The sequence below is a fragment of the Aquarana catesbeiana genome, linkage group LG12 (assembly GCF_042186555.1).
Source record: "Aquarana catesbeiana isolate 2022-GZ linkage group LG12, ASM4218655v1, whole genome shotgun sequence".
Classification (NCBI taxonomy): Eukaryota; Metazoa; Chordata; class Amphibia; order Anura; family Ranidae; genus Aquarana; species Aquarana catesbeiana.
The window spans coordinates 224,575,136-224,636,083 of NC_133335.1; the positions used below are offsets into that span (position 1 = coordinate 224,575,136).

Genomic DNA, 60,948 nt, shown 5'->3' on the forward strand with positions numbered 1-60,948 from the left:
CCCGGCCTATAGCAGATTGATGGCCAGGCGGTGGTTCAGTTATCCTGACTGGGCGTCATATGATGTCCAGCAGGATAACATCCACCGCGCGCCCGTTGGGGCGCGCATCACGGCGATTGGTGGAGCAGTGTGTCACTCTGACACACCGCTCCACTGATATAGGTAAAGAGCCTCCGGCGGAGGCTCTTTACCACGTGATCAGCCGTGTCCAATCACGGCTGATCACAATGTCAATAGGAAAAGCCGTTGATCGGCTTTCCCTCACTCGCATCTGACAGACGGGAGTAGAGGAGAGCCGATCGGTGGCTCTCCTGACAGGGGGGGTCTGCGCTGATTGTTTATCAGCGCAGCCCCCCCCTCGGATACCCACACTAGATCACCAGGGAAGCCCCCAGGACCACCAGGGAAGGGGGCAACATGTGGATGGCCAGGTATGTACCCCATGGCCATCCACATGTGCAAATTATGCCCAATCTGTGCCAATCAGTGCCCACAAATGGGCACTGACTGGCACCATTATATATCAGTGATGCCCAGCAATGCCATCCATCAGTGTCATCAGTGCCACCAATCAGTATCATCAGTGCCACCCATCAGTGTCCATCGGTGCCACCTGTCAATGCCCACCTATCAGTACCCATCAGTGCCCATCTGTGCCACCTATCAGTGCCACCCATAAGTACCCATCAGTGCCACCCATAAGTACCCATCAATGCCACCTACGAGTGCCCATCAGTGCCGCCTATGAGTGCCCATCAGTGCCACCTATGAGTGTCCATCAGTGCGCATACCAGTGCCACCTAGCAGTGCCCATCAGTGCCACCTATCAGTGCGCATCAGTTCTGCCTATCAGTGCCCATCATCAGTGTCCCTCAGTGCCACCTCATCAGTGCCAACTCATTGGTGCCACCTTATCGGTGCCCATCAGTGCCGCCTTATCAGTGCCCGTCAGTGCAGCCATATCAGTGCCCATCATTGAAGAAGAAAATGTAATTATTTACAAAAAATGTTAACAGAAACAAAGAAAAACTTGTTTTTTTTCAAAATTTTCAGCCTTTTTTAATTGTTGCACAAAAAATAAAAACCACAGAGGTGATCAAATACCACCAAAAGAAAGCTCTATTTGTGGGAGCAAAATTATAAAAAATTTGTTTGGGTACAGTGTTGTATGACCGCACAATTGTCATTCAAATTGCGACAGCGCTGAAAGCTGAAAATTGGCCTGGGCAGGAAGGTGTCTAAGTGCCCGGTATTGAAGTGGTTAAATATGTTTAGCCAAGCTGTCAGGACCTGGATGACCTGCTGGTGGCGCTGTGCTTCCCAGAGCGGAAAGTGGTAGTTTTGGTGTTCACCAGTGGGTGTCTCCCAACAGCCAGCAGACCCCAGGATTCAGTTTCCACCTGATGCTGGCTGCTGGGAGGGTAATTAGGTCCTTCCCTACTAGTGCCTCACGCTCCAGTGTTTTGCTTCCTGCCAGATTCTGCTACCCATTATCCTGTTCCTGCACTGTACGCTGTATCCTGCTTTTTGAGATGGGAACAAGGGACACCTATTATAAAATGTATGTAGGCATAGGACAACCACCCCCCCCCCCCCCCGTCACTCCCCCTAAAGGAGAATTGAACAAAAAAAATGAATAGTTAAACCCACAATTGCTTTTTTTTTACCACTATTATTCCTTTATTTCCTTTATGCTGCTTTTTGAAATTTACAAATGCAGGAATTTAGAAATTTTTGAAAGGTTTAGCACTGGGAAACACTTTTTGAAAGATAAATAGTGCATTTTATATACATCTATATAAATCAGACCAACGTGAAGGGCAAATGAGAAGGAAAGAGGGACAGAGGGACATTGTTCCAAATCAGGGACAGTCCCTCGAAATCAGGGACAGTTGGAAGCTATGACCAACAAAATGTCAGACTTCCTTTAAATGGTTTATTAGCAGAAATACTTGAAAGACTGACTGTGGAAGTGAATGGAGTCAGTGGTGCACAAGCAATGGTCTCACATTGCTGATCATGGGCAAAAGCTGTTCAGAGTTGGGCAGGCCAAGCAGTGTAGAACTTGGAAGAGGGGTGTGTAAGTAAGCATGACCTTCTTATGAATACACTCACCGGCCACTTTATTAGGTGCATCTTGCTAGTACCGGGTTGGACCCCTTTTACCTTCTGAACTGCCTTCATTCTTCATGGCATAGATTCAACAAGGTGTTGGAAACATTTCTCAGAGATTTTGGTCCATAGTGACATGATGGCATCACGCAGTTGCTGCAGATTTGTCGGCTGCACATCCATGATGCCTATCGCCTGTTCCACCACATCCCAAAGGTGCTCTATTGAATGAGATCTGGGGACTGTGAAGGCCATTGGAGTACAGGGGACCTCATTGTCATGTTCAAGAAACCAGTTGTGAGATGATTTGAGCTTTGTGACATGGCGCATTATCCTACTGGAATTAGCCATCAGAAGATGAGGACACTGTAGTCATAAAGGGATGGACATGGTCAGCAAGAATACTCAGGTAGGCCGTGGTGTTTAAATTGGTACTAAGGGGCCCAAAGTGTGCAAAGAAATGATCCTCCACACCATTACACCCCCACCACCAGCCTGAACCGGTGATACAAGGCAGGATGGATCCATGCTTTCATGTTGTTTATGCCAAATTCTGACCCGACCATCTGAGTGTCGCGGCTGAAATCGAGACTCATCAGACCAGGGAACGTTTTTCCAATCTTCTGTTGTCCAATTTTGGTGAGCCTGTGCAATTTGTAGCCTCAGTTTCCTGTTCTTAGCTGATAGGAGTGGCACCCGGTGTGGTCTTCTGCTGCTGTAGCCAATTGGTCCAAGGTTGGATGCATTGAGCATTCAGAGATGGTATTCTGCATACCTTGGTTGTAACGAGTGGTTATTTGAGTTACTGTTGCCTTTCTATCATCTGGAACCAGTCTGCCTATTCTCCTCTGACCTCTGACATCAACAAGGCATTTTCCTCCACACAACTGCCACTCACTGGATATTTTCTCTTTTTTGGACCATTCTCTGTAAACCCCAGAGATGGCTGTGCGTGAAAATCCCAGTAGATCAGCAGCTTTTGAAATACTCAGACCAGCCTGTCTGGCAACAACAACCATGCCACGTTCAAAGTCACTTAAATCCCCTTTCTTCCACATTCTGATGCTCGGTTTGAACTTCAGCAAGTCGTCTTCACCATATCTAGATGCCTAAATACATGCGTTGCTGCCATGTGATTGGCTGATTAGCAATTTTTGTTACCAAGCAATTAAACAGGTGTACCTAATAAAGTGGCCGATGTGTGTATGTTGGTAGGCAGAGCATAACTGTACTAAAATTTCCCAATTGTGAACAAAGCTAAAGCAAATGTAAGTCGACCGGTCAGTAACTTTAGAAGTCTGCATGAATAAATTCCTGGCATGTTACACTTTTATAATTAGAATATCTTATTTGAGCTCTACTCAGTGATTTTGCCTAGGATGAGATGATATGCTACAGGATTGCAATTTTTTTTTTTTACCCTTTTATTGGTTGAACTACACAAATAGAAAACCTCCATATACACAATGCTATTCCCACAGTTGATCCAAAGGAATGCGAATTGCAGATTGCATTTTGCGTGTAATAGATTTCAACTAAGTCGCACCAAAAATGCAATTGTTGCTTTTTTTGATGTGTTTTGCTTTTTTTTTGTCTTTAAACACATTGGGGGTTATTTATTTTCCTTGCATGTCCCCCTCTGATTTACATTGACTGCACTTCCAAGTGCACTTGTAGTGCAAAGTGGATTTGCCTTTCGTAAATAACCCCCATTGTGTATTGCTGGTTGCTAAAGAGCGGGCCGGGAAGCCGGCCGCCGCATCTTTAACAACCAATAAGTCGCCAACTGACGGAAAAAAAAAATGGCGTGGGGTTCCCCCTAAATCCATACCAGGCACATGCTGGGTCGGTGACAATGTACCCCATACTCATTCACATGGGGGGGGGGGATCTGTGGCCCCCTTGTTAAAGGGGGGCTTATAGATTCCGATAAGCCCCCCACCTGCAGACTACCACAACCACCGCCCAGGGTTGTGGGGATGAGGCCCTTGTCCCCATCAACACGTGCTTTGGGGTGGGGGAGCCTCCTTGCCCCAAAGCACCCCCCCATGTTGAGGGTATGCGGCCTGGTATGGTTCAGGAGGGGGGGGGCGCTCTCTCATCCTTTCCCTTTCCTGACCTGCCAAGCTGCATGCTCGGATAAGGGTGTGGTATGGAATTTGTTATTGCCAGCAATTCTTTTTTTTTACATTCAGCTGTCAGCGGGGAACCCCACTGACAGCTGATGACTCATTGGTTGTTAAGGACCCCGCTCCTTAGCAACCAGCTATATACAGTGTGTTTAAATACGCATGGAAACCGCATCAACTGCAACCGCATAGATGTGTGAACCTAGACTTAAGCCTCGCACACACAATCAGATTTTCCGCAGACAAAACCTCGGACTTTTGTCCAAAGGGCGTTGGCCAGGAACTTGTCTTGCATACAAACGGCCAGGAATTGTTGGCCAACAAACACGAACGCAGTGACGTACTATGGGGTTTTTCAGCTCTTTAGCGCCACCCTTTGGGCTGCTTCTGCTAATTTCGTGTTAGTAGAAGTTTGGTAAGTGTTGATTTGCGCTTTTCATTTTGCACTTTTCATTTCATGCTTTAAAATGTTCACAAAATATTCAGCTATCTGGCTATGTCTTTTCAGTTTGATATCTTTTACAGTTTTTGTGAAAAAGCTGTTTGTTTTGTGGTCATTTCAGGAAATTTTATCGATTAACCACTTGCCATCTGCGCTATGGCCGATTGACGGCCACAGCGCGGACCTGAATTCCCGGGAGGCCGTCATAGGACGGCCTCCCTTGTGCATGCGCGCTGTGATCACCGAGCCACTGAGACTCGGCTGATCACCGATCCGAGTAAGGGGCCGGTCCCAGCCCCTTACCATGTGATCAGCTGTCAGCCAGATATCAGCTTTTTCCGCCGGCGACTCCCTACACCATAAGAACGATCATAGCGGCTGTTCCGCCACTTGATTGTTCTTACGGGCGGCGGGAGGGGACACCCCCCCTCCCGCCGCCCTCCGCTGCTTGTACCGACTCACCGCTTCCATCGGTGAGTCGGACACAGGATCCGCCAGCCCTGGATGGTGATTATAGAGATTTCCGGCGGACCAGATGGTCGCCAAAGTCTATATGATTGTTCAAAGGCCGGGCGCGATGTTATGACGTCACGCCTGGCCCCTACATTCAGAAAAATGGCACCGCTTCGGCTGGGAAGCGGTGATTTTTTGGGGTTTTTTTTTTCATTTTAGGCTTCCCAGCCTAGAGGTGAGATGTGGGGTCTTATTGACCCCATATCTCACTGTAAAAAGGACCGATCGTGCCATATTCCTGTTACAAGGGATGTTTACATTCCTTGTAATAGGAATAAAAGTAATCAAAATTATTATTTTTTTTTTAAATGTCAAACAATAAATAAAAAAGTCAAATTAACAATAAAAATAAAATAAAAATTAAAGTGTCCCTGTCCCCGCGTGCTCGCACGCAGAAGCGAACGCATACGTAAGTCCCGCCCACATATGAAACCGGTGTTCAAACCACACATGTGAGGTATCGCCACGAACGTTAGAGCGAGAGAAATAATTCTAGCCCTAGACCTCCTCTGTAACTCGAAACATGTAACCAGTAAAAAATTTTAAAGTTGCCTATGGGGATTTTTAAGTACTGAAGTTTGGGGCCATTCCACAAGTGTGTGCAATTTTGCAGTGTGACATGTTAGATACCTATTTACTCGGCGTAACTTCATCTTTCACAATATGCAAAAAAATTGGGCTAACTTTAATGTTTTGTTTTTTTTTAAGCATGAAACTGCACAAAAAAAGCGTTTGAAAAATTGCTGCACAAATACCGCGCAAGATAAAAAGTTGCAATGACCGCCATTGTATTCTCTAGGGTCTTTGCTAAAAAAATATATATAATGTTTGGGGGTTCTATGTAATTTTCTAGCAAAAAAATGATGAATTTTACATGTAGGACAGAAATGTCAGAATTGGCCTGGGCACGAAGTGGTTAATGCACAATAAATAAAATTTAGTAGAATAATACTTGGACATGTGTTTTACTTCAAATGACAGTTAGAGGGTGGGTGTTTTTTAAAAACTTACTGGATGAATATCACAAACATTCGCCCAGGGAGCTGTCATGAGTTGTCCCTGTATTTTGTCTAATAAAAATATTTCCTATGATTGTCATCTCCATCTAGTGGCTATAATGTGGTATTTTCTGGAGAGAAAAAAATACAGATAGAGGCATTGCCAGGGGGAGCATTGAGAGGCAATAAATAAAGCTGGAAATGTTACCCATTTGGTAGCATTAGTCTAATATCCAGCACATAAGCCACCTACAAAGGAAAAAAAGCCAAAAAACTATAAAAATCAACAGAAGTTCTAATACTGACCTTTGATCACTAGAAAAAAGAGCAAAAAAGGTCTATGATTGTAAACACACTATATTATCAAAAGTATTGGGACGCCTACCTTTGCTCGCGCATGAACTTTAATGGCATCCCAGTCTTAATCCGTAGGGTTCCATATTGAGTTGGCCCTACCTTTGCAGCTATAACAGCTTCAACTCTTCTGGGAAGGTTTAGGAGTGTGTCTATGTGAATGTTTGACCATTGCTCCAGAAGCACATTTGTGAGGTCAGGCACTGATGTTGGACGAGAAGGCCTGGCTCGCAGCCTCAGCTTTAATTCACCCCAAAGGTATTCTATCGGGTTGAAGTCAGGACTCTGTGCAGGCCAGTCAAGTTCCTCCACCCCAAACTTGCTCATCCATGTCTTTATTGACCTTACTTTCTGCACTGGTGCGCAGTCATGTTAGAACGGGAAGGGGCCATCCCCAAACTGTTACCACAAAGTTGGGAGCATGAAATTGTCCAAAATGTCTTGGTATACTGACGCTTTAAGAGTTTCCTTTACTGGAACCAAGGGGCCAAGCCCAACCCCTGAAAAACAACCCCACACCATAATCCTCCCTCCACCAAATGATTTGTATCAGTGCACAAAGCAAGGTTCATAAAGACATGGATGAACGAGTTTGGGGTGGAGGAACTTGACTGGCCTGCACAGAGTCCTGCCCTCAACCCGATAGAACACCTTTGGGATGAATTAGAGTGGAGACTGCGCGCCAGGCCTTCTCGTACAACATCAGTGCCTGAAGCCACAAATGCACTTCTGGAAGAATGGTCAGACATTCCCATAGACCAGAGATATGCAATTAGCGGCCCTCCAGCTGTTGCAGAACTACAAGTCCCATGAGGCATAGCAAGACTCTGACAGCCACAAGCATGACATCCAAAGGCAGAGGCATGATGGGACTTATAGTTTTGCAACAGCTGGAGGTCCGCTAATTGCATATCCCTGCCATAGACACACTCCTAAACCTTGTGGACGGCCTTCCCAGAAGAGTTGAAGCTGTTATGGCTGCAAAGGGCGGGCCAACTCAATATTGAACCCTACGGACTAAGACTGGGATGCCATTAAATTTCCCGTGTGTGTAAAGGCAGGCGTCCCAATACTTCTGACAATATAGTGTATAAAAGAGGGGTGTCAACACAATATAAATATCAGGCTATATAAGGATCTCCACCAGTTAAAGTCTATAAATAAATTGTAGTATTTTCAAATGCAGCTTCGGATTTAACGAAGGCAACAAAATATGCTAGTGCAAACCTTCACAGCTTTCAAAATAAAAATTGGGAAAGCTGATTTGTAATTGGTCAATATGGGTGTGCACTTTTTTTCATTAAGTTTACATAAAGTGGCTATATTGTAACAAGGCTCAAACTCACATTTTATTTTTTATTTTTACACTGGTGTTATTTATTATTTAAGACAGATGAAAAATCAATACAGTAGTACCTTGGATTGCAAGCATAATCCGTTCCAGAAGCATGCTTGTAATCCAAAGCACTCGTATATCAAAGCAAGTTTCCCCATAGAAGTCAATGGAAACTCTGATAATTAGTTCCACAGTGACTGCTGGCGTATGCAGTACTGTATGTGACCAGAGGCACCGGTGTATGCAGTACCACATGTGGCCAGAGGTGCGGGGGGGTGCCGGAGACGCTCGGAGACACTCGATCATGGTGTCTCCGAGCTTCACCGGCGCTCCCGCACCTCTGGCCAAATGCGGTACGGCACACCCCAGCAGCTGGAATCCTGCTTGTCTTGTGAGACAACGCTAGGGATGAGCCGAACACCCCCCGGTTCGGTTCGCATCCAGAACACGCGAACGGACCGAAAGTTCGCACAAACTTTCAAACACCATTAAAGTCTATGGGACTCGAACGTGAGAAATCAAAAGTGCGAATTTTAAAGGCTAATATGCAAGTTATTGTCCTGCCCCAGGGGACATGTATCAATGCAAAAAAAAGTTTCAAAAATGTCAGTTTTTTCGGGAGCAGTGATTTTAATGATGCTTAAAGTGAAAAGATAAAAGTGAAATATTCCTTTAAATATCGTACTTGGTATCGTATATAGTATGCCAGTAAAGTGGCCCGTGTTTCCCATGTTTAGAACAGTCCCTGCACAAAATAACATTTCTAAAGGAATAAAAGTCATTTAAAACTGCTTGTGGCTGTAATGTAATGTCGGGTCCCGGCAATATGGATGAAAATTATTGAGAAAAACGGCATGGGTAACCCCCCAGCCCATTACCAGGCCCTTTGGGTCCTGTATGGATATTAAGGGGAACCCCGCACCCAAATTAAAAAAAGAAAAGGCGTGGGGCCCCCAGGCCCTATATACTCTGAACACCAGTATACAGGCGGTCCCAAGAAAGACAGGGACTGTAGGTTTGTTCTTAAGTTGAATCTGTTTGTAATTTGGAACAGGTACATTTTGTAAGTGTAGCTCCAGCCAAAAAATCTATTTTTAAGCTTTTTGGAAAACATAGGGAAGGGTTATCACCCCTGTAACATTTGTTTTGCTGTGTGTGCCCCTATTCAGAATATTTCACCTCACTTTCTGTCCCAATGACAATTGGATTTTGAAAATTTGGGGTTTTTAGGGAAACAAGGATTGGTGATAAAGCATCACTGGAGGAGACACCTTTTTCCCCATAATAACTCTAACAGGAGCGAATTTCACTTCCTAGGTGTAGATCTCCTCCCACTTCTTGTTGTCTCCCTCCCTTTATTAGTAGGAGTCATCTGTAAGTCAGATGTTTGAAAGTAGGGGCCTGCCCTATATACTCTGCAGAAATTTGGGCCTTAGGCACTGGTGGTGATGCCACAAACTGCAACCCCTCACAGATACTCTAGTTGAGCGCAGGAACAAGCCCTGCTGCAAAATATTACAGCAAAAATTGTAATTACACGCACCCGTTGAACAGGGTCAAAAAAATTTAGCCTTTGGTGGTGGACGGTGTGGTGGTGTTGCCACAACACTGTAAGCCCTCACAGTTACTCTTGGTGGGCGCTGGAACATGCCCTGCTGTGAAATATTATATCAAGAATTGTAATTACATGCCCCTGTTGAACAGGGGCAAAAAAATTGGGCCTTAGGCACTGGTGGTGGTGCCACAAACTGCAACCCCTCACAGATACTCTAGTTGAGCGCAGGAACAAGCCCTGCTGCAAAATATTACAGCAAAAATTGTAATTACACGCCCCCGTTGAACAGGGGCAGAAAAATTGGGCCTTAGGCACTGGTGGTGGTGCCACAAACTGCAACCCCTCACAGATACTCTAGTTGAGCGCAGGAACAAGCCCTGCTGCAAAATATTGGTGCCCCTGATGATGTCATTTGTGACGAAACGGCCGTAGGGTAAACATGTACACACGCACTGCGCATGTGTGAACCGTTCTGATACGAAGTGGAGCCTTTTTGAATATCCTTGCAAGGATTTGATTTTTGTTCTTATGGATGCTTATGGCAATTTTAAATAAAGGAAAGTTTTATCACTCTGCACTATTGGAGCCCTTCCTTTTTGTTTTATTGGATATCCACCACTGCTGGGTAGCGGTCTCCTGATTGGATACATATGGTTCACATGAAACACTCTGTCAACACGTACCCATTAATCTGGAGGTGAGCAGTTTGGAGTGTTACCCGGATATCTGTGAGGAAGCTCCTTTTTCATGATCACCTGCTGAGAGGAAGCACCCAGTATTTCGGTGTTGGTGTCATCATGCCTTTTTAAAAAATTCTGTCTGGTAAGCCTTCAATCTTTTCAAGGTGACGGGCGTTTGTTGCGGTGAAAGTCACATACATACTCTGCAGCGAAGTCACTCTCATCATCCTCTATTGTTTTAAAAATTTATGGATACAAAGTTTTTTGATATATATACATATAATTTTATTCATTCAAATTTTTGACCACAGGTGTATTATTTATTTTTATTGTATTATTCATTTGCTTTTTTGGTAACATCCACAATTAAGTTTGTTTATGAGATATTTATCCAGCGCTGCATTTCTTTTTACATATATTTATTGGTGCCCCCTATCAGGGTTATAGTGTTCAGCTGCAGGAAACCTTTTTACTGGTTGTTTCATTTATTTATCACTTAACACTTGTTCACCTAGCGCAAATTTTTTCTTTAAAATTATTTACTGCTGCAAACTATTACAGCAAACATTGTAATTACACGCCCCTGTTGAACAGGGGCAGAAAAATTGGGCTTTAGGTACTGGTGCTGGTGCCACAACGCTGCAACCCCTCACAGATACTCTACTTTAGCACAGGAACAAGCCCTGCTGCAAAATATTACAGCAAAAATTGTAATTACACGCCCCTGTTAAACAGGGGCAGAAAAAGTGGGCCTTAGGTACTGGTGGTGGTGCCCAGAACCAAAAATGTTCTTACAAGTTATCAACATGAACATTGAGGAGGAATAGGATAGTCAATCAACAATACTGGAGGATAGTCACTCAGCATCAGCATAGGCAGTCTTCAAGGGATCTCACATTCATAAAAAAATGAGTCAGTTACATCAGCATCAGGTGCTTGGTAGCTGGTGATCCAAGACTGATTCATTTTTATGAAGGTGAGCCAATCAACCGAGTTGGTGGACAGGTGCACTCTGTGATCGGCTACAAAGCCTCCAGCAGTACTGAATGTGCGTTCCGAAAGAATGCTGGATGCAGGACAGGCCAGTAGCTCAATTGCATACTGTGCAAGCTCTGGCCAGTGATCCATCCTCAAGACCCAGTAACCCAGAGGATTTTCGGTTGGAAAGGTCTCCAAGTCTGATCTTGCCCCTAGGTATTCCTGCACCATGTAAATCAGATGCTGGCGATGGTTGCTGGAACCGATCAGACCTTGGGGCTGCGGACTAAAAAATTGTCTGAACGCATCTGTCTTCTTCATCGCTCCTTCTGTGACTGACCAAAGCCTCAGCAACATGTTGTCCAGGACCAGGAATTTGTAACCTCCCAGGCTCTGGAAACGCATTGCACAAACCTTTCTGCAAGGCCTCCCGAAGATGTTTTATCCTCTGCTCCCACTGCGACGGCTGGATAAGTTTTGCAACCTTACCCAAGCCAGCCAGTACTGATCCCTCTCCTTGATACCACGAATCCGAGGGTCCTTTCGCAGGCTTTGCAGGATCAGGGAGGCCATACAGCGTAGGTTTGCTGAGGCAGTCAGTCCGGAGTCCTCTGGGTCACTAATGACGACCTGATCCCCAGCCACCTCCTCCAAGCCACGTACAAGTCCATGGGTTTCTGGGGACTGTAAACGATCCCTTGAAGACTGCTGCTGATGCTAAGTGCTAGGCTCCACCTCCATGCTGACACAATCCTCCTCCTCCTCTTCCTGTGTGATCGACGGGCCCGCAGGAACACTGTCTGGATAAAGGGGGCCTTGAGAGGTAAGGAAGTCCTCCTCTTCCTCCCTCTGTTCTGCCTCAAGTGCCCTGTCCATTATTCCACACAGCGTGTGCTCCAACAGGTAGACAAGAGGGACAGTATCACTGATGCACACACTGTCACTGCTCATCATCCTCGTGGCCTGCTCAAATGGTGACAGGACAGTGCATGCATCCTTGATCATGAGCCACTGGTGTGGCGAAAAAAAGCCAAGCGCCCCTGACCCTGTCCTGGTGCCATAGTCGCACAGGTACTCATTGATGGCCCTCTGCTGCGTGTGCAGCCGCTGCAGCATGGCCAACGTTGAGTTCCATCTGGTGGGCATGTTACAGATTAGGCAGTTCTTGGGCAGGTTGTATTCCTTTTGGAGGTCAACCAGCCGAGCACTGGCATTATATGACCGGCAGAAATGCACACAGACTTTCCTGGCCTGCCTCAGGAGATCCTGTAAGCCTGGGTACCTGCACAAGAACCGCTGCACCACCAAATTAAGGACGTGAGCCAAACAGGGAACATGGGTGAAGTGTCCCTGTCGAAGGGCAGAGAGGAGGTTGGTGCCATTGTCGCAAACCATCATTTCTGCCTGAAGCTGGCTTGGCATCAACCACCTCTGAGCCTGCCCCTTCAGAGCTGACAGAATCTCTGCCCTAGTGTGGCTCCTGTCCCCTAAGCACACCAGCTCAAGCACCGCATGGCATCTTGCGTAGCCCCTTGAACGCCTACGGAGCACTGCTGGTTCCGGGGACAAATCTATAGAGGAAGAGGCCATGGAGGAAGAAGAAGAGGAGGGGATGGAGGAGAGAGGTGTGTCAGAATCTCCACTAGTAGCATTTTGGAGGCGTGGTGGCGCAACAAGCTCCAACAACACTGCACGCTGTCCTGCATCCTTCCTAGCTGCCAGCAGGATCACCCAGTGCGCCATGAAAGATAGGTAACGTCCCTGTCCATGCCTGCTGGACCATGAGTCAGTGGTAATATGCACCTTACCGCTGACTGCCCTGTCCAGCGAGGCCAAAACATTGCCTTCCACATGCCTGTAGAGAGCCGGAATCGCCTTCCGTGAAAAAAAGTGGCGTTTGGGAACCTGCCACTGAGGTACCACACATTCCACAAATTCACGAAAGGGGGCAGAGTCTACCAGCTGAAAAGGCAGCAGTTGGAGTGCTAGCAATTTAGCCAAGCTAGCATTCAGCCACTGGGCATGTGGATGGCTGGGACCGAATTTCTTTTGCCGGTTTAGCAACTGGGGTAGGGAAATTTTCCTGCTACAATCGGACATTGGTGTAGTGATAGCAGATTGCCTGCAAGTACTTGGCACACCTAATGCTACACTTTCATTCCTCTCAGTGCATGTTTCTGAGAGAACTGAAAGTATAGTGGGGTTGGAGATCCCAACTGATGAGGAGCAAGGAGAGGTTTGCCTTGTTCTTTGGTGTGGGTCTTTTAAGTACGCTTGCCAAAGGACTGAATGGGAGTTTGACATATGTCTGGTCAAGCATGTGGTGCCCAAGAGGCTGCTGTTTTGGCCATGCTTGATACGCTTTAGACATATGTTGCAAACAGCAACGGTGCGATCTGCTGCACACGTTTCAAAAAAGGCCCACACCAAAGAACTTTTGGAAAAATGCGTGGAGTCAGCAGCGCCCTGCACGTGCGGAGCTCTGCGGTGTGATGCAGTTGGTTGGCTGCCCTTAAGCTGGCCCCTGGAGGGCATCCTGCCTCAGAGATGTGCCTCCTCCTCCTCTCTCCTATCAGGCACCCATGTAGAGTCAGTGACCTCATCATCCCCTCCCTCCTCCTCACTGTAGCAAACCTGGTAGTATGCTGCAGCTGGGGGAACATGACTGCCAGTTTTTTGTCCTTCTTGGGCATCCCCTCTCTATGGGCTAATTTTACTGCCTTCCTCAATCTGGGTACCATCATTGGAGCCTTCAAAACGCTGCGCATCCTCCTGCGGCATGTACCCAACACTGTGGTCAAACAGTTTGGGGGACTCCTCATGGCATGATGGTGGGGCTAGGGAAGGAGTGACTGATGACATTGAGCTGATGACAGAGGCCGCTTTGGCAGCTGCATTGGCAGCCAAAGTACTCTGAGCCTGGGTGACAGAGGATGTGGAGGATGAGGATGGCTTGTCATGCACTCTACCAACTCTTCTGCATGTTGTGGCTCAACACAGCCAGCTGCCAAAAAAAAGGACAAGCGTGCCCCACGGCCACGTGCTAAGGATGCACCGTGTCCATGACCAGCAATGTTGGCTGTAGACACAGAGCCTGCTTGCCCTCTTTAAGTGGCCTGTGAGCGTCTGCCTCTCCTTGTTGGCCTTCCCGACATACTGTATTTGATGTATTTGTAATGTATTCAAATAGGTACACCTGGAATGGCCTGCAGTGAGATGTAGCTGCACAAAGCTGAGATGTATATACAGTGGGGACGGAAAGTATTCAGACCCCCTTACATTTTTCACTCTTTGTTATATTGCAGCCATTTGCTAAAAGTTAATTTTTTCCTCATTAATGTACACACATCACCCCATATTGACAGAAAAACAGAATTGTTGACATTTTTGCAGATTTATTGAAAAAGAAAAACTGAAATATCACATGGTCCTAAGTATTCAGACCCTTTGCTGTGACACTCATATAGTTAACTCAGGTGCTGTCCATTTCTTCCGGTCATCCTTGAGATGGTTCTACACCTTAATTTGAGACCAGCTGTGTTTGATTATACTGATTGGACTTGATTAGAAAAGCCACACACCTGTCTATATAATAACTTACAGCTCACAGTGCATGTCAGAGCAAATGAGAATCATGAGATCAAAGGAACTGCCTGAAAAGCTCAGAGACAGAATTGTGGCAAGGCACGCATCTGGGCAAAGTTACAAAAAAATTCTGCTGCACAAGGTTCCTAAGAGCACAGTGGCCTCCATAATCCTTAAATGGAAGACGATTGGGAAGACCAGAACCCTTCCTAGAGCTGGCTGTCCGGCCAAACTGAGCTAACGGGGGAGAAGAGCCTTGGTGAGAGAGGTAAAGAAGAACCCAAAGATCACTGTGGCTGAGCTCCAGAGATGCAGTCTGAAGATGGGAGAAAGTTGTAGGAAGTCAACCATCACTGCAGCCCTCCACCAGTCGGGGCTTTATGGCAGAGTGATCCGACGGAAGCCTCTCCTCAGTGCAAGACACATAAAAGCCCGCATGTAGTTTGCTAAAAAACACCTGAAGGACTCCAAGATAGTGAGAAATAAGATTCTTTGGTCTGATGAGACCAAGATAGAAATTTTTGGCCTTAATTCTAAGCGGTATGTGTGGAGAAAACCAGGCACTGCTCATCACCTGTCCAACACAGTCCCAACAGTAAAGCATGGTGGTGGCAACATCATGCTGTGGGGGTGTTTTTCAGCTGCAGGGACAGGACGACTGGTTGCAATTGAGGGAAAGATGATTGTGGCCAAGTACAGGGATATCCTGGATGAAAACCTTCTCCAGATTGCTCAGGACCTCAGCCTGGGTTTACCTTCCAACAAGACAACGACCCTAAGCACACAGCTAAAATAATGAAGGAGTGGCTTCACAACAACTCCGTGACTGTTCTTGAATGGCCCAGCAGAGCCCTGACTTAAATCCAATTGAGCACCTCTGGAGAGACCTAAAAATGGCTGTCCACCAACGTTTACCATTCAACCTGACAGAACTGGAGAGGATCTGCAAGGAGGAATGGCAGAGGATCCCCAAATCCAGGTGTGAAAAACTTGTTGCATCTTTCCCAAAAAGACTCATGGCTGTATTAGATCAAAAGGGTGCTTCTACTTAATACTGAGCAAAGGGTCTGAATACTTAGGACCATGTGATATTTCAGTTTTACTTTTTTAATAAATCTGCAAAAATGTCAACAATTCTGTGTTTTTCTGTCAATATAGGGTGCTGTGTGTACATTAATGAGGAAAAAAATGAACTTAAATGATTTTAGCAAATGGCTGCAATATAACAAAGAGTGTACAATTTAAGGGGGTTTAAATACTTTCCGTCCCCACTGTATATACTGAATATACTGCAGTTAACTGAATCAACTGCCTGCCTGTAGTATATTAGGAAGAGAACAACAGGAATGGTCTGCAGTTAGATCTAGCTGCACAGGATACAGTACTGAATATACTGCAGCTAACTGAATGAACTGCCTGCCTGTATGCCTGTAGTATATTAGGAAGAGAACAACAAGAATGGTCTCCAGCGAGATCTAGCTGCATAGGATACAGTACTGAATATACTGCAGCTAACTGAATGAACTGCCTGCCTGTAGTATATTAGGAACAGAACAACAGGAATGGTCTGCAGCGAGATCTAGCTGCACAGGATACAGTACTGAATATACTGCAGCTAACTGAATGAACTGCCTGCCTGTAGTATATTATAAAAAAAACAACAGGAACGGTCTGCAGCAAGATCTGGCTGCACAGGATACAGTACTGAATATACTGCAGCTAACTGAATGAACTGCCTGTAGTATATTAGGAAGAGAACAACAGGAACGATCTGCAGCGAGATCTAGCTGCACAGGATACAGTACTGAATATACTGCAGCTAACTGAATGAACTGCCTGCCTGTAGTATATTAAGAACAGAACAACAGGAACGGTCTGCCGAGAGATCTAGCTGCATAGAATACAGTACTGAATATACTGCAGCTAACTGAATGAACTGCCTGCCTGTAGTATATTAGGAAGAGAACAACAGGAATGGTCTGCAGCGAGATATAGCTGCACAGGATACAGTACTGAATATACTGCAGCTAACTGAATGAACTGCCTGCCTGTAGTATATTAGGAACAGAATAACAGGAACGGTCTGCAACGAGATCTAGCTGCACAGGATACAGTACTGAATATGCTGCAGCTAACTGAATGAACTGCCTGCCTGTAGTATATTAGAAACAGAACAACAGGAGCGGTCTGCAGCAAGATCTAGCTGCACAGGATACAGTACTGAATATACTGCAGCTAACTGAATGAACTGCCTGTAGTATATTAGGAAGATAACAACAGGAACGATTTGCAGCGTGATCTAGCTGCACAGGATACAGTACTGAATATACTGCAGCTAACTGAATGAACTGCCTGCCTGTAGTATATTAAGAACAGAACAACAGGAACGGTCTGCCGAGAGATCTAGCTGCATAGAATACAGTACTGAATATACTGCAGCTAACTGAATGAACTGCCTGCCTGTAGTATATTAGGAAGAGAACAACAGGAATGGTCTGCAGTGAGATCTAGCTGCACATGATACAGTACTGAATATACTGCAGCTAACTGAATGAACTGCCTGCCTGTAGTATATTAGGAACAGAATAACAGGAACGGTCTGCAACGAGATCTAGCTGCACAGGATACAGTACTGAATATACCGCAGCTAACTGAATGAACTGCCTGCCTGTAGTATATTAGGAAGAGAACAACAGGAACGGTCTGCAGCGAGATCTAGCTGCACAGGATACAGTACTGAATATACTGCAGCTAACTGAATGAACTGCCTGCCTGTAGTTTATTAGAAACAGAACAACAGGAATGGTCTGCAGCGAGATCTAGCTGCACAGGATACAGTACTGAATATACTGCAGCTATCTGAATGAACTGTCTTCCTGTAGTATATTAGGAACAGAACAACGGGAACAGTCTGCAGTGAGATCTAGCTGCACAGGATACAGTACTGAATATACTGCAACTAACTGAATGAACTGCCTGCCTGTAGTATATTAGGAAGCGAACAACAGGAACGGTCTGCAGTGAGATCTAGCTGCACAGGATACAGTACTGAATATACTGCAGCTAACTGAATGAACTGCCTGCCTGTAGTATATTAAGAACAGAACAACAGGAACGGTCTGCCGAGAGATCTAGCTGCATAGAATACAGTACTGAATATACTGCAGCTAACTGAATGAACTGCCTGCCTGTAGTATATTAGGAAGAGAACAACAGGAATGGTCTGCAGCGAGATATAGCTGCACAGGATACAGTACTGAATATACTGCAGCTAACTGAATGAACTGCCTGCCTGTAGTATATTAGGAATAGAATAACAGGAACGGTCTGCAACGAGATCTAGCTGCACAGGATACAGTACTGAATATACTGCAACTAACTGAATGAACTGCCTGCCTGTAGTATATTAGGAAGCGAACAACAGGAACGGTCTGCAGCGAGATCTAGCTGCACAGGATACAGTACTGAATATACTGCAGCTAACTGAATGAACTGCCTGCCTGTAGTATATTAGGAACAGAATAACAGGAACGGTCTGCAACGAGATCTAGCTGCACAGGATACAGTACTGAATATACTGTAGCTAACTGAATGAACTGCCTGCCTGTAGTATATTAGGAAGAGAGCAACAGGAATGGTCTGCAGCGAGATATAGCTGCACAGGATACAGTACTGAATATACTGCAGCTAACTGAATGAACTGCCTGCCTGTAGTATATTAGGAACAGAATAACAGGAACGGTCTGCAACGAGATCTAGCTGCACAGGATACAGTACTGAATATACTGTAGCTAACTGAATGAACTGCCTGCCTGTAGTATATTAGAAACAGAACAACAGGAGCGGTCTGCAGCAAGATCTAGCTGCACAGGATACAGTACTGAATATACTGCAGCTAACTGAATGAACTGCCTGTAGTATATTAGGAAGAGAACAACAGGAACGATTTGCAGCGAGATCTAGCTGCACAGGATACAGTACTGAATATACTGCAGCTAACTGAATGAACTGCCTGCCTGTAGTATATTAAGAACAGAACAACAGGAACGGTCTGCCGAGAGATCTAGCTGCATAGAATACAGTACTGAATATACTGCAGCTAACTGAATGAACTGCCTGCCTGTAGTATATTAGGAAGAGAACAACAGGAATGGTCTGCAGTGAGATCTAGCTGCACAGGATACAGTACTGAATATACTGCAGCTAACTGAATGAACTGCCTGCCTGTAGTATATTAGGAACAGAATAACAGGAACGGTCTGCAACGAGATCTAGCTGCACAGGATACAGTACTGAATATACCGCAGCTAACTGAATGAACTGCCTGCCTGTAGTATATTAGGAAGAGAACAACAGGAACGGTCTGCAGCGAGATCTAGCTGCACAGGATACAGTACTGAATATACTGCAACTAACTGAATGAACTGCCTGCCTGTAGTATATTAGGAAGCGAACAACAGGAACGGTCTGCAGCGAGATCTAGCTGCACAGGATACAGTACTGAATATACTGCAGCTAACTGAATGAACTGCCTGCCTGTAGTATATTAGGAACAGAACAACAGGAACGGTCTACAGCGAGATCTAGCTGCACAGGATACAGTACTGAATATACTGCAACTAATTGAATTAACTGCCTGCCTGTAGTATATTAGGAAGAGAAAAACAGGAACAGTCTGCAGCGAGATCTAGCTGCACAGGATACAGTACTGAATATACTGCAGCTAACTGAATGAACTGCCTGCCTGTAGTATATTAGGAACAGAACAACAGGAACGGTCTGCAGCAAAATATAGCTGCACAGGATACAGTACTGAATATATTGCAGCTAACTGAATGAACTGTGTGCCTGTAGTAAATTAGGAAGAGAACAACAGGAACAGTCTGAAGTGAGATCTAGCTGCACAGGATACAGTACTAAATATACTGCAGCTAACTGAATGAACTGCCTGCCTGTAGTATATTAGGAAGAGAACAGGAATGGTCTGCAGTGAGATCTAGCTGCACAGGATACAGTACTGAATATACTGCAGCTAACGGAATGAACTGCCTTCCTGTAGTATATTAGGAACAGAACAACAGGAACAGTCTGCAGCGAGATCTAGCTGCATAGGATACAGTACTGAATATACTGCAGCTAACTGAATAAACTGCCTGCCTGTAGTATATTAGGAAGCGAACAACAGGAACAGTCTGCAGCGAGATCTAGCTGCACAGGATACAGTACTGAATATACTGCAACTAACTGAATGAACTGCCTGCCTGTAATATATTAGGAAGAGAAAAACAGGAACGGTCTGCAGCGAGATCTAGCTGCACAGGATACAGTACTGAATATACTGCAGCTAACTGAATGAACTGCCTGCCTGTAGTATATTAGGAAGAGAACAACAGGAACAGTCTGCAGCGAGATTTAGCTGCACAGGATAGAGTACTGAATATACTGCAGCTAACTGAATGAACTGCCTTCCTGTAGTATATTAGGAACAGAACAACAGGCACGGTCTGCAGAGAGATCTAGCTGCACAGAATACAGTACTGAATATACTGCAGCTAATTGAATGAACTGCCTGCCTGTAGTATATTAGGAACAGAACAACAGGAACGGTCTGTAGTGAGATCTAGCTAAACTGCTGGAGCTAACTGAATTAACTGTCTGCTCAATCTATCTAAATAAAATTAAATGACACTCTCTCTCTCTCTGTCTCTCTCTCTCTCTGTCTCTGAACGCCGGAACACACTACACAAGGCCGACGTGCAGGTGGCCTTATATAGTGTGGGGCGTGTACTTCATCCCCTGAGCCATAATTGTCCAAAGGCACCCTGCCTTTAGCCAATTATGGCTCTGTTTGCTTACAGCGCTGTGATTGGCCAAAGCATGCGGGTCATAGTGCATGCTTGGCTAATCATCAGCCAGCAAACCACTGCGATGACGCAGTGCATTATGGGTCGTGACGCTCCCCTCGAATTTGGCGCGAACGGCCCATAGTGTTCAATATTCGACGTACGATCGAACAGACTCGTGTTCGACTCAAACTCAAAGCTTATCCCTCGACAACATTCGCAAATCGTGTCAGGGTGTTTTTTCTTAAATAGCTTGTATTGCGAAACGCTCATAAACTGCGTTACTCGCAATCCGAGGTTTCACTGTACGTTAGTTCATATGTGTGTAAAGGCAGACGTCCCAATACTTTTGACAAAATAGTGTACATTGGAACATATACATATATATATATATATATATATATATATATATATATATATATATATATATATATATATATATATATATATATATATAAAAATGTTAAAAGATTTTTTCTTTTGTATTAGACCAATAGGCAAAAAAAAAAGCAACTTTTTTTTTAAAGGAATTCATTTTTTTTTTTTTAATTTTTGCTTTCCTTTTAGGTTTGTGGGAAAGTGGATAAAAAGTTCTAGAAGGAATTTTTCTTTCAATCGTTTTTATTGAAAATTTTACAAAATAAGTGAAAAATAAACAGGTTACAAATAGCAATCCAAAGACAGTAGAATTGACAAGTAAACAAATTCTCTACTGTAGAAAATATATGTCAAAATAGCAGACTTTTTTTTTTTTTTGCATAATTCTCAGAGTTTTCCCTAATTTTTTAATGTATTTTTTTTTAACAATCCCACAGATCTACTCTCATATTTTCTAATTTCCTTGTTCCTACAAAGTCCGTGCGCCACCACAGTCAGCACAAACACTTGTGTCCTCCTGAAAGTGATACCCACCCTGGAACGTATGTACACATGAAATACAAGTTCATTGAGAAATAGACAGAATTTCTCCAAGTTTTCTGGCGACACTGAGCTGCTTGATTCAGTTTCAGATCAGCGTTCTATATTGGGAAGACGGGACATACAAACACATAGCAGGTGACACGTTACATTAAAAAAAAAAAAAAATAAATGGATCGTCCATATGGCCGCTGGTCTTCATGTACTGGGCGTATCTTGTATCTCACAGTGGTCAACAGAAGTAAAATTACAGCATCGACACATTTACAGCTGAGAGCCTTTAATATTTATTCTCCAAATATAGAGAGCCAATAATGCTGGTCTAGCAGATCTCACTATATAAAAGTAGTAGCAAGGCACAGACCCACTTATCCTTCACTGGCTCTGCATCTAGAGGTAAGCCGGTCCTTGCGTCTGTGTGTTATGTCATTCCAGCTCAGAACTGCACCATACACGGCATCTTGACCACTGTGCTCACACTCATCTCCACAAGCAAGCAAGTCCTGCTATTGTTAATTCTCACACAGAGAATCATTTAGAATTTTTTTTTAAGACTGATAAAAGAAGTAGAAATTTTTAATTAAAAAGTTACAAAAATTTTTTTTTAGTAAGGATCATGATTAACTTTTTATATGTTATTTTATATTTTATTTTTTATTTTTAAAATGTTTTCACTGAAAGAGTGGAAGATGCTTAACAGACTTTCAGAAGAGTTAGGGAGTCTTGCTTGGGATAAACGTGGATCTATACCAAAAAAAATCTATTCTAATCTAAGTTAAAAAAAAAAAAAAAAAGAAAAAAAAAAGTAGAGAATCTTGCTTGGGTTTAACATAGATCTAGGTCTACCTAGACAAAAAGTAAAACAAAACTTGTTTTATGTATCAATGGGCTTGATAGTTAGGTAAATAGTCTGTGCACTGCAAGTTTTGCTCTAGATCTGAGGCGAACATGCAAGTAAAATAAAAAACTGCATTTTTTCTTGCACATGATTGGATTCATACAAGATACAGTATTTGAGTAGAAATAAATTCAGGAAGTAAAAATGATCAGGTTAAATAATTACAGAAGCAGCAACAAGTGACTTGATATAAAAATACCTTTAGAATTGCTTTTGGTTAAACAATATTTCAGTGCTAATTATAAATAAAAAATTTAGTGACCTAAGTTTAGAAATACGGTATTTGAGTACAATTGAATTTGGTTTCTAAAAATGATCAGGTTAAATAATTACAGAAGCAGCAAGAAGTGACTTGATATAAAAATACCTTTAGAATTGTTTTGGGTTAAACAATATTTCAATGCTAATTATAAATGTTATAAATAAAAAATGTCGTGGCCTAAGTTTAGAAATACGGTATTTGTGTACATTTAAATTCGGTAATGATCAGGTTAAATAATTACAGAAGCATATAAGTGACTTGATATAAAAATACCTTTAAAATTGTTTAGGCTAAAAAATTAAAAATAAAATACATTCATGTAAAGGGTATTTTATTTTTATTCAAACTTGCTTATGTGTCAAGTTTTTATCATGTACAATGATAAAAATATTTTTATATTTATAAGGTGGGTGGGAGGGAGAAAGAAAGGAGGAAATAAAAGAAAGAAAGAAAGAAAGAAAGAAAGAAAGAAAAGAAAGAAAGAAAAAAAGAAAGAAAGAGAGAGACGTGAATACATAAGAAGTAGGAAACAATAGAAATCAATTTGCCATTTTTTTTAATGCTGCAATATTTTTTTTTCCATAGCTGAAATCCTTTGAACGTTATTTTTCCATCTTAGAAGGACACAAGGTTGGTACATTGCCTCTGTAAAGTTTACCATTTTTTTGTCCCATGTAATTAAAATAATTAATAAGTTACAATTTCTTTAGATTGCATACAATTAATCACATCACAAATGTTTTAACAACAGTCATAGAATAAGGAGTTAGCAGAATATTAAGTAAAATGTAATTCCCTTTAAAGCTTTCTGAAATAACAATGCTTGATGACATAGGGGGGAATTTACTAAAACTGGTGCATACAGAATCGAGTGCATCTGTGAATATTATCCAATCAGCTTCTAGGTTTTATTGTCAATGCTTAATTGAACAAGCTGAAGTTAGAAGCTGATTGGTTACCATGCACAGCTGCACCAGATTCTGAGTGCTCCAGTTTTAGTAAATCTCCCTCCTGTGTCAGGAAGGTGTCATAATGACCACTCTAAAAGCCTAAAGGATAACTACTGAAATAGTACACCATGCTATGGACCCTGTGTAGCCTTGAAGATAAATCCATGTAGAGCAATATTATTTCATATACAAACAATGTATAAGATGTTGTGACCCCCTTTTGCAATTGTTCTGAAAGTAATTCGTACTAACTAGAGGAATTGCTTTGCCATGAAGAATGAAGAGACATGAGGGCCCATTAATGATTTTGCTATGGGGCCCCAATACACCTAGTTATTGTCCTGTGAGATGCTGACGCTTTTATTTCCTCCATACAGAAAGCCATCAGCCATGGGTGATGGGGAGATGGCTGTGTTTGGGGCGGCCGCCCAATACCTCCGAAAGTCAGATAAGGAGAGGATTGCGGATCAGACTCGCCCCTTTGATGCCAAAACAAATGTCTTTGTGGTTGACCCCAAGCAAATGTACGTGAAAGCCATTGTCACCGGCAGAGAAGGGGGAAAGGTCACTGTAAAGAAAGAAGACATGTCTGTAAGTTGGAAAAATCAAATTATCAGCTCGAGTTATATTTTAAATAATCTGTAATAAATGCACACAGTCGTGTTTACATTGCCCCATCCTTTTCTGTAGACTGCAACGGTGAAGGAAGATGAAATTTTCCCCATGAACCCTCCAAAGTACGATAAGATTGAAGACATGGCCATGATGACCCACTTGAACGAACCATCTGTCCTGTTTAACCTCAAAGAGCGTTATGCAGCCTGGATGATCTACGTAAGTCTCTCAGCCAGCTCAGTCCTCTGGATCTGACTCCATGACAAATTTCTGGTGTCACTAAGTTTTTCTGTGATCTCTGCAGACCTACTCTGGCCTTTTCTGTGCCACAGTCAACCCCTACAAGTGGCTGCCTGTGTACAACCCAGAGGTTGTTGCTGGCTACAGAGGAAAGAAGCGTCAGGAGGCCCCACCACACATCTTCTCCATCTCTGATAATGCCTATCAGGCCATGTTGACTGGTGAGTACTAGGGGTTTACTTGCTAACAGATAACACTAGATTCATATATGTAGAGTACTTTCTGGAAGTGTGGCCAGATGTAAACCTCTCATTAAGATGTTTCAAAGCTGATAGAAAACAAAATGCTCTATTTCAGCCTTTCTCAACCTTCTTACCCCAGAGGAACCCTTGCAATTATCTTCAGGCCTCAGGGAAACACTGCTAAAATTATTTAATCAGGGTCAGTGGAAAAAATGTCCCTTGCATTGGTGGCTAGTGGTAAGAATCCCCCCTTACAGTTTTAGTCAGAATGCCACCCTTACAGACAACTAAAAAGACTATTGGTGTCATGCAGTGCCCTGAGTTAGACCCCTGTCCCACACGCCAAGCATGGCACCGCGACTGAAAACAAAGCATGCAACGTTTCAAACATAATTCAATACAATTTAATAAGCAATGGGTGTGATGGGGTGTAGGGAAGAGGCATAGGGGAGGTGAAAAGAGTTCACAGGCCCAAAAGTTTATTGAAAGGACAAAAACACACAAGGAAGAGTGGGGGAAGGGGTGATATTCAGATGTCCTCTTCCTCCTTGACATCCATCAGGTTATAGTCTCTGAGCAGACTGTGAACCAGTCTGCGACAGTCCTCAATGGACATCCTCTCCCGCTAGTGGACGAGGCGTTTTCTGGCTCACCATAAAGCATCCTTAAAGCAGCACATCACTTGCCAGGCACCATCAATGTCCTCCTGAGTAAAAGCCCTACAGAATAGTCCATTCAGCACACCAAAGTGTGTAATGGCTGTCTGTGGCACAAAGTCCTTAAGCTCTGGTTCCAAGGCCCTCAAAAGGTCCTGTGCAAAGGGGCACTCACAGAAAACGTGCAAAGCAGTATCCTCCTTGATGATGCAGAAAGGGGCAGTGTCTGTATCTGCACAGGTTTCTGGCATGCATAAATGTCCTGAGTGGGCACCCACCCTTGGATTCCCATCCATGCCAGATCTCTGTGCCTGTTGGTAAGTCTCTTTGAAGAAACATTCCTCCAGACCACCTTGCAAGTGGCTGGAGGTAGACCTGGAACAGGCTCCACAGTGTCCTTGGCTCAGATCAGCTTGTAGATAGTCTTTGGCTTGCACAAGTTGGGCTTGACTCCATGTAGCCTTTGGCTCTGCCAAGTGGTAATGGACTTGGAATTATATAGGAACCAACAGATGAGAGGTCAATCAGCCACAGCTCAAGGAACCCCTTAGCAACCTCTGGAGGAACCCTAAGGTGCCACAGAACCCTGGTTGAGAATGGCTGCTCTAGTTGTTTAACTCAAATCATTACATAGACCTTTTTAAAAGGCCACAGTTTTACAATGCGAACCCCAGAAAAAGAAAGTACAATATGTACAAGAAAAGTGGCAAATTCACATAACATATTAATTAGCGAGCTCTCACGTAGATTAACATGCTATATTTGCATATAATGGGTTTGTAATGTTTACTTTCACCCTGTTTCATGTTAACAGATCGTGAAAACCAGTCTGTTCTGATTACGTAAGTTTAAAATAAATAAATGAATCTATGTTGCTTTATGTTGTTAACATGAGTTGTGCAAGAGATAACTATTTTTTAATCCATTTCTGTTACCTCTTTTTAACCCACAGTGGAGAATCTGGTGCCGGAAAGACTGTCAACACGAAACGTGTAATCCAGTACTTTGCAACAATTGCAGCTATTGGTGAGAAAAAGAAGGAAGAGCCACAACAAACTGGAAAAATCCAGGTTTGTAGCTTCCTTTTGGTCTTCTAAGCATTAAAAATGATGCTAATATATAGAACAAACAAAGAAACGATTTTGTTTTAAACCTTTATAGGGGAATCTGGAGGATCAAATCATCCAGGCTAACCCACTGCTGGAGGCATTTGGTAATGCTAAGACTGTGAGGAATGACAACTCTTCCCGTTTTGTAAGTTGGACCTATTTTAACCTTATACTTCTCCTTTTTGAAAAGAAAATTGCCAGTTGACTGGTATTTCTTGTTCTGGTCTAGGGTAAATTCATCAGAATCCACTTTGGGACCACAGGAAAACTGTCCTCTGCTGACATTGAGACATGTAAGTCTTGTAGGGAAGACAATTTACTTGTAAAAACAGGGACAGTCAAACTCAAAAAAAAAAAAAAAAAAGGGAGTCAGGAGATCTAGAAACAGGTCATTGTTGGTATCTCCACCAAGCAGTTATTTTCTGTTCTCTCGATACCATACCAGATTGGTCATAACAGCGTTTTTGCCTGCAAGCTGGGGGCAGGTGCGCTGTGCTGTGCCGATCCTGTGATATCTCACTCACTGGCCAAAATCTAGGGCTAATCTATAATGGTTTACTATTTAAAGACTTATGATAGATCCACCATGGAAGGCTTTTATGTTGTTTCCCAGACTGGAGGAGACTTAATTCATAGATCAAACACATGTGGTCTCTTTTTTACCTACCTAGTAGAAGACATAAACATGGGAATACTACCTGTGCGGCAACATGCTCACTGTTTAGGTGGCAAGATTTGTAAGTATATTTGAACTATTTTGCTGCTAGCCTTATGACAGGTGGCACATAATGCCCACTTACTCTTTTTACCAAAATTCCAAACAGCATAATTACAGGAAGTGCATAGACCTGACAAATATCATGATTGTGGTACATGGCTGACCAAAGTTAGGGAGACAAACTGTTTCAAATATATATGTTGTATGACAATCTTACCTTATGAGAGCCATTGATTATTAATTGTTCTAGATCTACTGGAAAAATCCAGAGTAACATTCCAGTTGTCTGCTGAGAGGAGCTACCACATTTTCTACCAGATCATGTCCAACAAAAGGCCCGAACTGATTGGTAAGTGATGATGAGGAATACCTATTTATTAACCTCTTTGTGTAAAAACATAAAAGTCCATCAAATAAAAGTCTGTTTCTGTGGAGGGCTAGACTGAATCGTAACTCTGCTTCTTAAATCTCTTGGGGGGCTCCTGTGGGGAGATCTCTCCGTTCTGCTCTGAAGTCTCACTCCTGCTGCTACTACTTTTTCCATAACATAAGTATCCCCAAGGAGAGGGATTGTATTGTCCAAAGCAGCTTGGCAGATCTAGGAACCTGAGTGCAAAGATTTCACTGCAACCAACTCTGAGAAAATGTATAATACAACCCAAAGTGGTATATGAATTTTGAAAGGACTGATCTTATGAAAACGGTTAGGATATATACAAATAAACATCAGAAAAATTTGACAAGGAATAGAAAATTGTCACTGAATTGGTGACTTGTGATCTGGGATATAAACCTTCAAACCTTAAGATGGACCTAAAATCACACTAAGAAAAAAAACCTGGTTTCTCAAGGCTGGTTATTAGTCAGTAAATGACCGTAATGTCTGCAACAAAAAAAAAAATAAAAACATGCATCCTTTCCTTCTTCCAGACATGCTTCTGATTACCACCAACCCCTATGACTTCCACTTTGTCAGCCAAGGTGAGATCACTGTGGCCAGCATCGATGATCAAGAAGAATTAATGGCCACCGATGTAAGTGCACTCACTCTCTGGAACATTATACTTTTAACACTTTGATTTACCAAATGCAGTGTATATATTAATGTGTTACAGTCAGGGAGATGTTTAATCTACTGAGTTTTTGTTCAACAGAGTGCCATTGACATCCTGGGCTTCAACCCAGACGAGAAGGTAGGGATTTACAAAATGACTGGCGCTGTGATGCACTACGGTAACATGAAGTTCAAGCAGAAGCAAAGAGAGGAGCAGGCTGAGCCCGATGGCACAGAAGGTGAGAATTAAAGAGCATCTTCGGTCATTTAAAAAAAATATATAAATACTGCAGCTGCTGACTTTTAAAAAAGGAGACATTCACCAGTCCAGGCATCCTGCGATGTCCTCACCTGGGCCGGTTCTTCGCCTGTCTTTGGTGCAGACATGTGGACTGTGGAAAGCCGGCTGTGATTTTAAGTGAATCCTTTATTAGCACTAAAAAAACTGTTATACTCAGTGCGTTTCATCAGTCTGTACTAAGGCCAGTTTATTTAGTAATGTACCAAAAAAAGACAGAGCACTGTTACTTATTATTATGCTCTTTAAGCGCTATTACTTATTATTATGCTCTTTAAACATAATCTCTATCGTTATTCAAGACATTAAAACAAATATTACTATTCTTCAGAGGCTGACAAGATTGCCTATCTAATGGGCCTCAACTCAGCTGATCTCCTGAAAGCTCTGTGCTACCCCAGAGTCAAAGTCGGAAATGAATTTGTCACCAAAGGCCAAACTGTCCAGCAGGTAAACTTGACATTTTTGCTGCCATATATATTTTTTTGTTTTTAAAATTGATAAAACAGAAGCCTCATTGTCAACTTTGATCTTTAGGTATACAACAATGTCGGTGCCCTGGCCAAGTCTGTCTTTGAGAAGATGTTCTTGTGGATGGTCATTCGTATCAACCAGCAGCTGGACACCAAGCAAGCAAGGCAGCACTATATTGGCGTCTTGGATATTGCCGGCTTTGAGATCTTTGATGTGAGTAAAATGATTTGGTTGATGAATGTCCTGTCATGTACTTGTCTTCATTGGATGAAGTTAACTCATTATATTTTATTCTTTTGAACAGTACAACAGCTTGGAGCAGCTTTGTATCAACTTCACCAATGAGAAACTGCAACAGTTCTTTAACCACCACATGTTTGTGCTGGAACAAGAGGAGTACAAGAAGGAAGGCATCGAGTGGGAGTTCATTGACTTTGGCATGGACTTGGCTGCCTGCATTGAGCTTATTGAAAAGGTATATAATATAAAAATTGGCAATTGGCAGTAACATTACATATTTTGAGCACTAATGTCATTAGTAATATGCTTTAGCAGTACCAAGTTTCTTAAGATTTACTGTTTTGTATTTAGCCTATGGGTATCTTCTCCATCCTTGAAGAGGAGTGCATGTTCCCCAAGGCAACAGACCAGTCCTTCACCAACAAGCTGTATGACCAACATTTGGGCAAGTCCAACAACTTCCAAAAACCCAAACCTGGCAAAGGCAAAGCTGACGCTCACTTCTCCCTGGTCCACTATGCTGGAACTGTGGATTACAATATCACTGGCTGGCTGGACAAGAATAAGGACCCACTGAATGAGAGTGTCATTCAGCTTTACCAGAAGTCTTCAGTAAAACTCTTATCCTTCCTGTATTCTGGCCATAATGCTGCTGACGCAGGTATTACATGGTTTCATCATCTGCTCGAATCAATAACATGTTAATCACTATACAGCATTCTAGTCAGTCTTCTTATACAATATATTACCTTACATTTTTTGTTTTTACAGATTCCGGTGGAAAGAAGGGTGGCAAGAAGAAGGGTTCCTCTTTCCAGACTGTGTCTGCTCTTTTCAGGGTAAACATTTAAAAAAAAAAATTGTGAAATAGAATACCAATAGTTTAGTGCATTTCTTTAGCTTTACTGATACAATTATCACTGCTCAACCCACAGGAGAATTTGAACAAATTGATGTCAAACTTGAGGAGCACTCACCCTCACTTTGTGCGCTGCTTGATCCCCAATGAAACCAAGACCCCAGGTCAGCTGAACAAAATTATTTTATTTGATAGGAAACATAATTCCTGTTAAAATATTTATTCATATTTTTTTTCCTTAATTTAGATATTATATTTCATTATTTGCTTATGCACAAGCTTACAATTTTAAATCTGTTAAAATAAACAATTACACATTTCAACCTGAGAATTTTTTTCTACTATGGATTCTCTTTAACAATTAAAAATTGTTATCTTTAGGTGCTATGGATCATTATTTGGTCATGCACCAGCTCAGGTGTAACGGGGTGCTGGAGGGCATCAGGATCTGCAGGAAAGGCTTCCCCAGCAGAATCATCTACGGTGACTTCAAACAACGGTATGGGCCACTTCTGACACTGAGGGGGGATTTACTAAAACTGAAGAGTGCAAAATCTGGTGCAGCTCTGTATAGAAACCAATTAGCTTCCAGGTTTTATTGTCAAGGCTTAGTTAAACAAGCTAAAGTTAGAAGCTGATTGGCTACCATGTACAGCTGCACCAGATTCTGAGTGCTCCTGTTTTAGTAAACCTCCCCCTAAGTGCACATATGGAATTAACATACCATAACAAAAGCGTGAAGTTAAGGAAGTTCTATTTAGTTTAGTTTACAAAAGTGTTACTCTTTGTAATACAGTTACAAGGTTCTGAATGCAAGTGCCATCCCAGAAGGCCAGTTTATTGACAGCAAAAAGGCTTCTGAGAAGCTTCTTGGATCCATTGATGTTGACCACACACAGTACAAATTTGGACACACTAAGGTATTTTTACAGTTTGTGCAGTTTTAGGTAATCAAATAGTACAAGCAAAACAATATAATATTATTTTATTTGACTTGATGTATAGGTGTTCTTTAAAGCTGGTCTGCTGGGTGTCCTTGAGGAGATGCGAGATGATAAGTTGGCACAACTGATTACTCGTACTCAGGCCATTTGCAGAGGATATCTCATGAGGGTCGAGTTCAAGAGAATGATGGAGAGGAGGTAATTCCAGGTTCTTTGTTCTTAACTTAATCAATTTTTAAACCAGATATGTCTGATCTGAGTGCTACATTTTGTTCCAGAGAGTCCATCTTCTGCATCCAGTACAATGTCCGCTCCTTCATGAATGTCAAGCATTGGCCATGGATGAAACTCTACTTCAAGATTAAGCCTTTGCTGAAGAGCGCTGAATCTGAGAAGGAAATGGCCAACATGAAGGAAGAGTTTGAGAAGACAAAGGAGGCTCTGCAGAAGTCAGAGGCAAAGAGGAAGGAGCTTGAAGAGAAAATGGTAGCCGTCATGCAAGAGAAGAATGACCTGCAGCTCCAAGTTGCATCTGTAAGTGTTTACCCCTTTATAATAACGCTTCAGACTAAAAAACCTTGCATGATACACAATCTAAGAATAAGCAATTTATACCTATAATTAAATGTACTTCCCAGGAATCTGAGGGCCTAGCAGATGCAGAGGAAAGGTGTGAGGGCCTCATCAAAGCCAAGATTCAACTGGAGGCCAAAATCAAGGAGGCCAATGAGAGACTAGAAGATGAAGAAGAATCAAATGCAGAGCTGACAGCCAAAAAGAGGAAACTTGAAGATGAGTGTTCTGAGCTGAAAAAGGACATTGATGATCTTGAACTGACTTTGGCCAAAGTAGAGAAAGAGAAGCATGCTACAGAAAACAAGGTATTTCCATTTTCTACTTGGTATTCTTCAACATCAACAGTTAAGAGTCACCCAACTATGTTATTTGCAGCTAATGTTTTTGGGTAATCACACTTAAATATAATTTGAAATGTAGGTGAAGAACCTCACTGAAGAAATGGCTGTTCTTGATGAGAACATTGCCAAACTTTCTAAAGAAAAGAAAGCCCTTCAAGAAGCCCATCAGCAAACTCTGGATGATCTGCAAGCAGAAGAGGACAAGGTCAATACTTTGAGCAAGGCCAAGACCAAGCTGGAGCAGCAAGTTGATGATGTATGTGGAAGTATAAAAAATATATACTGGTGCTAAATGTTATATAAAAATGTCACAAGTTTGAACAAGTTTTCTTTTCTTGCAGCTAGAGGGATCTCTTGAACAAGAGAAGAAACTCCGCATGGACATGGAGAGAGCAAAGAGGAAGCTGGAAGGTGATCTGAAGTTGTCTCAGGAATCAACAATGGACCTGGAAAATGACAGGCAACAGCTGGATGAAAAAGTTAAAAAGTAAGACATTTTAATCAGATATGTAGGGAACTGGGTGTCCCATGTCCTCCTGTTGTTGATGTTTGTATGATTTTGATTTTGTGTTGTTTTGTGCACCATTTCATACCTTGTAGTCTCACATAAGTCTGTCTTCTAACTTAACAGGAAGGAGTTTGAAATTAGCCAGCTTCAAAGTAAAATTGAAGATGAGCAGGCCTTGGGTGCACAATTGCAGAAAAAGATCAAAGAGCTTCAGGTAGATTTTTTCCAACTAACGTGACAATACCAACTTTGTGCTTTTCCTATCAACTGTTTTATAAGAAAACGTCAATTTGTGTTAATATTAGGCCCGCATTGAGGAACTTGAAGAAGAAATAGAGGCAGAGCGAGCAGCTCGTGCCAAGGCTGAGAAACAACGCTCAGACCTTTCCAGAGAGCTTGAAGAGATCAGCGAGCGTCTAGAGGAAGCTGGTGGGGCAACATCTGCTCAGATTGAACTGAACAAGAAACGTGAAGCAGAATTCCAGAAAATGAGACGAGACCTGGAGGAGGCCACCTTGCAGCATGAAGCCACCGCTTCAGCACTTAGGAAGAAGCACGCTGATAGTGTAGCTGAACTTGGAGAACAAATAGACAACCTTCAAAGAGTCAAACAGAAATTGGAAAAGGAGAAGAGTGAGCTGAAGATGGAGATTGATGACCTCGCCAGCAACATGGATAGTGTCTCTAAGTCCAAGGTAAATCAATTACTACATCGGCTGTTATTGCCAACCAATACAATTCTGAATACTGGAAATAATGACTTTCATTTACCTTGTAGGCCAACTTAGAGAAGATGTGCAGAACTCTTGAGGACCAATACAGTGAAACTAAAGCCAAAGAAGATGAGCATCAGAGATTAATTAATGACTTAAATGCTCAAAAAGCACGTCTTCATACAGAAAATGGTAATTTTTGAATGCCAAGCGTAAAAAAGATGACACAGAACAGATTCACAAAATATGCTAACTACACCATTATTCTTATGAAATAGGTGAATTTAGCCGTCAGCTGGAGGAAAAAGAATCTCTTGTCTCTCAGCTCTCTAGAGGAAAACAAGCCTTCACCCAGCAAACCGAGGAGCTGAAGAGGCAGCTTGAGGAGGAGACCAAGGTACTTTGGCCATACACAAAAAAAAATTGTGAAACACTATCTTAAGTATATGCTTTTGCAAAAATAAAGTTTAATGATAAGGGCCAAAAATCAACTCTTACTATTCATCTGACATAGTTCTTATGACTGGTGTGTTTAGGACAATTCACTAAAATTGTTGGCAATGGTACCTTTAGGAATTCAATTAACTGGTAACATACCCAACACATACAATATGATTTCATTATCAATGTAAGCCTTTCCTACCTCCGTCCATCATTAAATTAGGACAGCTTGTGTTGCAGCTTTTCACAGAAACTTTAATGCTAACAATTGCTTAGTGTCATTGTCAGACTTCTCCCAGGGCTCATGAGCACATTTATTAATGATATTCCCATATAGAAGCCCACATGGTAAATTGCTCTTATATGGGTTCTTTGGAAATCAGAACAGCATTTTGGTCTCTGACTAGACTGTGGGAAGACAACACTTAACCCACCATTTGCCCTTAACTTAATCCTGCCATTACCCTTTACCCACCATTTGCCCTTAACCTAATCCTACCATTAACCTTTACCCAACACGTACCTAACCAATAAATACCTACCCTGTTGGCATGTGAAAATATCTCACAACACCAATATCTGGGTGCCTATTTGTTACGGGGGGCAGGGCATTGTACTGGAGGTGAGCAGTATGTTGGTTCATACCGGGCCTATATTTACTACTACAATATATAAAATTATACCTGGAAGCAGGCTGCAAATCTAAACGTTAATGCAGAAAAAGAGTCCTTGAATCCACATAATTAATTGTTTATGTGATGCTTGTAAATAATGTTAAACCTTACATACTTGTCATTAATCGTTCATAATTTTTTGTCAGCTATTTTTAATGCTATAATAGAAGACTGTTTGTCTTACATTTATAAAATGTCCCGTTACCTTCAAGGCCAAGAATGCCCTCGCTCATGCACTTCAGTCTGCCCGCCATGACTGTGACCTTCTCAGAGAGCAATATGAAGAGGAACAGGAAGCCAAGGCTGAACTTCAGCGTTCACTCTCCAAAGCCAACAGTGAGGTTTCTCAATGGAGGACAAAATATGAGACGGATGCCATTCAGCGCACAGAGGAACTGGAAGAGGCCAAGTAAGATTCTGTCAGGTCTTAAAATAAGTGGTGTAGAGGCTTTTGAATGATATCCTTCAATGTGAATTGAATTAGAGTTAAAGTTATTCAAGTTTCCACCAGTGGAAAATGATATTGATGATCAACTTCCACCAGTGGAAGATGATTGATATTTGTTTCAAATAATGCAATAGTGAAATTCTGACATCCACAGATAAGCAATTTTATCTTTGTAATGTCAAATTTTTCTGAGCATTCATATAATATCATCTCTTGCATATCAGGAAGAAGCTGGCCCAGCGTCTGCAGGAGGCTGAAGAACAAATTGAGGCTGTCAACTCTAAATGTGCTTCTCTGGAAAAGACCAAACAGAGACTACAAGCTGAAGTAGAGGATCTCATGGTGGATGTAGAACGTTCCAACTCAGCATGTACCGCTCTGGATAAGAAGCAAAAGAACTTTGACAAGGTGTGCTAAAACAAATAGAAGCAAGAGAAGATTTTGATGTAAGTGTAGTTGTCTGAACTTATGAAATAAAAAATTATTATTTTGCATTAAATAGGTCCTGTCTGAATGGAAGCAGAAGTATGAGGAGGCCCAGGCTGAACTTGAAGCTGCTCAAAAGGAATCTAGAGGTCTCAGCACAGAAGTTTTCAAGATGAAGAACAACTATGAGGAAGCACTCGACCAGCTTGAGACACTGAAGAGGGAAAACAAGAACCTCCAACGTATGTCCATCTTTACATTTAATGTAGGGGGGGAGTAAAGAAACTCTAATTTTGGAACATAATTATTGTATAAAGCAACTTTCTTTGTAATTTTGGCCACCAGCACTGAATTTGTTTTGACATATATTTTTGTTTGCACAAAAGTAGGGTTTGAAGGTTCCTTAATCCTGACAATGCCAAAATATGCTCTTTTCTTACGATTGTAGAGGAGATCTCAGACCTGACAGAGCAAGTTGCCGAGTCTGGAAAGAGCATCCATGAGATTGAGAAAGCCAAGAAACAGGTTGAGCAGGAAAAATCTGAACTGCAATCAGCACTGGAAGAAGCTGAGGTAGGCAGACTGGACACTGTTATGCTTTAAAACCCTTTGATATTTTGGGCTCTATGTATAACATGTTTGCTGTACTAGCAGTCAAAACAAAAATTGCCTAATTTTCTTTAATATGTGTAATTCCTACATCATGAGTGCCATCTGGTGTCCATATTGCATTTCAGAGAAAAAAAAAACACTTTATGGCCACTATACATAAACCACTAAGTCTTCATAGATCTTCATATTTACAAATTTGTAACATTTAGGGATCTCTGGAACATGAAGAGGCCAAGATCCTTCGCGTACAGCTTGAATTGAACCAGGTGAAGTCTGAGGTTGACAGAAAGGTGGCTGAAAAGGATGAAGAGATTGAACAGCTCAAGAGAAATAGCCAGAGGGCCCTGGAGTCCATGCAGACTTCCCTAGATTCTGAGGTCAGAAGCAGGAATGATGCACTGAGACTAAAGAAGAAGATGGAGGGAGATCTCAATGAGATGGAGATCCAACTGAGCCATGCCAACCGACAGGCAGCTGAGGCCCAGAAACAGCTCAGGAATGTCCAGGGACAATTCAAGGTATAAAATAATTACCTTCATGAATGCTTACCCTTTTTCTGACTTTACAAAAATTTTCATAATTAGCAACACTGTGTTCCTTCAATTTAGGATGCCCAACTGCATCTTGATGATGCTATTAGAGGAAATGATGACCTTAAGGAACAGCTGGCTATTGTGGAGAGGAGAAACAATCTCATGCAAGCAGAAATTGAAGAGATGAGGTCTGCCCTGGAACAGACAGAGCGTGGTCGCAAAGTGGCTGAGCACGAGCTGCTCGATGTCACTGAACGTGTCCAACTTCTACATACACAGGTAAGGATGAGGGCTCATTCCTAACATATCTGAATAAAGCAATAACAGAACACATGACAACTTTTGGGCATCTTTATCCAACAGAACACCAGTCTGATCAACACTAAGAAGAAGCTTGAAGCTGATGTTTCTCAGTTCCAAAGTGAAGTGGATGAAGCTATCCAAGAATGCAGGAATGCAGATGACAAAGCTAAGAAGGCAATCACAGACGTAAGTCCCAATTCACCCATAATTAGTAAATAGTATGGTAATGAAATACATGTCTCACATGACCATTTGCAGCTTCTTGTTCAAACGTTTGCATTTTCAAAACAATATGTCAACTTAACTTTCCCAAACTATGTTTTGGAAGATATTTTAGTTGATCCAATATGTAGAAGATCTTTGTAAATGTGCTTGCTCTTTTATTTTATAGGCTGCCATGATGGCTGAAGAGCTGAAAAAGGAGCAGGACACCAGTGCTCACCTCGAGAGGATGAAGAAGAACCTTGAACAGACTGTGAAGGATCTTCAACATCGCCTGGATGAGGCTGAGCAACTGGCAATGAAAGGTGGCAAGAAGCAATTGCAGAAACTGGAGAGCAGGGTAATCAGTCTTTTATATATTTACAGTATTTATTAATGAACATTTATATAACATGTTTAACACAGTGATATAATTTTTTTTAGGTGCGTGAACTTGAAAATGAGCTTGAAGCTGAACAAAAACGAGGCTCTGATGCCATCAAGGGTGTACGCAAGTATGAGAGGAGAGTCAAGGAACTGTCTTACCAGGTATACACCATGTACCGGGTTTCTTAGAGATGAAACATTCTATTTGAACTTTAAATTCTATATCTCATGTTGATTCTCTACTTTACAGACTGAGGAGGACAAGAAGAATGTGTTCAGGCTTCAGGATCTGGTAGACAAATTGCAGCTGAAGGTCAAAGCCTACAAGAGACAGGCTGAGGAATCTGTAAGTACAATTTTATGGGATGGGGTGTTATTTTTAGACTTTAAGAGTCCGTAGTTTCCTTTGAAATAATTCATCTCCTCCCATCACATCACTTTCCGTGTAGGAGGAACAAGCCAATGTACATATGTCTAGGTTCAGGAAAACCCAGCATGAGTTGGAAGAGGCTGAAGAGCGCGCTGACATTGCTGAGTCCCAGGTCAACAAACTGAGAGTCAAGAGCCGGGACATCAGCAAGGCAAGTAGAGTTGTGTTATAGAGGATTTACCATCATTTATACAGTGCCAAAATACACTGCAATATAACTCCAGAATCAAAATGATGAATCCCTGAACTGTAGACTAGAAGTTTTTGTCATTATTTTTGTATCTAAATCAAATTTTTTTCTTTCTCTGCAGAAGGTAGAAGAGTAAAGAAATGGACCGAAAAGAAGATATTTACAAAGGATGTTCATAAAATATGAGCTGTGTTTGTAAATATGAAACCCACTTTATAGTATTCTTAGTCTCTAGATGCAAATAAATAATCAGTCAGTATCTGAATGTCTCCATTCATTTTTTCTGGTAATCATTAAACAAATAGGGTGTGGTTGTGTTTAATCAAGTGAGAGAGTCAACTTTTTCTGGACTGATTAAAAAATTAGACTGAGATATAATTGTTACTGATATGCACACATACATGCGTATACCCATACACACACACATATATACACATTAACACTTCTACACACACAAACACACCTACCCATACACGTACATGCACACACACAGACATCCATACGTACACACATACATATATACACACACACATACATATACACATACATGCATACACCCATATACACACATATATATATACAAATTAACACTTATACACACACAAACACTCCTACCCATACACCCACACAGACACCCATACACACACACACATATATACATTAACACTTATACGCACACAGACACACCTACCCATACACATACACACACACACACACACACATACATACACACAGACACCCATACATACAAACACACACACATATACAGTATCTCAAAAAAGTGAGTACACCCCTCACATTTTTGCAAATATTTTATTATATCTCTTCATGTGACAACACTAAAGAAATGACACTTTGCTACAATGTAAAGTAGTGAGTGTACAGCTTGTATAACAGTGTAAATGTGCTGTCCTCTCAAAATAACTCAACACACAGCCATTAATGTCTAAACCGCTGGCAACAAAAGTGAGTACACCCCTAAGTGAAAATGTCCAAATTTGGCCCAATGTGTCAATATTTTGTGTGACCACCATTATTTCCCAGCACTGCCTTAACCCTCTTGGGCATGGAGTTGCCACTGGAGTCCTCTTCCACTCCTCCATGACGACATCACAGAGCTGGTGGATGTTAAAGATCTTGCGTTCCACCACCTTCCATTTGAGGATGCCCCACAGATGCTCAATAGGGCTTAGGTCTGGAGACATGCTTGGCCAGTCCATCACCTTTACCCTCAGCTTCCTTAGCAAGGCAGTGGTCATCTTGGACCCCATATTGTCATGGAGGAAATGGACAACCTGCTCCCAATATGTCTGGACATGAGGGCAGCTCCATATGAGATGGTAAAACGAGCCTGGATCAGCCCTGCACAAGCGACACGTCAGGTCCGGCGTGTGCTGGAACTCCGCCAATCTCATCGGTGTCAGATAGGCTTTATGAACTATATATGTTTGTGTCAGTCTATCCGACATCTTGGGAGATACTGTCTTGGTTCCCTCTAAAATCTTGTTCAAGTCAGTGTCATCTATGGGCCTTGTGTCCTGTTCCCATACCGTCTTAGCTTTGTGTGACACAGCTGCTACTCCCCGTTGTCTAATTGTGTAGTACAATTGTGTGATATCAGCTTGGAGGGGTCGTCTCCCAGAATTATACCCAGCACAGGGGGAGGCTCCATCCCTAGATCCAAACTCGGTAACTGGGTTCTAAGTGCGTGGCGGAGCTGCAAGTATTAAAATGCTAGATGGTGTGGAAGGGAAAACTCCTCTTTAAGGGTCTGAAACTGCTTAAGCCCGGAAGCGGATAGGACCTGATGGAGATATAATACTCCGTGCCTAGCCCAGACTATTGAATCTGGAATTGTTTCCAGTTCCAGCATCTGACTATTAAGACACAATGGGGTGTGTGAATGAAATTTCCCCACATTTTGCTTTATGAGAGAAATTTCCCATATTCTTTGGTGATGTGTGAACATGCCCGAGTTGTACCACGCAGTGGAGCCTGGTTTTTCCACCTAGGATAGCCTGAACAGGTGTATACGTCGGGTGTCCCGGTTTGTCACAAACCAGAGATCTGTATCGCTGCATTTCCGACGTGTGAAAATGGTACATATGGGATAGTTGTGAGGCTAGGTAATAATCCTGTAGATTCGGGAGGGCTACGCCCCCCATATCCGTGGGGTTTTTTAAGGTTTGCCAGGCTAGTTTGTGTCTACTGTTCCCCCCAGACAAATGAGTTTAAAATAGCTTCCATCTGCTTGAAGAGATTTAAGGGGATGTATAGAGGGGCATGCCACACCAGATCTTGGGCAGTATAATAATTTTAATTAAATTTACACGGCCCATCACCCCCAGTGGCAATCTAGACCATGTCTGCGTTTTACTTTTCAGTAAATTAAACAAGAGAGCTACATTTAGAGGTGTATAGTCCACCAGATCCCTAGTCACCTCCACACCCAAGTATTTAATCTTGGATACCCTGGCAAGTGGTAATGGAGGGGACGTGAGGGGAGGAGGGAACACATCTATTGGGAGAATCTGGGACTTGTCCCAATTTGTGATGGTCCCTGGTCCGCAAGGTATAGTATTGTGTCGTCAGCATACATTCCTATTTTATCAACTGCGGGGCCTCGGCGCAGACCCTGAATATCAGGGTGTGCTCTGATGGCAATGGCCAGCGGTTCAGCTGCCAGCGCATATAGTAAAGGAGAGAGGGGACATCCCTGTCGGGTACCCCTCTCTAGTGGAAACTGCTCCGAGAGCCAAACATCGGCGAGGCCTGTTCTGAGTGGAACCTGTCATGTTAAACCTGCTGTATGGTCTTGGCCACCGTGCTGCAGCTCAGTTTCAGGGTCTTGGCAATCTTCATATAGCCTAGGCCATCTATGTAGAGCAACAATTATTTTTTTCAGATCCTCAGAGAGTTCTTTGCCATGAGCTGCCATGTTGAACTTCCAGTGACCAGTATGAGAGAGTGAGAGCGATAACACCAAATTTAACACACCTGCTCCCCTTTCACACCTAACACTAACGAGTCACATGACTCTGGGGAGGAAACATTAATGGCTGTGAATTAATTTTTCAGGGGACAGCAAATATACACTGTTATACAAGCTGTACACTCACTACTTTATATTGTAGCAAAGTGTCATCTCTTCAGTGTTGTCAAAATGTGAGGGGTGTACTCACTTTTGAGAGATACTGTATATATATAAATATATATAAACATATATAACCCAACTTTTTTAAACTAACTGCTATGTCTGAGGTTCATGAAGGAAGGTTTTTCTATCGCATTGGCTTTACCTCAAGCAAAGAAAATCCCACTTAATATCTCGAATGAGTTCCCTGGATGCCTTGATACTGAGGTCATTGCCCCCAACGTGTATAAGCAGCACATCGGGAGGCCTGTCCATTCTAGCATACCGCTGAATTTCCGGTAGCACTCGAGACCACAACATACCCGGTATCCCAATCCATCGTGCTGTGGCTTCCCCTTGGGAGAAACCCAGCTGCCTGCCTTCCGGCCTGACCAAAGCCCTCTTAGCCCCCCAGTGAACATAGGAATGACCCAGGATCCCATCAAGCACACCGGGCCTGAAAAACAGAAACACAAAAGGAACATAGACAAAACAAGACCCAATACACTATACACACAAACCCCACATTTTATGATCCCACCGGACCATTACGACCACCCACAGAAACAAATAAACAGACAACACCAGACAAGAAATATCACCCCATTAGCCACTGGACCCTATAAGCAATGGGATCAGCCCCTCCTTTTTCTCCAACCTTAAAGAAGATGAGGGCGTACATACAACCGAAATCGATTCCCATCGACCAATGATCTGGTCGCTCAAGCCCCAACGTGCCGTCTCTGTGGCTGCCCCTATCCTGAACGAATGTGAAGAATAGTCCCTCAGAGTGAACCCTCCCATCTCCAAGCATTTTTTTAACACAGACCCAAACTGGTACCTAGACAACGCTGACCCATCCTTGTGGATCAAAAAGGGGCCAGGCCCGACAGGCCGTAATCCCACCCAATCCCTAAGCACTGAGACAGACAGAGCCAAGCCCGCCACCACACCAAGTACTACCCTGGCCCCTTTTTCCATCTGATCAGTTTTTGACTTACGAATGAGCAGCGTAGCAGTATCGCCCCGTACTGATACATTCGAGACATCCAAACCCCCAACCACCGATTTGGAAGGGCTGACCAATTCCCCCACCCGTAATGCCCCAAAAAAAGCCAAAACAAAAGCTGTCCTGAACAGCTGTACCTTAAAAGGAGAAAAACAGACACTGGGCAACACCCCCGCCAATACTTCCAACATGTGAAGGGTGTGGTCCCTCGCGCTACCAAGTGAAATAATAAAAATTATAATAAATAAAAATGGTGAAAACTGCTGCTGGACCTAAATGCCGCGTACACACGGTCGGAATTTCCGACAACAAGTGTTCAACCGTGTGTATGCTCCATCAGACATTTGTTGTCGGAATTTCCGACAACAAAAATTTGAGAGCTGGTTCTCAAATTTTCCAGTAACAAAATTCGTTGTCTGAAATTCCGATCATGTGTACACAATTCCAACGCACAAAATTCCATGCATGCTCGGAATCAAGCAGAAGAGTTGTGCGTCACCGCGTTCTTGACGTTCGGAATTTCCGACAACATTTGTGTGACCATGTGTATGCAAGACAAGTTTGAGCCAACATCCCTCGGAAATAAATCCAGGATTTTGTTGTCAGAATGTCCGATCGTGTGTACGCGGCATAAGTGTACACAGTGCACAAGAATAAATGTGAATAAAAGTGATCAGTGCAATTTTCTAAATCATGAATAGTGTTAATAATTATTCAAATAATGTACTAAAAACAGTTTGACAATAAAATCAGTGATCAAAGTCCAAAATATACAAATGTGGTGAAACCATTCTTCTAAGAAATATATAAAAATTCCTCTGGACACAATCTCAGTGACTTCGCAATAGCTTAATGCTTCTTACCCCAGTCAGAAGTATAATCAGCCTTATAGATCTCCTGTGGTGAAGGCGGGCTTCCAGATCTCCAATTTCCAGACGTATTGAAGGTTCCAATTCTGGATGGTGTTAGACCAGGCTCAACACTCCATGTGATGGTGCCAGATTTTTTAGTTCGGGACTCCCAATTCCATGGTCATCTCAAGGTTCCAAATATTAAACAAGAACAAAAAAATAGCCTCCCATAGTGCAAAACGTATAAACAATACAAATTTGTTCAAAAGCCAAATGGATTCTTACAGTAAAAACAGTTTAAAAGAGCTTGTAAAGTGCAAACACGGTGTTACAGGTGCCTCTTACGTCACTTCCGGTCCGCTCTATATACCCGGCCACGCCCTGCGCGTTACGTCACGACACGCGACTTCATCAGGGGAACCGAATTAGCTGTCAAATGCTCCAATTTATATACGGAAACAGGAAGCGTATTGGCAGCCATATTGTAGTTTTAAAATTCATAAACTAAGAAGCGTAAGTAAATGTATAACTGCCAATACTAAGGAACCATTGCAATATGGCGATTAAAAGGGGTGGCAAAAAGACTACATATAGTGCTGCCGAGCTCCTAATGCAACAGAAATGATGAATAAAATAGATATATAAAATTAGTAAAAATTCATAAATGGGACATACAAGGAGGCCAAAAAGTGTGTGTGTATAATACCGACCTCTTTATTAGGACTCATAGATAGATAACACTAAATAACAATAAGTAAAATACCATGAAAGAACCAATATGCATGCCGGAAATGAGGCATGGATGTGTATAATCACAAAAAGCCCGACTCCTCCTACAAACCCCCCCCCCAGAACATCCTGGCAAAATGCACAGACAGTGTCCCTGCTGTTTAGCCTCAGCATTAGTATAGTAGAAGCAATCAGAGTTTCGGGGGGGGGAGCAGCCAGGCACCCTTCTAATATGCCCCACCCCCTCAGTTTAATAAGGGGTCCCCCTGAAAAGCATGAAATTACTGCGAGGTCTCAGATGCCGGCGATTGACAGTGCACGGTTGAGAGAACTCCTAGACTCCTCCTCAAGGTATCACATGACACAGCTGAAGGGAGACTGGGGATGCAGAAGTTTTCCTACTTCTGTGCTGTGCTGAATCTGAGGTCTGGTAAGTGGGGAGGCATCAATTTTCTGTTTTGGGAAGAAGGAAGTGAGAATTCCAGCCTGGGGGATTTTCTTTTGGTGGGGGGTTAAGGAAAGGGGGTGGGTTTGCTTTTGGAGAAGGAGGGAGTTTCTTGTAGAGAAGTTTACAGGGGGTGGTTAATGGCATGGATTTGCTTCTGGGAGGGAGTTTGATTGGATGAAGGGAGATTTTCTTCATAATTAGGAATCTTTGCTGGGGGAGAGGGTGTTGACTGTGGGAGATATTTTTGCTTTGGGGGGTCGGTTTAGAGACAGGGGGGGTTTAATTTTTGGGGGGATATATGAGGGAGGGATATATTTTGCAGTGGTAATCTTTGCTTGGGGAGGGTTCTTAGAAAGGAAAAGGTGATTTTTTTTCCCTTTAAAAGAGATGTTTTTTTTTTTAAATTATAATTATCCAGGTGGATGGAGCATTGATCCAATGTTGCATCTGTCCCCAGCTGCTTCTAATGCCCCATACACACGGTCGGATTTTCCGATGGAAAATGTCCGATCGGAGCGTGTTGTCGGACATTCCGACCGTGTGTGGGTGGGCTCCATCGGACATTTTCCATCGGGTTTTCCGACACACAAAGTTTGAGAGCAGGCTATAAAATTTTCTGACAACAAAATCCGATCGCGTCAATTCCGACCGTGTGTGGCCAGTCCCGACGCACAAAGTGCCACTCATGCTCAGAAGAGATTCCGAGATGGAACAGCTCTGTCTGGTAAAATTAGCGTTCGCAATGGATACAGCACTTTCGTCACGCTGCAATGTAAAAAATGGTTTAATATAGCGCACTCTCTTCTTCTTTATAATGTGAGAAGAATGAAGTAGTTTTGCTGCTCATATTCACACAGACTTCTCTCAAACCTCTTTCTTTATTATTTATCGTGATTCCCTCAATATATTTTGATTTGTCACATCTGACAAAATTTTTTTTTTGTTGTTTTATTTATTTATTTTTTTTAAAGGCTGTTTTTTGGGTTTTTTTGGGTTTGTATTTTTTTCAAGGCTGATCTTTGTTTTATTTTATTTTTAGTTTTACTCCATAATATTTTTGTGTTTGTTTTGTGTGTCAAGTTACCACAACACCATTATTATCTTGTATTATTTAATCTCAAGGAGATTGCTTGGTGTTGGTGTCCCTTGTTAATTTCACATTGTATTTTTGAAATATACCTGAATCCTCACAAACAAACTGTCCTTTTTTAAGGAAAACACACATAGGCAAGTATAATTGAAACAAAAAATCCTTTATTAAGGGCTCAGAACCAAAGAGGGAGGCAACGCTGGAGAAACATCAGAAATTGGCGAAGCCTTGGACCCCCAGGGCAGACATCAATTCTTTAACATCAAAATTGGTGGCCTGAGGAGTCCATATCTAAGGGAGTGCAGTCTGGTCCAGAAGTCCCAGAGATCCGGAAAGCAGCAGATGACATCTGTGTCTCCAGGCTGTGGTACTACAAGAGGCTGCATCTTTTGCCAGACCAGACTGGACCCAGGGTCATCACTCTCTGGTCTTCTTTCCACGCTTCCTTCCCGGCTGTGGCTCTGGTGTTGGAGATGTGGCAGGAGGAGGAGTAGGACCTGGAGGAGGAGGAGGAGGAGTAGGACCTGGAGGAGGAGGAGTAGTAGGACCTGGAGGAGGAGGACTATGTGTGAGGTCACAAATGTGGGTAGCAGATGTTATTTGGCCCCTCAACCCCTTTTTGAGATCCTCCAAAATTAAGGACTCACACAGGAGTCGTTGGCCCTCCTCCATCTGCAGCATTTTGCAGCCAGTTATGCCAGCAAAGTCCTCCTCCACACTGTGGGGGCTTCTCAGGGCCTCTGTAGCCTTCCATAAGAGGCCTATGGCAGCCTCCTCCAGGTTACTCCTCTTCCTGCCACTTTTTCTTTGAAGGTGTAGGGGAGGGAATCAGGCAGCCTGCTTGGCCCGGCCACCTCCTGGCTGAGACTTCCCTGTGTATGAAAAAGGAACATGGTTTTATTTTTTGCATCATCAATCACAATCATAAATTAGTACTCCAAACTAACATCTAGTTAACATCATTGATTGGACAACCAGAAATATTTAGAAGAATGCTATACCTGGCTCAAGCTGGGCTCCTCCACATGTTGCTGCCTGGAAGGCCCAGGTTGGGCGTCAGAAGCCTCAGCTGGGGGGGAAGGAAGTGTGGAAGGAAGACTGGAGAGTGCTGGCCTGGGTTCAGTCTGACCTGCCAGAAAATGCAGCCTGTCATAGTACCACAGCCTGGGGACATAAATGTCATCTGCAGCTCCAGATCTCTGGGAATCCTGAACCTTCTTGTGCTCCCTTAGATAAGTGCTCCTCAGGCCACCAATTAGGATCTTCAAATAGGTCATGTCTGCCGTGGGGATCACCGTCTTCACAAATTCCAGCAATTGATCCAGCGCTGCCTTCCTCTTTGTTTGGTTCTTATATTCAGGGTGGTTTATCTCCCACAGACAGGGCAGCTCCCTGAACATATCAATGAAGATTGGCTTAAAGTCCCTATCTTTCAGGATATCCATTTTCACTGCAAGACACAACACAAGACAAACCCTAATGTCAGCCTAAAGTCTTCTAAACTTGTGCAAATACAGGCCTCAATCTAGAAGCAGTATAGGCCCAATGTTAAATCTTACCTTCGTTATCACGATCGACGCCTCCGTTACTCCTTTCTCCGCTCACAGATCGTACGTACTATGCACGCGTTTTACGCTTTATAGACACTGCGCATGCGTGAAACTCCTCCCGCCCCTGACGTTCTTTCTAGTCTATTCCCCGCCCCTTCTCGTTCGGCGCAGTGGGGGAAGAGCACATGGCAGAGTCAGGGCAGGTGTCTGATATTTACACCAACGAGGAGGAGGAGGAGGAAAGCCCGGAGCCTGAAACGTCCCGATCCAGAAGGAGACGATATAAGGCATCAAATATGTCCTTTGGGGAGATGTTGGAGATGGTCGACATAATGAAGAGGGCCGACTATGATGGAAAGTATGGACCTTACCCAACCCCAATGTCCGAAAGGCCAAGATCATGGCGAAAGTGGTCGAAAGTCTGCACCGGAATTTCGGGGTACGACGATCGAAAGATCAGCTCAGGAAGCGGTGGTCGGATCTGAAATTAAGAGAACACGAGCAGTACAGAAAGATCCGGAGAGTGCTGCAAAAAAGTAAGTAGTTGTGCTGTGTTCCTAGTCTTTTTGTCTTTATTACGTTCATGCTGCTCCATGTGCTTTTCTTAACTGGTAATCCAGTTTAAAATGTCAACTTTCATGTTCATGGGCACATTATTCGTTCGTATCAAACATTTTTCTTTCGGCCTATAAAACACCATTGTTTGGGCCATATGTATTTGCCAACATTTTTTAGGGCCTACTTGTCTGAAAATTATTTGGTTGTGTAGATGTGTTTGTTACTAGAATGAAATGCAAACTAGATTCTGTGTAAGGAGAGGACACTCAGCAGCTGTTTAGACATCTGGACGCTGGAGCACTAGTGTGGGACACAAGAACACCCTTTTTATTAGGGGGCCCACACAGGTGCTCCAGTGTATACTATAGGGGTGTCTCCATCTGTGAAGCTTGTACAAAACAGGTAAAGTATTGAAGTTTGACAAAGGACACTAAAAATTCTACATCTTGGAACTCAGCCAAAATAGACAATTGTACCCCACTTCCAAGCAATGTTTCATATTTATTTCTTCCCTCAAATATCTGTGTGCTAAGTATACTTTTTTTTTACATAGGGGAGAAAAGACTCGGAGGACACCCCTCATCCGAGGAGACCAGAGACCCCCCACCTCTGGAAGAAGGGGAAATCCAACCAAGACAAGAAGAGCAGGAGGAGGAAGACGTGGTGGAAATTGGCACCACAACAGGTGAGTGTCTGCGACCACAGGCTCAGGTAAGAGATGGATGCCGGCATATTTATAATACATGGTGTGTTTTTGTTTCTATCTTTTTAGTTGATCGTGATGTTGTGGATCCAGATCCTTTCACCTCGGAAAGTGCACAGATCCTGATTGGGGAGATCATGGGGTGTAATAGGAACTTGGAAAACATCAAGAAAAACATCAATGATGTCCTTAAAAAAAATAAGAACATCATTGATGTTTTGGGGAGAGTTTAAAACCCCTCCAAATCCCTTTGTTTTATGGTGTACTACAATTTTACCATTTTTTGAAAAAATTGAAAAAAGCCAAATTTTGAAGATGCACACAGTGTGTCAACATGTGCTATCTGCCATCACGGGAGATCAATGGACGCGTTTTGGGGGTGCAACCCCTTCCTCAATAATAAAGTAGCTGAGAGGAAGGGGTTGCTCCCCCAAAACACGTCCCTTGATCCCCCGTGATGGCAGTTAGCACATGTTGACATTCGTAAATTTGTGTGCATCTTCAAAATTTGGCTTTTCCGGGGGTGACTTCACCCCATCTGAACACAATATCAAACACAGGTCCTAAATACTCATGTCTGATATTGCCTTCAAGTTCTACCAAATGTGAACTTTGTGAGTTCAAGATTTGTGTCTTTCTTGTTGGTTTTAAACATGCCTGTTTTATCTTAAATGGACATTTCTACTTTTTCTAATGCCACCCCAAAAATTGTTATACAACAAACATGTTGGTTTGTTTTAAAAACCTTTTCTAAATGCACATGTGATTGTGCAGGTATTAAAAAGATTGCTATTCAAGAATGTGTGGATTATTGTCTCAATCCTACAACACTTTTGTGGTGCTCTAATTGGTGTTTTCTGTGACAATGGGGGTTATTTCCTAAGGGCAAATCCACTTTGCACTACAAGTGCAGTTTCAAGTGCACTTGTAGTGCAAAGTGTCTTTGCCTTTAGTAAATAACACCCAACAATGCTTTGTAAGGTTACACAATCACGCCATTTTCAGGACTCCACACATTTCTGTCAGGGTCAGCTAAAACAAACACAAGCAGTAAATGTCACCAAAGATTTGCTTATTTATTTATTTTTTTATTTGAAAAAGGTTTCACACATTGTCTGGCATATTGATAGCTCCCTACCCCCAAAGAATTCAGGGTATCTTAGCCGGACATCACGGCACTCAGGGAGGGCAAGCCAGGACTGCCACTTTCAAGCGCCGTCAGGATTGGTTCATTTTGAGTTCCGGCCTCAGGCCCAACTGAGCCAGCATAGTTGGCAGAATGTTGCCGTAAAAAGTTGTGCATAACACAGCACGCCAGGATAATGTGATTCAGTTTGTACTCCACCATATGTATAGGTGTAAGAAATAGGCGGAACTGGCTGGCCATGATTCCAAACGTGTCCTCCACCACTCTTCTGGCTCTGGCCAGCCGGTAATTAAAAACCCTCTGGTCCGGGGTGAGGGTCCTCATCGGGAATGGCCGCATAAGATGGTCCCCCAGCGCAAAAGCTTCATCCGCAATGAAGACGAATGGGAGTCCTTCCACATTGTCTTCTGGAGGTGGCAAGTCCAAGCTGCCATTCTGGAGATGCCCGTAGAACTCCGTCTGGGCGATGACTCCACCATCGGACATCTGGCCATTCTTCCCCACGTCCACATAGAAATTCATAAGTAGCCGACACCACTCCCAACATCACAATACTATTGAACCCCTTTTAATTATAATAGTACGACCCCGAGTTGGGTGGTGGGACGATGTGGACGTGTTTCCCATCAATTGCCCCTCCGCAGTTAGGAAAGTCCCACCGCTGGGCAAAGTGGGAGGCCACAGTCTGCCATTCCTGTGGCGTGGAAGGAAACTGTGGAGGAAAACATAAAAAAATTAGTCTTTTTGCACATAAACATGGAAAGCAGATTAGACACAAACATTCTTGGCCAACATCAAGATAACATTGTTTTATGGGAATTTTTAAAGACCAAAGTATAAGGTACACCTATCATATTCCCCCTCCCCCCCCCCTCTCATGGGCCATTTCTAACATTATAGGGGGGGGGCTCTTGGACAGGTAACCCTCTCCACTTGATTGAGAGATGAATGCCTAAATAATGTGTATTACTTGGAACAGCCCCTCCTTAGTTACAGTATTGGCAGCCCACTGGACAGGTAAGAAGTGTCATAATACAAAGATATAAATACACACTGTACACATTTGAGCACATTTGGACATTCTGCTATTACCTATCAAGATAATAGACATGTGCACACTGAAATATTTCGTTTTGGAATTTCGTTTTCATCCGAAAAATAAATTTATTTAGTTACTCCCGAAATTCGTTTTAATTTATTTCGTTTTTCGTTAAAAATTGCATTCGTCCGAAAATCCAAATTAAGGTTGAATCTGTCATTGAAGGCTTATGGTGTCTGTCGAATGTTCAAAGAAGATTCGACGGAGCAGCTAAACTGTCCGACGCCCTGTAGTTTACCTGCTCCGTCTAATCTTCTTAGAACTTTCAACAGACACCATAATCCAAAGTACGTGTGTACTTAGTTCTAGCTATTTTACTGCTCCTCCTCTTTGGTTACAATTAGCCAATAACATTCATCATCATCATTATTTTTATTTATCTTTTCTCCCCTACGTCGAATCTTTTCTCTCTATGTCGAATCTTTTCTCTCTATGTAGAATAATCTTGGACTAATAGAGTTCAGGTTAGGCACATTCGACCACAGGTTTGATGGACACGAAAATAAAGCATTTGTTTATGTCGGATCTTTCGTTTTTCGGATTCTGCACTTTCGTTATCGTTTGTTAAAACGATAACGAAAATACCTGAAATTCGGACAAAAATGCATTCGGACGAAAACGAATGCACATGTCTAGATAATAATAGGATACAAAAACTTTAAACAGTACCATTTTAAATTATACAGGCAGGCCCTTGCACTACATGCTTTGGGGAATTCATCCATACATATGACCACAAAAGAGATGGGTATAGTGTGTATGGGTTTGGCAAAGTCAGCAGATAGATGATTGAGGATAGATAGAGAATTGGTATCAGCTGACTTAGCAGTTGGGGGGAGGGAGGGGACACCCAAAAAATGATTTGGGGACACCCCAAAAAAAACCTCTGGCACTCTGCCTAAATTTAAAGCACAAATCAGATTTCAATACATTTTAGGAGGTGTTTGGGGTAAAGCACTACTATGGAGCTGATAAAATACATTGTTAAGTGACTACATGAGGTGAATATAGGGCCATGAGACCATGCTGGGGAGGTAAGTGAAGGCAAATAAGTATGAAGGACAACAAAAATAATTACATAAAAATCCAGCATGCATGAGAACAAAGGGGACATTCACAGCATATTCCAATCATGGTAATTAGGGAATGAGGAAAGAAATACAATATATTATCAAACATTAAATACAATAAAATGTGATATTAAAGGATAAATCTTAATTTAATATACTTCTTTTGCAGGACCTGGATGATGGCAGAACAGGTCTCTGGGATAATGATCCCCAGAGCCTGGGGGGAGATGCCTGTCGAGAACTTCAAGTCCTGCAGGCTTCTCCCCGTCTCCAAGTACCACAGGGTAGCGACTAGCCTCTGCTCCGGAGTGATGGCTCGCCTCATGCAGGTATCCTGCCTGCTGATATAGGAGGTCAGCAAAGCCAACAAATGGTGAAATACGGGGTCCATCATCCTGAGAAAGTTCCTCATCAGGATTATTCTCACGGATCTCACGGAGCAAAGGCATATGAGAACTGGTCACGCTAAAGCAACCAATTCTTGGTCCATGAACTCCTCCCCACCCTGTTCATGGACTGGACTTGTGTCAAGGTCAGGACCCCAACACCAAGCCCCCGCACAGCACGAACTCTACGAGGAGTACGTATACGCAACATGGCTAGGAAATGGTCGGCTGCTCAGAACGAAGTAACAGAACGCACTGAAGAACAGCAAGGCCTGTGAAGAGCGACCTGAAAAACAGTAACGAACGAACAAGAACACAATGACAAAGTCACGCGTAGCTTGCTTGCACGCACTGAAGAGCAGATACAAACCCACAAGCACAAACTGAACAGCAGAAAACGATCTGAAAACCTCAGAAAAACATGGCTAGGAAACGGTCGGCTGCTCAGAACGAAGTAACAGAACGCACTGAAGAACAGCAAGGCCTGTGAAGAGCGACCTGAAAAACAGTAACGAACGAACAAGAACACAATGACAAAGTCACGCGTAGCTTGCTTGCACGCACTGAAGAGCAGATACAAACCCACAAGCACAAACTGAACAGCAGAAAACGATCTGAAAACCACGAGTCTGAAAAATCGCGAATCGTCTCTCACCAAACTTTTACTAACACGAGATTAGCAAAAGGAGCCCAAAGGGTGCCGCGCTTGGTTCTGAACTGGCCTTTTCTAGTCTCGTCGTACGTGCTTTACGTCACCGCGTTCTTGGCGATCGGAAATTCCGACAACTTTGTGCGACCGTGTGTACGCAAAACAAGTTTGAGCCAACATCCGTCTGAAAAAATCCTAGGATTTTGTTGTCGGAATGTCCGATCAATGTCCGACCGTGTGTACGGGGCATAAGACAAACAACAGAGCGATCAAAGACCAACGATCACTCAGTTCTCAGCCTTCGGTGAGCAAAGAGTGGTCCCTGGCTCTGCCCCCCTCCCCCAAGCTAACTGGAATGCCAGGCTGTGAGGGGGGGCAGGAGCAGCTGGCTCGGGGTCTCTGCGGCTCGCTGAGAGGCTGAGCAAGCTGCTGGTCCAGGCATCTGGGTGAATCCTGACTTAAAAGTTAGGATCTTTCCACAGCCTGGACCCGCTGAGCAATGTCAGCTGACAAAGGGCTATAGCTGGCTGTCAGCTAAAAATGGGTCACAAAAGTGCAGAACGAACTGCGCTCCTAACCAGGAGAAGTACAACCAAGCAGTATGCCGTCCCTTCAGAGCGCATGCACCAGTGACATCACCGGCTGCTTTCCATGTGAATATCTCCTAAAACACCACAAGTTTAGGAGATATTTACTGTACCTACAGGTAAGCGTTATTATAGGCTTACTTGTAGGTACAAGTTCAAAAGCTGGGTTTACTACAGTTTAAGACTGAATAAAAGCCAACCATATTGATCAGGTGCAAAGGGCACCATCCTGTGGTAGTTAGTGCACAATATCTTTTATTTTTTCATCTCTTAAAGTGGTTGTAAACCTTTACAGACCACTGTTACCTACAGGTAAGCCTAGATTAAGGTTTACCTGTAGGTGCAAGAAACATCTCCTAAACATACATGGTTTAGGAGATATTTCCAAAAGACAGGCACTGAGCGTGCCGTCTCACCGTTAGTGGCGGCACCATCGCGCATGCGCGGGAGTGACGTTATCGTGGCTCCAGCCAATCACAGCGCCGGAGCCGCGATACCCGGTAAGAAGATGGACGCTTCGTAGGAGAAGAGACAGCGGTGACATCACAGGCTCCCTTGTCAGGTAAGTGACACATAATGGCCTACAATGCGATGCATAGTAGGCCATTATGCTTTACATTTGCAGGGAAACAAAAAGGAAGTAAACCCATCAGGGTTTACTTCCTCTTTAAAACATTTCATAAAATTTCTTAGGACACATTTTTTTTAAGGTTTAAATAAATCACTGAATTTACTGCCCACCACAATATGTTTCCCCTTGCACCTGCTCAACTTGCACAGTAAGGTTAACTAAAATCCAGTCTTGGGTCTCATTCATACATCCTACATGACCATGGTGCAGCAAGTATACTGCAAATACCTTCACCCGGGATCTCAGATGTTCTAATCTCTGCTCAGCCTGTACACCTGAGTGATAGGCTGAAAAGAGCCAAGGCCGTCTGCTGCTGTAAACATGTATCCACCTGTATCTGCACATCCAGTGGTGACCTGCAGGTAGGGATACATTTTTGCCCTTGGATAAAATCTCTCTGCATCCAGGGTCAGAAATTTGTCCCTAACAGCAGGTAGCCACTGTGACCTGTGTTTTTTGTGTGTGTGTCGCTCAGGCTCAATCGATGTGGGGAGTAATGTAGATGATACCGAATGTACTGCAGGAGTGCCGGCGAGGGATGGAGCTCAACCCAGATCCTGTAGTCACTGAAGGGAAGAGAGAAAAAAAAATTCTATGGTAATGTAGTAGTGATGAGAGAGACCTCCTGCAAGGCCACACCCCAACGTGTTTTGCTTTGTCCCCCAGAGATTAAACATGGGGACCACTGGATGTGCAGATACATGTTAACAGCAGTGGCTCTTTTCAGCCCATCACTCAGGTGAACAGGCTGAGCAGCTGTCAAAAATTAGAACATCTAGGATCTTGGCTGTAGGTGTTCATGGTATATTTTCCATTTCTTTTGCCATTTAGAACATGTGAATTAAATCTAAAGCCTGGTTCACACTGTATTTTTTTTTTTTAGTTCAACCCAGCGGGCTGAACGGAAAAAAAACTAGGGAGCTTAGGAGGAGCTCGCTGTACTGAGTACACTACCACACCACAACTGCGTGCATTGCGTTCTATTCAGTTGAAAGGGAATCATTTTTGCTGCGCTACATTGCAAAGCCTCATGGCCCCACTCTGCCGTCAAATGTTTTTACTGTACCTCTCCCAACATTAAAGTGTAAATGATGCCTTTAAGTTTGAAAGACCAGAACCCCCCCCCCCAGGAAAACAAAATTATCTACGGCCCTGGGTCACACCACCCTCTACACAGTCTCTTCGGGTAACATGCACAGCTGAAGCTGTCAATCACCTTCTGTGTGCTGCTGGGTGGAAGGGTGAGTGGAAGTAAGTTGTCTCCAGAGATTCTGTGGTGTGGACATAACCTATCAGAAGTAACTCATGCACATAGCAGAGGAAGGAGAGATCAGATAGGAACCCAGGGCCGCTGATAAGGCAGCACAGCCAGACCCTTGTACTGGGCCTGGGCACCATCAGTTCAAAAGGGGGGGCCTGGGCACCATCAGTTCAAAAAGCGGGGCACCTGCTGAGCAAGAGTCCTGGCTGTACTGTCTTATTGCAGGCATCGATCCTCTTCTGCCTCCCCCTGCAGTGCTGCCAGCTTCTCCGCCTCTTCCTCCCTCCGGCTGCACTGCAGGGGGGTTGCATCTAGCACACACGCCCCTTCCATCCGCTGTCCGGGCCCCACTGTGTGCCCCTTTCTCCTGTAGTGCTTCCAGCTTCCCTCCTCTCCTGCCGGCAGCTGCTGGGGGCACACGGGGGAATGTTTCAGGATAGAGAGCAGGGGAAGGGGCCAGTAAATGTGTCATTTACTGGCCCCTTCCTTTTCTGAATAAACACAGTAAACGATCGGTACCCATCACTCCTGTTTCCATTCATCGCTGAAGCACATTCAACTGTGTTCACTATGCTTCAGTTTGTGAATGAACAGGAAGCCTTCCTATTCATTCATCTGTGCAGCTGAGGCTGTAGAGAAAGTGTCTGATAAATCTATGTCCTCAGTCACTTTCGGGCCAAGGAGGGGGAGGGAGGCCCTGTCAGATAGGCTGTATTGGGCCCTGTGATTTCTAACAGCAGCCCTGTAGGAACCACACTATGTGCTTTGGTTTGAGGCAAGTATACACTATGGAGGGATACGCTCTGTTCATTTTTCATTCCATAGGCATACAACCACTTTAAAATGTACAGCCTGGAGGAAAGAATGGAAAGGATGGACATAAGCCAACTGATCGGAACAGTTTTTTATCAATAAGAAGTGGTCACCATCCGGCGTGGATAAAAAACATCCCTAAGGGGGAAATACTACGTGTGCGTCGTAACTGCACACAGTTAGATGATTTTTATGAGCAGGCTGAGGTCCTTAAAAATACATTTTTACAAAAGGGATATGAATTGGAGGAACTGAATAAGATCACCCAGGAGGTGGCTTCAGTACCCAGGGAACAATGCCTTAAGAAATCCTTGTCTTCGTCAAATGATACTCAACATCAATTTGGGTTCATTTCAGGGTTTCACTGCCAGTATAGGGATATCGAGAGTATTTTTAAAAAACACTGGCACATTCTGTGTAAGGACAGACACTTAGGTGAGGTACTACCGAACCAGCCGAAGTTTATATATAGGAGGGCCCCGAGCTTCGGTGACCATGTAGTTAAGAAAATACTAGACCCACCAAGGCGTAATGTGCTAAGTTTGGATTTTAAAGGTTTTTACTGTTGTAGGAGGTGCATTTGTTGCAGGACTGTAAGAGTGAGTCACAGAGGAGTGACAACTGTAACCAATAGGGATGGTGAATCCTTTGAAATCAAGGAATTCAGCACCTGTAACTCTTCACATGTCGTTTATTTAATGTGGTGCCCGTGTGGCCTCCTATATGTAGGGAGAACAAAGAGGCTCCTGAGGATCAGGATCTCAGAGCATATGAACAATATAAAAAATGGGTATAGGTTCCATAGCGTCTCTCTACATTTTAAAGAAAAACATCAACAGGACCCCTCCCTATTACAGTTTTGTGGGATTGACATAGTCCGCCCTTCTTGGAGAGGGTCCAATAGAGTCAGGGACTTATCCCGAAGGGAAACCAGATGGATCTATCTTTTGAAGAGCCTGACCCCTAAGGGGTTAAACATAGAACTAGATCTGAACTGTTTTATCAATGATTTTTAAAATTAAGGTATCTTAGGTTTAGGATTGTATCTTTTTTGGGGTTCTAATAAAGTAGGTATTAGTTTAGATCATGCATACGGGTTTTACATATATGGATGTACTATAAATCATTTAAGTAGATGCCCCGACCTGGATGGCAGTGGGGGGGAGATGTGGAGTATGTATCTCCATTAGTTCTCGTCCCTGTTCCCCCTATCTGTATGTAGATCTAGAAGGGGTCTGTATGCACTGTTGAGAGCAGAAATAACTCTAAAGAGGAGGGGAGGGTGGGAATCAGTATTGTAATAGATTCTCTCCATATACTGTACAGTGATGGATCTCGTTGGAGATGTATAACACTGCGTAAACACCCAACATTGAGGCTTTGGATGTCTTTTTAGAGTATGGTCCATTTATGGATGGTAAAACATGTAGGGATAGTGTATACATTCTTTTCATTTTATTTGGAACGTTTTGATTTAATTTGGAGGCATTTCTTATGGAGCGCGTATGGAGATATCATCAATGAGGTTACTAACATATCCATATGAGGATACAACCATATGTTTAGGATTTTATATTTGTATTGATTTTTAATACACATTTTATGTCCATATCCGAAGGGATTGGTATTTTAAAATGAGGGAGGGTCTCACCATGAATATATTGTTGTGGGCTATGCATTCTGTAGTATGGATGCTGGTTGCTGGGTGGAAACTTGCTGCTTTGAACATCAGCCTGTGTGTGAAAGGGCTGTATGTGATGATACTTGTAGTTACCACTATTGACCAGTGAGTGGATCAGTGTGTGATGCTTCATCCAGTTAACTATAGCTCATTCAAACTTTGATACAGTAATTGGGAGATATGTATTGATTAGTTAATTTGATGTAATTTTTATATATATGATTTTATTAATTTATGTGCCCGATCCCGAGTGCAAGCAGTTCTGATGTGATGGCTTATGTAGAATCAGCAGAACGGGGACGCGAGGTGTGCGCATGCGCAATGCGCGGCCGAATAGGCGTCAATCAAGAGCAAATATAAGGGGTGAAGGACAGCAGACACAGCCAATCCCATGATTAAGTCTACCTATGACGAAACATGTCGGGGGGCGTGGCTGTGATACGTGACACACAGCGCTGTTAGCCACACAGGAGGCAGGAAGTTCGAGTGCACGGAGGAGCGGAGGGTAACCGAGGGGAGGGATGAGATTGCAGCCCAGCATTAGTACACCTCGGGTCCGCCGTGACCAACAGTTATTTGCATTATCCACACTTGTTTGAAGATTGATGTGATTTGCACACGGTTTGTGCTGTTTTATCTTTTTTACAATGTGAGTGCATCATTTGAAGATTGCAGTGGTTTTTAATAAATGTTGTTTGCTGGTTCACACTATTGGAGCACTTTATTTTCTTTCATGTGGATCTATTGAATAACTATCCCCCTGGACATCGATTGATCCATTTACCCTTGAGTGTGGTAAAATAAGCGTGTATTGCCTTGCATGAGAATGCTGGCATTGTAAATCGGTGAGTGCATTTCTGGAGGGTGTGATTCACAGAACACGGGGGTGAGGTGGAAGACACACGAAGACACCTGAGTGTATTCATCTAAGATTGCACCATATGTTGTCACAAGCAGTTCCTTTTTGGACTGACTCATTTGGAATATATGGACTTTAATGTGATGTTTTGATATGTCACAGCATGGAGTGTAGTGACTGCACATAGTGTTTCACCTGTATGTCACATATATATTATTTATTCATTATGTGTGTGCAATTTATAGATTGATAGCATTACTCATTGTCACGAGTTACATATCACAATAAGAGGGTCTCACCACTATTGTGTTAACACAGGTTTCTGATACATAACACGTTTATAGCGCCCCATATTTATCCTATGTGTCTTGAGTGGATATTTGGTTAGTGATTGACATTTAGGATTAAATATTTGGTTTATAAAGGATGGACATAACTGTAACCTTTAAATACATGAAGGGCATAAATGAGGATCAAGCGCTAATCATTTTCAGCATGAAGCTAAGATCATGGGGACAAATTAGTAGAAGGAAAGTCAATGCTAACCGTAGAAAATATTATTTGACCAAAAAAGTAGCTGATGCTTGGAACAGGCTTCCAGCAGAGGCGGTAAGTCAACAACAAGTGAATTTAAAGCTGGACTCTGGAATAACCAAATATCTTGGTGTGCTTTGTGTATTTTTTCCAGATCTGTACAGTAATCCAGTGTGAGACTTCCTGTAATAAAGACCGCCCACTGCTACTCCCTCTCCTTGTACAGGATGACTGGTCTTGTCTCCTCCCCTCCGGTAGTTTTCTGCAGGCAGCCTGTAGTGGGTGGAGCCTGCTAGGCCTATCTGCACAGGCTATGCACAGCAACGGTGATGATATCACTGCTACTTTACAAGATCTTATCTGGGTTGGTAAAGAGGTTTAGTGCCCACAAAGTGGATTTATATCCTTTGTGGGTATTAAGAGATAAGGTATCTCACAAAAGTGAGTACACCCCTCACATTTTTGTAAATATTTTATTATATCTTTATATTATATCTTTTCATGTGACAACACTGAAGAAATGACACTTTGCTACAATGTAAAGTAGTGAGTGTACAGCTTGTATAACAATGTAAATTTGCTGTCCCCTCAAAATAACTCAACACACAGCCATTAATGTCCAAACCGCTGACAACAAAAGAGAGTACATCCCTAAGTGAGATTGTCCAATTGGGCCCAATTAGCCATTTTCCCCCCCCGGTGTCATGTGACTCGTTAGTGTTACAATGTCCCAGGTGTGAATGGGGAGCAGGTGTGTTAAATTTGGTGTTATCACTCTCACTCTCTCATACTGGTGACTGGAAGTTCAACATGACACCTTGTGGCAAAGAACTCTCTGAGGATCTGAAGAAAAGAACTGTTGCTCTACATAAAGATGGCCTAGGCTATAAGAAGATTGCCAAGACCCTGAAACTGAGCTTCAGCACGGTGGCCAAGACCATACAGCAGTTTAACAGGACAGGTTCCACTCAGAACAGGCCTCGCCATGGTCGACCAAAGAAGTTGAGTGCACGTGATCAGCGTCATATCCAGAGGTTGTCTTTGGGAAATAGGCGTATGAGTAGTGCCAGCATTGCTACAGAGGTTGAAGGGGTGGGGGGTGGGGGGTCAGCCTGTCAGTGCTCAGACCATACGCCGCACACTGCATCAAATTGGTCTGTATGGCTGTCGTCCCAGAAGGAAGTCACCTCTAAAGATGATGCACAAGAAAGAAGACTCTTCTAAAGATGATGCACAAGAAAGCCCGCAAACAGTTTGCTGAAGACAAGCAGACTAAGGACATGGATTACTGGAACCATGTTCTGTGGTCTGATGAGACCAAGATAAACTTTTTTGGTTCAGATGGTGTCAAGCGTGTGTAGTGGCAACCAGGTGAGGAGTACAAAGGCAAGTGTGTCTTGCCTACAGTCAAGCATGGTGGTGGGAGTGTCATGGTCTGGGGCTGCATGAGTGCTGCCGGCACTGGGGAGCTACAGTTCATTGAGGGAGCCATTTATTTATTTTATTTCAGGTACTTATATAGCGCCGTCAATTTACGCAGCGCTTTACATATACATTATACATTCACATCAGTCCCTACACCCTCAAGGAGCTTACAATCTAAGCCTAAGGTCCCTAACTCACATTCATACATACTAGGGACAATTTAGACAGGATCCAATTAACCTGCCAGCATGTCTTTGGAGTGTGGGAGGAAACCAGAGTACCCGGAGGAAACCCACGCAGACACAGGGAGAACATGCAAACTCCAGGCAGGTAGTGTCGTGGTCGGGATTTGAACCAGCGACTCTTCTTACTGCCAGGCGAGAGTGCTACCCACTACACCACTGTGCCGCCATGAATGCCAACATGTACTGTGACATACTGAAGCAGAGTATGATCCCCTCCCTTCGGAGACTGGGCCGCAGGGCAGTATTCCAACATGATAACGACCCCACACACACCTCAAAGACGACCAATGCTTTGCAAAAGAAGCTGAGGGTAAAGGTGATGGACTGGCCAAGCATGTCTCCAGACCTAAACCCTATTGAGTGGGGTATCTTCAAATGGAAGGTAGAGAAGGACAAGGTCTTTAACATCCACCAGCTCCGTGATGTCGTCATGGAGGTGTGGAAGAGAACTCCAGTGGCAACCTGTGAAGCTCTGGTGAACTCCATGCCCAAGAGGATTAAGGCAGTGCTGGAAAATGATGGTGGCCGCACCAAATATTGACACTTTGGGCCCAATTTGGACATTTTCACTTAGGGGTGTACTGACTTTTGTTGCCAGCGGTTTAGACATTAATGGCTGTGTGTTGAGTTATTTTGAGGGGACAGAAAATTGACACTGTTATACAAGCTGTACACTCACTACTTTACATTGTGGCAAAGTGCCAT

The 60,948-nt window shown here is 43.1% G+C and overlaps 1 protein-coding gene across 1 annotated transcript; it reads left to right on the forward strand.

The window, feature by feature from the left end:
• Positions 1 to 21,740: 21,740 nt before the first annotated feature.
• Positions 21,741 to 38,044, forward strand: LOC141113585 (myosin-4). The gene is made up of 41 exons (XM_073606782.1): positions 21,741 to 21,839; positions 23,189 to 23,233; positions 23,931 to 24,144; positions 24,244 to 24,387; positions 24,473 to 24,629; positions 26,121 to 26,148; positions 26,259 to 26,376; positions 26,468 to 26,560; positions 26,645 to 26,708; positions 27,384 to 27,482; positions 28,064 to 28,167; positions 28,288 to 28,426; positions 28,817 to 28,935; positions 29,023 to 29,172; positions 29,264 to 29,434; positions 29,551 to 29,860; positions 29,971 to 30,038; positions 30,135 to 30,222; positions 30,440 to 30,557; positions 30,855 to 30,978; positions 31,064 to 31,200; positions 31,281 to 31,536; positions 31,641 to 31,883; positions 31,999 to 32,175; positions 32,261 to 32,406; positions 32,551 to 32,641; positions 32,733 to 33,122; positions 33,206 to 33,332; positions 33,419 to 33,537; positions 34,468 to 34,664; positions 34,928 to 35,111; positions 35,206 to 35,371; positions 35,578 to 35,702; positions 35,951 to 36,259; positions 36,350 to 36,553; positions 36,638 to 36,763; positions 36,969 to 37,139; positions 37,223 to 37,327; positions 37,416 to 37,511; positions 37,615 to 37,746; positions 37,907 to 38,044. Exons 3-41 carry the CDS (start codon positions 23,944 to 23,946, stop codon positions 37,919 to 37,921), a joined length of 5,811 nt encoding a protein of 1,936 aa, XP_073462883.1. The 5' UTR covers positions 21,741 to 21,839; positions 23,189 to 23,233; positions 23,931 to 23,943; the 3' UTR covers positions 37,922 to 38,044.
• Positions 38,045 to 60,948: the final 22,904 nt, after the last annotated feature.

What these genes read in the sequence shown, in the direction of transcription:
- LOC141113585 (XM_073606782.1), top strand. Translation starts at nt 23,944, where the DNA reads ATGGGTGATGGGGAGATGGCTGTGTTTGGGGCGGCCGCCCAATACCTC. An exon ending in CTCTGCTGACATTGAGACAT is followed by an intron (nt 26,709 to 27,383) that starts GTAAGTCTTGTA and finishes TAATTGTTCTAG; the next exon opens with ATCTACTGGAAAAATCCAGA. An exon ending in ACAAATTTGGACACACTAAG is followed by an intron (nt 30,979 to 31,063) that starts GTATTTTTACAG and finishes CTTGATGTATAG; the next exon opens with GTGTTCTTTAAAGCTGGTCT.